Here is a 71772-nt window from a genome sequence, read left to right on the forward strand (position 1 = left end):
GCCGTCACATTATGGGTCTCCCCCAAACAGAACAGGCACAGTTCATGGCCATCGGTCTTGGCCATTTTAGTGTGGCATTGCAGGCAATGCTTGAAGAGAGCCTTAGAGGCCATCTTCAGGGGCACGCGAAAGGAAGGTCAAAAACAGTCCGAGTCAAATTACCGAGTCCACAACAAAGTCCAAAACGAGATCCGAAGAATAGTCGAGGTCACGAAGTCCGAAGTCAAAAGCCAAGCAATCAGTCAGAATAAAGCACGAAGCACAAAAGCACAGAGCAACGAAGCTCACGTTCTCTCCAAGCGGCGGCAAGAAGAGAACTGAGGGAAGGGGCCGTTGGTCGCTGGAGGATCACGTGACCGTTTGGGCGGGAAAACGGTCGCTGAGGCGCGCGACAAACGGCCCCTTCGGAGCCATGGAAGCTCTAGAAAATTCTCCGGCGGCTGGCCTGCGCCTGCGCAGTCCCCATGTGTGGAGGCACAGAAGAACGAAGATGAACATCTAGTGAGAAATATGCAAGAGGATGGGCTTATTGAGTTGGAGTATTGTCGCACAGAAGAGATGATCGCTGATATACTCACTAAGCTGCTCCCTAAAGATAAGTTTGAAAGTCTACGCAAGATGTTAAACCCTGTGGACTCTGTACACTAGACCTTGAGAAGGGGTGTTGGAAATACAATGTCTTGTGTACAGAGAAGGTAGAAGACACAGAATACCTGCAAGGGGAAGCGGGTCTGACAGTTAGATAGATGGCAGAGCGGGATCCTTCTTTCCTCCGGTCCTTCTTGCATGTCTCCATATTGGTATTCTTAGGCTACTTCCTGCTTCTTCCCAGAAGGTCCTGCTCCCTTTTTACTGAGGTAGTTAGTATCTATTCTGTTTCTCTCCTTTCTGTCAAAGTTGTAGTTCCTGAATAAACTCTCTTCATTCACTCCTTAATCAGACTCAAGATCATTCCTAAGATATACTAGAGCCTACAGTTATCACATGGGTAGTACCATCAATTAACCATATTAGATTGGCTACACAACATGGCATGTCATTCCCTGTATGATCTCTGATTTTATGTTATCACTTAAATGACCTGTACAGGAAGTACTGCTGTCATTCTCAATTATTCTGAAAACATAACAACTAAATCTGTTTGACTACATAGAGTTCTGATTTTGTCATTTTCAAACCTTGACTGCCTAGGATCACCCATGTGACTAACTCAGGAAGAAGAAGAAAGCAGCATTGACAGGGAAAAAGATGATAAACTGCAGCATCCAAGGGAAAAATAGCACAGAACATAAACCTAAAAGATTATTCATTTTGGAATTTATCAATGCTTTTTCTGTTTCCCCTTCCACTTGAAAATAAGATTGAAGACTTTGTGGTTTAGTAAGACTTTGATCTGATAACACTTTGATGTCCTATCCAAAGTCAGGGGCTGTATCAAACTGGGGTTTGTTTTTTTTACTAACTAGGATTTTAAACCATGGTTTGTGGGAAAGAAAAAAATAATTTGTTATAGTGGCCATCTTGGATTTCAATACAAATTGTGGTTAGATCATATCTCCAGTGCTAGGAGGTCTTCAAACTTGGAACCATGCATGAGGGAAAACATGTGTTATGTGTGATGATCCCCCCTCATCTCCAGACATAGAAACTGGGGACTTAAATTTCATGCTCCACAAATGTCTTTCTTTAAAAAAAATACTTGTATGTTTTAATTGAGGGACTGCTTAGTCTTTTAACCCTCAATGAGGGGCAATGCTGGATTCAGAGTGCCACCTGGCATTCACCTGGCCTATTATGAGGGGATTATGGGCTGGAAGGAACCACACAGCAGGCTTGCTGGAAACAAGAAACAGGTTTATTTCAGTGGTATGCATGGCTTGTTTATTTTCCTTTTCTCCAGCCCTCTCAGTATTACAGTAACAAAGTTACTGGAGAGCTGGACCTTGAGAAAGTGTAACAATTAGGAAGGTTTCTTGGTTGACTGATACTGGCTTATAACATGAAACAGAAAAGCTTTTCACTGTTTTTGATAGGAGCAGCACCCAAAGCCTACCTATTTTCAAAATACTTAAATTCCCTAATGGATTCCCTGCCTAACCAGCAGGCCTGCTAACCCCTTTCCTTCCAAAATTCAACAACTCCCACCTCTGTCAGTTGGCCAGCAGGTAAACTGTTAAACTTTTTTTTTCTTTTCTACATTCCAATCCACTGTTTGAAAGTGATTAGCTGAGGGTCCTGAAGGGTGGAACTGGTGTGTCTAAACCTGAAAATAAATCATGTTAGTTTCTGTTACAGACAAACTTTGGTTTGTTCATGAAATTTGGGGGTAGGGAGTCATGTTTCTACTCCACTTAAATGTTTATATAAAAAAAATCAAAACTGGATGATATTCATCATAGCCTTAATATTTACAGTCTTTTTCTATAAAATACTAACTGCACCTCTCTTCAAATATAGTTCCCTCAAGTACAATTCCCTTTGAATTAAACTAATTTTGAGATCTTCCTATGGTGGAAGGGGCTTATTAAACTCTCCAGAGAATTATCAAACAGACAAACACACACCATCGTGCTAGACGTTTACTCTGTTTTATGGCTTACTAAGAGCCAAGTTACAAGTGACGCCTTACACAGGTTGGACACTTGTCAGCCTCCCTCAAGTTTTGATGGGAAATGTAGGCATCCTGGTTTTACAGCTTGGCTCTCCATTATAGCTGCAAGACCAGGATGCCTACATTTCCCATCAAAACTTGAGGAAAGCTGACAAGTGTCCAACCTGTATCAGGCGTCACTTGTAGCTTGGATCTCAGTGGATTATTAAATAATTTAAACAGAATGTCATTTGGCTTATTTCACATATTTATATTGCATGGTTAAGTTCAAGTCTATACCAATACACTCAACTATGCACAAACACTCAAAATACTTCATTAAATGTTTCAGGGGAAAAAAAGATTTCTGATAAACAAAAAATCCAGTTAGCTGGCACAAATTATCACAATATATTTCTCAGGTTTAAGGAAATGGAACAAAAGGCACAGTCTTCTGGAAGCTTCTCCTGTACAAATACCCTGCTCTGGATGGGAAGTATGCAAGTGCATAGCTATGCTTTTGTGCATAATCCCATTTGGACCCACAGTGTTCATGCAAGATGGAAGAACATGACCAAAGGCATTGGGTTGAATACAGTCACTTCTTTCTTCCAGACTGGATCTAATGACCCCCGCTTCCCAGTGTTCAAAGAAAATTCGTCTAAGGGTTAAACTATGTGCTATGATTTCTAACAAGTCAGATGGCAGGGGCCCAATTCAGCCCAGGACCGTAGAGTTGGGGGAGGAAGGTCCTGCCTTTCCCTCCCTCCAAGCTATTTTCCTGGCCTGGTGGGTTATTTGCTCCATTTTAACAGAACAATGTTATGGGATCCAACTTTGTGAAATGGGATCATTTGATGAATCAACTAAAAAAAAAGACATTTTCTAGACGATTTTTTCATTCATTATCAGCGCTGACTTTTTTGAACTCAAAATGGAAAGTGTGGTAATAAAATTTCCCAGGCTGTTTCTAAGCTTGCAGTAGTTCTCAGCAGAACTACATCCATTCAGAGACTGAAGGAGGGAGGGAAGAATTCCCAGTCACGGGCACGTGTGTGCTATGTGTCATCAAGTTGCTTCTGATTTATGGTGACTAGGGTTCCCAGTCCCCTGGTAAGAGTGGGAGATTCCCTGCTCCCAGTCTCAGCCCCCTGCTGCTTCTCACCTGATCGGCCGGGGGCAGGGGGGAAGGTTCAGGAAACGGGATCTGGAGCTCTGGATGGAATTCCTGGAGTGACAACAAAGGCTCCAGAGCACACATGGGCTTCATGGGTGCACATGGTGAGTACCCCCTCCCCCAAGCACACCCGCCCAAGACAGCCCCTACCTCTCGGTTTGGAGCCTGGGGGGCCTGGTAACTCTAATGGAGATCCTATGAATGAAAGATCTCCAAAACATACTATCATTAACAGACTTTCTCAGACCTTGCAGACTGGTGTTGCTTCCTTTATTGAGTCAAGCCATTTCATTTAAGGTCTTCCTCTTTTCCTACTGAGCTGAGCATATACAAGTTCATAAAATCAATTTCATACGAAAAGGAACTGCATTTTAAGTATCATTGTAGAATCTACTACACCTTTTCCTAATAAACATTGAATGCAGTACACAAGAAGAGAGTCATTCTTGTACACTGGAAAGGGAAGGAGGGAGGGAGAAAGGGATTCCCTTAGTCATCAAGCAGTTATCTTGCTCCAGATTCTTCCTGTACTTGCATTTAGTAAAAAGTAAGAGTCTCATGCTCTGGTATTCCATACTTTTCTTTGTTTTTGTCAAATAGCTTCTTTAACGCTTGTAGATACTTTTCATGCAGTTGATCAATCTCTTCATTGGTGGGGTTCAGATTCTGTTTCACAGTGACAGGCTCCCCAACTGCAATGAATTTTGAAAAAAGTTATGATAGCTTTAGCATCTAGTATAAATGTACTGTTTCAAAGTCAGAATTTTGTTTTGTTGAAGTTGGTCAGCATTTTCAGAGTTTGTTTTCTGTTGCCACTTCCACAAAACACATGCAAACAACAATCAATATGAAAAAGCTGTTAACTAGAGGCTTCCAAAAACGGCAAGCAACTCTATATGCATTGGTGGGGCACATTAAACCGTGTATGAAAGGGGGCACTTTGGACGTAAACCTGCACAGTTTTCAGTAGCATACATGCTGATGCACCTATTTTGATGTTATAGTTTGTGCTGAAAGTAATACAGAACAAATTTATTTTTAAAGGGTTCCAGGTGATATTGGAACTGCAGAACAATGGAGATGTCCAGGTAACAAAAATAGCACTGATGTAACCTTGGAAATATTGGAGAAATCAGGGTCACCAGTGGATCAGAAGACATTAATAAAGGAGAGCAGGATCCATTCAAATGGTACAATGTGGTTCCCTGTGATACTTTATTATGCAAATTGGTTTGAAATGCAATATTAATTTGCAAGTGCAGCCAGACAAGGTCAACAGAGTTTCCAAATTGACTCACTGAATTCAAAACAGATTATTTTGCATAGGAAAACCCATTTTGCAAATAGATTAGTGCTCAATACATCCAAGGAAACCAAATTCACAAATGTAAAGTACTTCTGATATAGCTGAACTAGAGGTAATTACCTATTAAGGTTTGGAAGCATTTTATTCTACTACTAAAACAGGCACTGTTGATTAATAACTCGTATCAAGGAAAGATTGCAATCTGATATTCTTGATGAGTGTAGAATATGGATGCTATTGGCAGTTTCCTGTTCCTCTCCATATACACAAGGATCCACTGTGTGCATTCAAGTACACACAGACATAAAGGAGTGACGCCAAGCCATTTCCGTGATCTTCTACTTTCAATGTGCATGAAACAACAAGTGTTAACATTAGAATTCTTCTTATACACTCTTAAGAGAACAAGATGTCCTACTTCCCCAAGGAACATAATTTACAAAGACCAGTAATTTGGCTGATCATTCTCTTGCTCCTAGTTTAACAGTTATGAATAATAGATCCAGAGGAGTTAGCCGTGTTAGTCTGTAGTAGCAAAATAAAATTGGTTAGTCTTAAAGGTGCTACTGGACTCTTTTTAGTTATGAATAAGGATCTCAGAAGTAAACTGTCCTTGCAGTTTCGAGAAGTTACCATCATTTTGTTCAAAGAATACCAGAACAATCTCATGACTTCATACCCCAATGTATGTGTGCATTTGTGTGCATTTGCAGTTTAGTTTATAAAACAGCTTGAATAAACTCTTTGAGCCAATTCCACCCTAAAAAGCACTTGTTGGTTAGAGTTTAAATTAACAGTGTCAAAAAAATACATACACTTGTACTTTCCAGAGGCTGGTCTTTTGTGACAGCAACCATCCCCTATTTCAGCCCGTGTTTTCCAGTGGTCTCCATGTGCTTTAACCATATCAACAAATTCAACTTCCAGGAAAAGTGGCCCTTTAATAAAATGTTGAGCCAGAACCGTTTTTTCAGTCCTCCATCTCCTCACTTTTGGAAAAAGTCACCAATCTTTCCCTTACAATACCATTTACATTTTAAAACTATTTACACAGCAACTTTAGAAAGTCTCAGCTACAAAGCTTGCTTGAAATTTGAGAAGAACACAAGGGAGTGAAGCATAGGAACACAAACTTAGCATAAAACACAATACCTAAAAACTTCAGCAGCCTCAGACATTATGCAACTTACGCAAAATCCAATTCTGACATTAGATTTTCCTTCTTGTGGCAATGCCCCCCTGTGACAAGTTTACTGCAGTAATGCCGAACCAGAAGCAGAGAAAGGGCATTCATTTCAAGAAAAGATATTCCATGTTTGCGCTGTGGAACCTAGGGAAGTGCTGTCAGGGGAAGATACAGGAAGGGGCAGCCAATCGTTTCCCATGCATCACATGAAAGAAAACGTAGACTTTCACAAAATTCTATGGGAACAAAACACTTTCCAGACGTCAGAAGGCTACAAGAGCATTCAGTTACAAAAGACTATTTTCATTATTGTTATACGCATCTGTATCCTGGTTTTTCCTCACAACTACCCTGTGTGACATTAGTTTGTTCCTTCTCATGTTTCAAGGACATGTCCAATTGGCCTCTATGGCAAGTTTACTGGCCAAGTAGGGATCTGAATGTTCTTTGGAGCGAGTCCTATCCTCTGTGTAACACTAGCTCTATAGCATAGGTATACAGGTAATAAAACATGCATGGAGGTGCATTATATAAAATGTTCACAACTGACAGGCATCTCAAATGTCAAGAAGTATATATAATCACAAAGCCAAAACTGAGGAGAGTTCTGTAGCCATAAATTCATATTTTTGCATTACAATGCTATGCAGAGGTACTTCAGTGTTAATCCTCTGAAATCAATAGGTATAAGGCTGCACTGTATGAACTGCCATGTATGAACTCAAATACTACAGAAAAGAACTTACCAACAGTGTTAATGGGTTTCCTGTAAGGCATCAAGCCAAAGCTATACTGAAAAATTCCTCTAGCATGAAAGAGAGGCAAAGTAAACCCCACCAGCTTTCGCAAACTCTCCTGCAATGTTCTGAGCCGTGATCCTTTAGGATTTCCAATCTGATTGAACAGTTCATTTTCACCAAAGGAAAACACTGGAACAAGTTGAGCCCTGCCAGAGGAAGGGGAAACAAACAGTAATGATGACTCTCCATAATGACTCAACAAATATATCAGGTTGCAATAGTTAAACCTTGTTGTAACATACAGTAATATTCTACACAAAGTTCATGGCAACAGTTATCAGGTCTGAATGGGGAATGGAACCACACAATGACTAAGAAGTAGCTATTGTAGCAATGGAAAATCCCTTTTGAATGAGGCCAGCCAATAACAAAAGATCACTTTGTACAGACCTTGTGGTTTCAGCACTGTATTCATATTCATGCCTCTTCGAGGTAACTGAGCTCCTCACTGTCCAGCAAAGCAAGCATTGGCAACTATTCCTCCAGCATGCTTCTTGTCAGCTAGGCTCAAACCTGTCTATGTCCTTTCTTTCAACCGCTTTCAGGCACTGGTGTTGTAGTATTGGGCACCATGAAATGGACTGTACGGTGCTCTGCCCCCACCCCAGCGAACTGCTATGAGCATTCCTTTCAGGTATTTCTTCTCAAGGCGTTCTGGTAGGTATACTAGTTTCTCTCTCTCTCTCACACACACACATGTACACACACCAACACATACAGAGACTTGCATCTCAACTTTTAGTTCCAATACACTTCTCTTTCAACTTGGAGTTCCAAATTTGGCTTCAACAGAGCATACTCAGGATCCATCTCTACTTGCTTTTATACAATGATCATAGAAGGATCTTTGGACCCTTTGTAGGATCATTTTTCACTATGCAGAGCCAGGAAAATCCACCTCAGTTAGTCTCTTGCCTTGAAAACACAGCTGTGACTTGACAGCACTTTCCACCACCCACAGTGTGCAGTCTCATTTAAGCCCTGGTTTTTGATAAACGCCTTAATATCTTGTGTATCCCACTTTTCCCTGAGGAAGGTCAGAATGGCTCATATGGACAGATACTTGTCTAGTTTTTACACTGTAGCAGCAGTATTCATCAGCCAACCCCTCCCCTCATTTTAATACATGGAAATTAATGCAAATGTCTTTATTGTTGGAATATCAAAGGTAAGAATTTCCCTGGAAAAGGAAGCTATATTTCAAAAAGGCAATCAAAGCAAGCATATTTTGAAGGTTACTTTGTATTTAAATTTCAATATATATGTTCTGTATGGTTACTAAGATAAGTTGCAATAAGGAAGCCACAAATGTACATTTTGTTTGGAGGACAGAAAATATAAAGGAGGGAAACAGTAGCATCTATAGGAGACCAGAAAATAACCTTTGATTTGCGATATAACCCACGCCAGCTAACTTGATACTGCTTAGAAAATAAGCTCAGATGTCCTGATTTGTTTTAATCATCATATTCATATACCATCTGGTAAATTCATTATTAGGATACAGTTTTGTGGTTTAGTTGCTATTCTGGACATCTGTATACATCCCATTCAGTTCAAACGTGATTTCTTCAGGTTCCCAGTTAACATCCTGTATTAATGTCCTGTTCTTCTTATAATGTGCTGTCATAGGGGCATATGAAGCTGCCTTATACCAAGCCAGACCACTGGAACATTCAGTTTTCCATTGGCTATTCTGAAAGGAAGCAGCATTCCAGGATCTCAGGCTGCGAAGGAAGTTTCACAAGAGGTTTACCAATTTCCAGGTGGTGACTGTAGAATTACAACTAATTTCTAGGTGATAGAGATCAGTTCCTCTGGAGAAAATGGCTGCTTTGGAGGGTGGACTATATGGCATTATATGCTGCAGAGGTCCCTCCCCTCCCTAAACCCCACCCTCTCCAGGCTCCACCCCCAAAATCTCCAGGAATTTCCCAAGCTGGAGCTGACAACCCTATTTCACAATACCTGCTACCTCAGGATCCATTCACAGTGATCCACAGCAGCTCCTCTCAGAATCCTGCTCAGGTCTGGTAAATGGAGCGGGCTCCCCGGAAAGTGTTCTTAGGCAATCCTAAGAACTATAGGGATTGTACCTGGGACAACTGGCATATAAAATATGTGCCACCACACTGAGCCCGTCTCTCCCTAATGCTAATCTACAGCCCTCATCACTGTTGTGGTGTGGACTTACCCATGTTTCAAAGCAATCTTAATGAATCCTTTCTTCTTGAGGATATTAAGAGTTAAGCTTCCAGGACGCGCTTCCAAAGACTCTCCTGCCCCTCCAATTACAATCACAGCAATATTTCCTCCTTTTTCATTGCTTAGTACATGAGACACACTCTTCTTAGATGCAGAAACCAACCCTGAAAAAAACGTATTTTTAAAAATGTTTCATAAAAGTATGGTCCAACTAATCTCTACTATGTAGTGCCTTATATATATTAGTAGAAACTAGTGCCAAAATGAAAAGTTACACAAATATGACAATCTTCAAGCTGAGCTTTTGGGCATATCCTGTAAGACTCAGAGTCTCGGCATGACACGACTCTCTGACTGGAAGACTGAAAATTTGATTTCCTTCCTCTCTCCACCTCAAAAAACCTGCCCAAGAGGACAAGGAAGCTGTTGTACATGGCAGAAATGGACAAATTGACTAGAAATTTGAAAGAGCAAGATCCAGAACATTTTTTGGAAGATTGGAAAAAGTTCAAGGAACATTTGGGAAAAAAATGTGATGTTAAAGGACAATTGTGGTCTTTGAAAGGATTGTAAATTAAATTATAAGAATATAATGAAGGGAAAAGACATTAAGATTTTTACCAGGGTTAAAGTAATAACAAGTATAGCAAATAATAACGTATATAAATTAATGGGGGGTTGGAGTGTTGTTGGAAGTCAGCAGAGAAAAGGGGGAGGGGGGAGGGTGGGGTTCTATATTTAGAAGGATATTATTTAGATAAGATGTATTACTAAACAAAATATTATATTACCTCATTCAATAAAAACTTTATAATAATTAAAAAAACCTGCCCAAGGAATTCATATGTTATGGATATAAAACTCTAAAACAATTTGTAAATATTTTCAGACTGTATGATTTATACTTCAAAATAAAAAATCATTGTCTGGCTTTTTTTCCCAGCTTAGCAGGCATGTCGGAAAGTTTGTGGGTTCATAGATTTTGTATTCCATTGTGCCTATTTTCCATTGTTTGTTCATTCTACAAAACTACGTAGAATTGAAAACTAATTAAGATGTATCTAAAATCATGGAGAGCCTTCTAGATATAAAAACTTTTCTTTAGATCTTCAAACTCCTCTAACAGATGGTGAGTTAGTATATTTTGACATGATATCCCCAGAACTGTCAGTTTCTGCTCATGCTTACATTCATTCTCTGCTCACATGTAGAACTATCACTCATTTGCATCAAGGCAGCAAGAAAATGTAGACACACAGTTCTGTGGTGAGCTATATTTAGACTGTGGAAAATGTTCTGTCAACATAGATTAAGTTTCCGTCAATGCCAAGCCATCCACTTACTGATGGAACACAACAATGAAATATCCATGAAATGGTGGTGGCAGGAAATTTCTTTTTCAATTATTATCTGCTTCAGTGAGGTTGATGTTCAGCTTGTTCCTATTTTTTACTATAATCAAGGATGTTCTCTTTCAGGGCTGGTTGGCAATTATATTGCCAACCAGCCCATTCAAATGCTTCAAGAGCACACCAAGATCATGGAGGCACAGTTAATGCAGAAGAATCATTTGGGACAACCATCATCTTCACCGTGTGAAAGCTATTCCTGTGGTACCATGATTGGTGTGATACCAACACTGCTTTTTGGAGTGACCATGATCATGAAATCGCAATAGTTGTGCATAGACCCCAATGGGGAGCCCCTGGTTTTCAGAACCAATTCCCTAGGAGCACTTTCCAGTTGTGAGTCTAGCAGAAGCTGTAACAGATCCACACAGTTCTGGAAACCTCCATAATTATGATCTATCCTCTTTATGTAGAAATCCTGACCTCTGATTCTATGATGTATAATCTTGGTAAGGCATATGTTCCTAAGAACCATAGTTTAAAACAATAAAAAGATAATCCCATGAGGCAAGAGATGAGAGTTATTACATGTTAAAAACTTTAAGGCTCTATGAATTAGTCCAAAATGCTGCAGCCCAACTGTTATCAGGAGTGACCAGGAGCATGAACATCACTCCCATCCTATGGTGACTCCATTGGCTACCTGTCAGTTACCATGCTCAATTCAAGGTATTGGTTATTACAAACAAAACTCTTCATGGCCTTGGTCCAGCTTACCTACGGGATTGCCTCCCTCCCTATGTTCCTCCACGGCAGCATCATTCATCTGAACAGGGTCTCCTGCAGGTGCCAGGCTGCACATGGGTGAAATCAACAGCAGCCCATACACGGGCTTTCTCTGTGGTGGCCCCTAACCTGTGAAATGACCTGCCTGAGGAGGTCAGGAGAGCCTCCACTCTCCTAGCTTTCCGCAAACGATGCAAAACCGAATTATTCAAAAAGGCTTTGTACTCAAATGGGAGGGCTGTATTGTAGGGAGGGGGTCTCAGATGTTTTGCCAATGAGATAGGGACCATAGACTTCACTATGTTGCCTTACAATATTATCTGTTGCTTTAAATATGTACTCCTATGTACTACTTGTACTTTATGTTGTCTAATGTTAGTCCTAGAATTGATTATGTTCTGTTTCAGTATTTCTTCTACTCTGTATTGGATTCTTGCTAATGCTATGTCTTTTAAAACTTGTATCTATTTACCTAATGGCATTGTTTATGAAATGTCCTTGATACTATATGGAAATGTCCTTGATACCGATTATACTAATCTCATACTGTGTAATCCACCTTGAGTCTCAGTGAGAAAGGCAGACTATAAATAAAATAAATAAATAAAAATTTCCAGACAGTTTGATTCCCCACTCCTCCGTTGAAGCCAGCTGGGTGACCTTGGGTCAGTCACAGCTCTCCAAAGCTCTCAGCCCCAACCACCTCATAGGGTGATTATTGTGGGGATAATAATAACATACTTTGTAAACCACTTTGAGTGGGCGTAAAGTTGTCCTGAAGGGCAGAATATAAATTGAATGTTGTTGTGGTTGTTATATCCTATATCTTACCAGGTTGGGGACATTTGGAAAACATGTCCATTATTTGAAAATGGCAAGCCATATTGATTTACTATGTCAAAAATGAATGCATGAACAAGACCTCACTAAATGCCATTTCTTATCTTGGCTGAAAATTTTAACATAAGAAGAACAAAGGCATCATTTAGGTTTTCTCTTTAGCCCACCTTCTCATGTAAAATTGGTTCAGATACAATGCCAAACCGTAGTTTGCTGCTACGTAAATAAGATCTGTCTTCACACATCCCCTTTGCCCTTCCCCTTCAAACTAGAATTTTAAAACAGCTTTACAACAAGGTTTGTAATCCTATTTTACAAGGGAAGTGCAAACTATTAGTCTGCATTCTGGAAGTAATAGCAAACTATTTTATGCTAAATTGGAAGCCACTAATTGACAAACAGCATGAAGGTCCAATATGGTTGGTGTTTGATTTCCCTTCAGTAAGAACAATCTACATAATCAGACTCAGATAAATTACTATTAACAATCTACAGTTATATAAGAATAATTTCTTTTATCACTAGATTTTTGATGTTATCCTATTAATCTGAAAGGAGGATTCTATAATAAACTGATCTCCAAGTAAGCAAATTCCACCATAAGCAAGATTCCTACAACTTTTGTGAACCTTATGTATTTATACAATTACAGTTTATTATTTTATTATATTGAAATATTCAATAGGAACAAAAGAAAATGATCATACCATTTTATTTATCAAGCTGCATTTTTATTTCTGAATTTTGTTATCTGTATCAGACAAAATCCACGCTCTGCTTTCGTGTCACAATACACTATTTAAAAACTCCAGCAAAAATACTAAAATGGAACCCATGCCAGGGTGGGGTGGGGGTATAAAATACTGCTGTTTTTTTCTTCAGTTCTAAGGTGCACTATAGCTTATCACAATTAAATCACTTTAGCTGGCAAACAGCTTCATACAGGTTTCTGTTGCCATGGTGAAGTACTGCTTCACCAATGAAATTATACAATTTGTTTTAATGTACACATTATTACTTATTACTTCTGAATGATTTTCCTGCACATTTCTCCTGAAAAGGGGTGGAGGGGAAATGTATGCAAAGAAAATGAAACAATTATGGTTGTCACAGCTTCTTCAACAAGATCCATAAATAATAATAAAAGTTCTTGAGATCCAGGGATGAATCTGGAAGAACTGAATCGAACCTCTGCATGGGGCGTTTATTGTGCAACCTTACAAAAGTAAGTTTCATCCTCAGTTTTCCATCAGAAATTCTAACCATTACACAACACTGGCATTTGTGGGGCAGCTGCTGTTGAACAGGAGCAAGCAGCCAGGCCTAGGTGAGCCATGCAAGTCAGGTGGTAGCAAATCACCTGGTGGTTGCTGTTGGACTTGTCCCAATGACTCCCCTCCTCAAAGCCCAACATAGCCCTGCAAAGGACCCTGCCACCCCCGCCCCCCTTGCCTTTTACTGACAGACTCCAAGGCTTGAGGGCTGGCAAATACTGTTGCCACTGAGGAGAGTCATTTTTCAATGCTTCTATTGGTTAGGGAGTTAACCCCCTAATGTATTTTTGTTTAGGGTTCAGATTTTTCTGTAAACTTGGCCATTTTTCAAGTCTTTAAAAATATCTGACTTGTCTGTTCATGGTATTAGTCTCTGGATTTAAGTTCCCACACATGGGGCCATGTTGAGAATTAGATATACAGATTATTGTTCCTATTGAAACTGATGTAAGAATAAGATCAAGCCATGTTCTGAGTTCGCTTTAAGACATATATTTAATTCGGACTGTTTAAACAAAATCTTCTAACGTCATGACTAAAGTAACCCACATCTACTTACCAGCACACATAAAATAATCTCTGAGGAACGGACATCTGAACCAGAAAGACAACGTGTGGAGATATGGAGTCATACCAGGGAATAATTTCTTAAATCCTGTACACTCGGTGCAAAAGTTTCCAAAGGCTCCAGCAACAAGGACCCCATGTGGATGAAATCCAAAAAGGTAGTTTTGTCTTGGATCCAAATCAGAGGTTTTTACAAGCTGAAAGAAATGCCCAGTAAACTTTTAATAGGTTTGTTGATAAACAAGTGAAGAAAGATAGTTGTGCAAGGTACAGACCTTGAATATCTTGATTTGCTGCATATAACAGTAACAACCGATTTCTATGCGTTTATTCCTACTGAGTTCAATGTGCATAGGATTACATCCCAAGAGCCTACATGTTATGTTTTCCTCAGGAACATCCCTGGGTTTAGTGGAGAGGCGTGTTTTGAAGTTCCACACCTCCCAGGCACATCTGGACCCAATTCAGACTGGAACTGCAGTGTGCAGAAAGAGGGGTCTTAGACCTTCCCCTGCACCATTTCCCTGATCTGAAATCACCCCTGGGAGTCACTATTTTCCCCACTGTTTAAACATAATATGTAAGTCATCAGTACATATGCAGTCTCCAACATGCTCCTGGGATATTTCACACCAGAGAAATGGTGTGGGGAGCAGGTGTAAGCCTTCTCTCTTTACATACTACAGTCTTGAACCACATTAGTTCCATGCACATCTGAGAAGCATGGAACTTCAGAACATACCTCTTCATCCAAACTGAGGACACCCCTGGAGAAAACCTAATGTGTACTTAAGGCCCTAAGACAGCTCCCCCGTTGTATCCTAGCTAGAAAGTTAAACAGATACTAGAAACTATATGTCAGAATTTTCTTCTTAATATTCCCCTTACTCTTCAATTTCAACTAGCTATTCTTCGAATAATTTCACTGACTGCACACCATTGCCACTTGTCCTATTTTGTGTCACTTGTCGTTTACTTTCATCAGTCCTCATTATTTCTGTTTAGCTTTCTGCGTATGTGCAGTCCACATATGCAAAATGTCAGCACAGTAAGAGTCAAGGGGAAAAACGACAAAGGACAAATGAAGGTTAATGGGCCTACTTGCAAGTGAACTATAATTTCAGATGATAGGCTGGGGAGTCCACTTGCAGGTAAATTTATTTTACCTGCAACACAATAACAATGTCAAAGATATTGCAGAGCAATTCTAAGCAGGTCTATCCAAACTCCTACTAAGGTTTATTAAATAGGGCCTACTCTCAAGAAAGAATTCTTAGGATAACTCTGTTAGTTTATCTTAAATGAGCTATCGACTTTCCTGAAACTAAACTCAAGTGGATTTCCAACCAGGAAAACAATCCAGGATGGCATTCAAACTACAGCAACTTTTTCTCACTGGGTTCTGGTTCCTATCCTAGCAAAAACAGCTGAAATACCATGAGACAAATACGAATTTGGTCTCAATTGCCAGCCTGGTTGATTTTTCATAAGACACTGTCAAAAGTTTTACTCACTTTAATTGGAAAGTATTCCTTGAAGTACTTCCACACAACCCACTTTCTGACCCACTCGGATCTTCTCCCTCCAGTCTGGGGCGTTTCCCAATCAATGTAGAGCCATAAGGCATAAAAAACTGAGATGAACCAGTAATCTCCCAGAAGTAAGATCACGAAGATTCCACAACACAATTGTGCTACAAAAAGTCATCAAAACGGAAGTGAATATGACAAAAATTCTCTCACAGTTCTGCCTCAGATTAAGAGTTTTAATAGTAATTCTATACATGTGCAGACTATGCAAATAATACATACATTCCCTCATTCTTGCCCCTTTCCTTTTATCTCCAAGCACAGATACCACAGAGATAACACCATGCCCCCACCAAGCCTAGCAACTCTGCTTTCCTCTTCCCAGTTTAGCCAATTAAAGCTGCCATCAACCTCTGCCACCACTTGGGGGGGAGGGGAATGCAGCAAAAAATCAGTTGTTCTGACAATGTGACATCACTTGCACCACTAACACAGAAGTGTCATTGTTCCATTGGGACAATGCTCTAGGATTCCATTAAAATCTTACCGCTTCCTCAGAAACCTAGGATTTCTCTCCAATACAATGATGTTATTTGTTGGTTCATGCCAGAAGTGATGTCATGTTATCTGAGTAACAGCATTTTACATGTCCCCGTCCCCCCACCGAGTCCCCTGCTGGTTGCCAACAGTCAGCTAGCAACCTTAGACCCAATGCATGCCTCAGCAGAGAAGGGTAAAGACCTTTTCGAACCAAAATGGAGAAGAAATGCAGAGATTAGTCCTTCCCCCTTGCCATGTTGTCTGCCCACAGGCACTTTGTTATTCCTCTTTTGAGTTGGATGAGGAGGCTCACAAGACATGCTCACAACATGCATGACATCTGTCTTCCTGCATGGGGAAAGATCAGTTGCCTGGGACTCTGCCTTGGAGGGGGGCTATACTGCAGGACCCTACTCTGCTCCCACAGCAATTGGCTGTAGGGTGGTAGACTGGCCTCCCTCCATCAGCCCAAATTGACTGCAATTGCACCTCCAAAAAAGGGACCAGGAGTGGACTGGAAGGCAAAAGCGGCCCTATCCTGCCTCAGCCCTGTTTCCCCACCCCAATGGAGGGGACAAAAAGAGCCCGCCTGCTTGCACCCACTGTCCCACTCAAGGTAGTGATGGCTGCTCACATTCCCCTGAACATCTGTGACAGCTGCTTGTGTCCACTGTGTCTGGGGCTCAGGCAGCTGGCTTGAGGTGGTACTGTAATCCACCCACCTTGCACTAGTTGAGGGCCACCTCTTGCTTGGAGCCAGGGCTTCTCCAATACAGTGGGGTAGTGATTCTGCCTTCTGCACCTAGGGTTGCCAGCCTCCAGATAGTGGCTGGAGATCTCCCGGAATTACAACTCGTCTCCAGGCCACAGAGATCAGTTCACCTGGAGAAAATGGCTACTTTGGGGGGTTGACTCTATGGAATTATGCCATGGCAAGGTCCTTTTCCTCCCCAAACCTCACTTTCTCCACGTTTCTCCACACAGATCTCCAGGAATTTCCCAACTTGGAGCTGGCAACCCTATCTGCACCCTAAAATAAAGTTTGGACCACTTGCGGGGGGAGCTCTACCTCCAAATCAATCTTGGACAACCCCAAATCATACATCCCAGGCTTTGGTTGCTGGCACCATAGAATTGTGCAATTCCTAGAACTACTCATTGTCACTTCCGGGTTGTACCCCGGAATCAACATACCAGTGACTAGGCTGGAGCCTTATTTTTATTTATTTTTCTCCTGCTGATGCTTGGAGCACTGGTGGACAACAGAGAAAATGTGCTGGAGAGTGCCTGCCATAAGCAGGCAAATGATAAGTTAATGTATTTAAACGCTTATTTAAATAAAAATGATTTTCAGAAACAAACAAAAAAAGAACGCCAGCTAGGTTCAAAGAGTGTCTAACTGACTTGCACATGCACACACACTACAAACTCCTGGTTAGGCTGGGTTGGAGAGGAAACAGGAGAGGGAGAATGGAAGCTAGCGGCATTCACACTCTACATGCACACAGAGAGCCTACCAGTGCCCCCAAACTGTTGCTAAACAAGACAGGCAGGTGAAAGTTTGGCTGGTGATGGATCTGAAGTACCCAGCAGGAAGGGGAGAGAAGGAGAAGGAAGTGGCATACACTGGCATAATATGCAGGTCTCCTGCCCACTGTGACTAGCATTAACCATGCTCCTAGAACACCCCCCCCCACCGCAATAAAGAGGGTGGGACAAGAATCCTGAGGATCACATGAGAATACAGCAGGGAGAGGATTTCAGTGTGCATCAGGTGTAAAAGGGAAAACACAGCTAAAAATGGAGAGAAAACAGATTACTCTGGGCTGTGTGAAATTTCCACTGCAAGGGCGATTTCACACAGAATTGCACCAGCAAGTAGACAACCATGAAAAATCACCCTAGCATGGAAACATCCCTTCAGAAGTAATGCTGCTGCAAAAATTGCTTTCTTCCATCTCAGTATGTGTGCATTATGTGCTGTCATGTCACCTATGGCGACCCAATGAATGAAAGACTTCCAAAATGTCCTATCATTAACAGACTTGCTCAGATCCTGCTAACTGGAGTATGTGGCTTCTTTTATTGAGGCAATCCACCTCGTTTTAGATCTTCCTCTTCTTACAGCTTCCCTCTTTTCCTAACATTATTGACTTTTCCAGAGAATCTTATATTCTCATGATGTGACCAAAGTATGATAGCCTCAGTTTTGTCTTTTTAGCCTCTAGGGAGAATTCAGGCTTAATTTGATCTGGTACCCACTTATTTGTCTTTTTGGCTGTCCATGGTATCTGCAAAACTCTCCTCCAGCACCACATTTCAAATGAATCAATTTTCTTCCTCTCAGTATAGCCCAGAATAACCCCATGCCTCGATACAGCCAATCTGGCCACTTGGATCTACACGATAGTAACATTAAGACTAGACTACTGCAATGGAGGACTTTAGATAAAGTAAATTAAATACATTCTACTTCTTCTGTTGACTTTGTGAAAATTACGATGAGACAGTTTATATTGCAAGTACTTTGGATCTAATTTTGGTGTTTCCAAAAGGTGAGGAGTGCATATTCCATTTGTGACTAAACTGGTTCTTAGTAGAATGGTAACTCAGGGTGTCACTTGGCTAGACAGAATTACCACCCTTTCAGCACTTTGGCTGAATTCCATGAGACTCAACATCACTATGACCTTGGCAGGAGAAAGCTATGTAAAGCAGAGATGACTAGTCCCTGGCCAGGCTATTCAGAGCATCCACAAAGGCCTATACAACCCAGAGAGCAAAAAAAGCTTATCTGCTTGCTTTAATCACAAACAACAGCTGATCCTGAAGAATCCCCAAAACCCTTCTCTCCTGAATTGCAAGTGTGACTTTGGGGAGTCAAATTAATTCAGACCCACTGGGGAGCATTAAACCCCAAACTCCAACATATCCTGTTTTGTTTTGTATCTTGTGGTCTGTTTGGTAAAGTTAATAAGTGAATTTGAGATCTGCAAACCCTAAGGCCTTGATGAGATTTCTTCAGTGGTTTTAATTAAAAGCAAGTTGGCTAAGCAGTTAGAAAACTTGGACAACAGGAGATGTTTACTGAAAGGGGACTAGCAGCAACATAGACAGCTCTGCCTGTAAATTTCTAGACAAGGCCAAATTCACACATTACAGAGCCCTTGTATCTCCACATGTCCATCTTGGTCCTGTCAGCAAGAAATGCGCTGTGAGTTTCATGCTCAGAACATAGTTGCCAGGCACATGTGGATCTGATCTGGACTGTGGCATACCGGGATAGATTTTTAACCCGTCTCCCCTGTGCTGTATTCCTAACCCACTGTTTGCTCCGCTGAGGAGACTTTCATGTACCTATACATGCCACGTTCCCCAGTGAGGTAAATTGCAACTCTCTAGGCTGTTTCAGGTCAGGAAACAGCACAGGGAGATGGCTTAAACTCTCTTGGTCCTGCTCTGACTTGGGCCTGTGTACAGCTGGGAATCAAGTTCCAAGCATGGAACTCCCACAGCACTGGTCAACAAGGACAACGGCAGATGAGCAGAGGACACTAAGACAAACTAAGGCCTGGTTATACATGCAAGAGATCAGGGGAGGAGAGGCATCAGTTGGTAGAATGGATTGCACACTTCAGAGAGATGTAAATTCACATGATAGAGTGCTCCTGTGTTAAAAACTTGAAGTAAACAAAAAGCCAAACCAGCAAGTGATTCATGGTGTGCAATTTTTCTATTTGCATGGAGTTCATTTTTCTAATGCAAAGGAATATCCAGAGTGGGAATTCACCATTTGCTATGTTCAAGAGTGCCCCCTCTCTGCTACCACCTTCTCTTGCACGTGAGAACTACACCCATTAAATAAGCAGAGTGCTACAAAGGGCTGTAGCCCCTGAAGATCAGTACAATTTATGCCCTGGGGTGCATCCAGACTGCCACTCTTGTTATATTTTATTTAAGTATTGTCTTTCATAGTCTTGGAGCAAATCATCACTTGCATCTTCCTTGCGGGTTTTATTTACCGTATATTTTAATGGCATGGCAACAATGAACATAATGTATGAGGGGAGAGATGCTCAGAAATAAAGGAGGCAAGGTAAAGCTAGGATACACTTTGTAGACAGAAAAGAAGAATTCTCAGAATTTAGCTTGGAATCAAGGATAATTTCAAGCACTCAGCCTTGGCATTATATGATTCTGGTTGGGGACAAGGAAGGGAAAATTTGTTGTAAGAGCAGAGGGAAGACAAAGACTATTAGAGCCCTGAGGATCAGACTAATAGCCTACCACACCCAGCAGCCTGCTTCTCACAGTAGCCAACCAGAATACCTCAGAAGGCCATAAACACAGAGGCCCACTCATATCCATTGTTGTCCTGCAGCACATGTTATTCAGTGGTATAAAGCTTATAAATATGAATGTAATATTTAGTCATCATTATTAAGAATTTATAGCTCTATCATCCATGAATTTGTCTACCCCCCCTCCCCACCTGAAAGCCATCTAAACTAGTGTTAATCACTGCAGCCATTTTACTTCAGTAGCTCTCTTGCTTTAAAAATGCCACAGGGGTCTGATTCCGCTTAAAACCAAGGTGCAGGAGAAACTCCTCTCCTCCACACCATTTTTCAACAGCCCAATTCTCTAAAGTATTTTGGTTCTTGAAAACCAGCATGGGTGGGGGAGAAGGAGCTCCTCCTCCTCCCTGACACTGTGTGGTAGTCCTGAGCTTTTTTATAACAAGAGAACTCCTGAGGTAAAATGGCTGGAGCATCACCAGGTTGTGCCTGGGGACACGGTATTGTTTGGTTGTGCCTTCAGAGTGATTCACTCGCTCACTGTGGCTTGAAGGAAAGAGGGGCACAGGCAATAGACTGATGACTTATCACCCATAGCCCAGGGACAGGAAAAGCACCGCAATGATTGCATCAAAGTTGTGGGGAAATGATGGTCAGGGTGCAGACATGCACTAGCTTCCCTTCCACCACCACCCTGAACTGCTTATCCAGATATTACATTACAATAATATTTACGAAGTCCAACCACATCTGTTGTGAAAGCAAAGATTCTTGTGCTTTAAAAACACAAACTTTATGCTTAGTTTACCAAGACCTGTTTCAGAAGCCACTAAAGACAGGCTATTATACAGTGGATTAATACAAAAGCAGCATACAGAGAAGGGACTTCAGCAATATGTGGGCAGAGGGCACGTACGGGCACTCCAGACATGGCCTTGAGTGAGAATCGAGTGTTGGATGTACACAAGCGAATCTCTATTTTCATCCATGAAATGTTGGGTGGAGTAGGGAATGCAGCATGCAATAACTTCTTCAGGATGAACAGTCTCAATACTAGATCATGTTTTGTGCCCATTTGTGTAGTGTTAATGCCAACCAATAGACAGGCAGTTGAACACCTTGATATTCTATTAGGGATCAAAAATGCAGAAAGGAGAAAAGCCTCACTCAAGTCGCTGTCCTGATGCAAGTTGTCCCCCTCTCTGCACTGAGTTTGACTGAGAAAGAAACACATTTCCCTTGCCGTGGCTTAAGTTCCTAATGCAGAATAATGAATGATTTAGGACTTGCATTGGTGGACTGGCCCTTTAAGTTCCCAGTGGACTCCTGCCTCAGAGGACCACTAGTGGCTAGAAGAAAGCCGAGCCAAGTGGTCCCGTTATGCTGGTGGCGCTCCAACCCAGGCCATAGCGATGATGCCCACTGGCATCACTGTCAGAGTCTGAGGGTCGCACTACAAGTGATGAATGACACTTGCTGGAGCAAGTGAATGGCAAGTGAACAGGGAGGAATACACGTGAGTCTGTTCACTTGCCAGGCAAGTGTCATTTGTCACTTGTAGTGCGACCCTACATCAAGCAGATCCTCCAGTTCTGCCTGCACTGCATAGGCCACCTGGACTGTTTCAACGTCCTGGTCCACTCCTGAGTTCTTAGAAAATCAGTTAATAGAATGAGGAAAAATCAATCCTCTTAATTGGCAAAGGAACAAGCACATCACGGTGAAGTGCAGCATATTACAGTACAGAAAAATCTCTTTTCACTAATTTTTCACAACAGTTTATTCCCTGGTGTTTATCTTGCTGAGAGATCTATTCAGTAGGGGCCCTATCTGTAGTCAGGAGAAGCCCTTTCCTGACTTTAGTGGGATTGACAGGAGACCTGACTACCATCATCTTTGTTTTCCTAAGCACCAACTCCCATTCATTCATCACTGCTAGCGAAGTCCCATGTCCTTGATATTCATAGCTGATTAATAAGAAAACAACTGCTAAAATTGTCTGGCTGCTTTGGAAGTAGCCTTTGGCAGAAACTAGAGGGGAAAATGAGACAGATAAACTGCATGTCAGAAGTTCAAAGAAAGTGCCGAGGATATTCAGGCACATGGCTTTGAGCTGATATTAGTCATGGAGAAGCATTTCATAAAGGCATGATCACTCAGCAGTTCTGCCTGCTTCCACTAACCACATGAGTTGATGGGAACAGGAGCCTCTATTCAATTTTTCATCCCTTCTAGCCTACATCATGTGGCATTCCACCAAAACATATGTTAGTAATACTGAAAGTGACGCAATCTTTCTGGCGAAAAATTGTGTTAGAGGACGGGCTAAGAAATCCAGACAGAATAATCTTTACCATTTTGTTTAAAATTAGTTTCTTAATTGAACACTGAGGCTAAATTGGCTTGTTATATTTTAAATAGATGAAGAATCCCAAAACTGAGCTACTATCTAGGAAATGTATTCAGTGTGATTTACTGGTTAGAAAGCTGGACTAAGATCTGGGAGACCCAAGTTCAAACCCCACTCTGCCATGCAGCTTGCTTGGTGTCCTTGGCCAGTCACTCTTGGTCAGCCTCTCATGTACTACCCTGGATTTGCATGGGAAAACGAGTCCTCATTGGAGGATGAAGACCTGCCCCCAAGCCGCTTCCTGAAAGGTATTCCTGCAGGATCTGGCCCCTGCTGCTCCTCACGAGTAGAGATAACTCAGCTTGTAAGATGAGTCTAATGTGGAACCCAGCATCACCTGTAAGGAAACACCCTAAATATGGATCACCTTGTTTGCAGTGTTGCTGGCTAACATACTAGTAGCTTGAACCCTGGACCTGACTACTAAACTTTGGCTGCTGGATACTGTCACTGTAGAATGCTGTGGTTGCCTGGAGCTTTGCCAGCAGCCTGGTGTGTAAGATACTAACCACTGCACAGGGTTGTGATTGTAAGCATAATGGAGCAGGGAAGAATGATGTTGTAAGTTGCTTTGGGGAGAAAAATGGGATTTACCCAAATAAATAAGTTAAATGCTTGGCATGTATTTGGCTGCCAGTGAACTGGAAGCAACAGCTAGACCGTTGTTGTGGTACCTCACCTTACCTCATTGTCTTCACTAATGGATGAAGACTTTTTGTTGTTGTATTGTCGAAGGCTTTCACGGCCGGAGAACGATGGTTGTTGTGGGTTTTCCGGGCTGTATTGCCATGGTCTTGGCATTGTAGTTCCTGACATGTCACTGTGACACTGAGAGATCTCTGTCTTTTGGTGCTACACCTCTGAAGATGCCAGCCACAGCTGCTGGCAAAACGTCAGGAACTACAATGCCAAGACCACGGCAATACAGCCCGGAAAACCCACAACAACCATCACTTTTTGTTGTGTTTGGCATTCGCTAATTTTAATTGGACTTCCTTCTTTGTGTGTCTCTGTCTATACTTTATATTCAATTACTTTAAATATTTTATATACATTATATTTTAAACACTGTTTTAATGTTTTGATTGTTGGTGACCCTAAGCTGGGTAGAAAGGTAGCATAAAAATGCTTTAAATAAAAAACGTTCAATGCTGAAAAACATTGTGCCAAGAAACCTTACAAACTTTTCTTGAAGAAAAAGTTAGTATGTAATATCATGGTAAGAGGAGAAAGCAGCAATGTATAAAGAGCTAATGATAAATATTTAGAAATTGAAAAAATCTTGGTAAGCTGTCTGGGCCCCTGACCTAGATAGCCCAGGTAAGCCTGATCTCATCAGATCTCAGAAGCTAAGCAGGGCCAGTCTTGGTTAATAATTGGATGGGAGACCTCCAATGAAGACCAGGGTTGCAGAGGCAGGCAATGGCAAACCACCCATTAGTCTCTTGTCATGAAAACCTCAGCAGGGGTCGCCATAAATCAACTCTGATTTGAGGGTATTCTCCTCCACCACCAAGATGTCCAGCATCCAGAGGCCAGTGCTGCTTTATTCAGCACAGATCACCCTGTCCCCTAATTTAAAGCAACCTTAATTAGTATAAGGAATGAAAGCCTCATCTTAAATAATCATTCCATTGTTAAATCTTCCATGGAACTAGTTTCAGGTGGGTAGCCTGAAACGGTCTGCAGTCAAAGAGCAAGATCCACATCCAGTAGCAATTTAAAGATCAAACAGATTACCAAGACATAAGCTTTCAAGAGTCAAAGTTTCCTTCGTTAAATCTGACAAAGGGAGCTTTGACTCTTGAAAGCTCATACCTTGGAAATCTAGTTGGTCTTGAAGGTGTTATTGGATCTGGATCTGGGTCCTGTAAAGTTCTGACTTGTCAGATATTGACTGGTCCATGTTACAAGGTGTTTGTCGTCATCTTATGCCCAACCTTAATAGGATATGAATTCTTTTGTTATAGGGTTCTTATTTGATATTTGTTCTCTGACAACACTCCCTTGAGGGTAATGGAGGCTGACCTACTACCAAGGCTCTTGGAATCATCTTCTTAGAACTTTGTAACTATGCATGGACGGGCCCATGCCCATCTTGTAGGCAGAGCTCCTTTCTGAAGACATTGTCTTAATATTATGGCTATTTTTAAATTAATAATACTCTAAATTGCTTTTGGCTGTCTGTTTTACATGATATTTTTAAATATCCAGAGGAGTTAGCAATGTTAGTCTGTAGTTGCAAAAATAGTAAAAAAAGCCAGTAGCACCTTTAAAACTAACCATCTTTATTGAGGCACTAGTAACAAAGCCCGTTGTGGGAAAAAATACAATGGGCTCTAGAAAGGGGAGGGCGGGCAGGCGGGCATTGCCTCCTCCTCTGTGACTGATCCCGGCCAGATGAAGGTGGAGGGCAGACTTTGTCACCTACTCCACTCCTGATACCAGCCAGGTGAAGGGGGTGGGTGGGCATTGCCTCCTGTTCCACGTCTGATTCTGGCAGGGTGAAGGGGGAGTGGGCATTGCCACCTGCTCCACTCCTGATCCAGGCCGGGTGAACGTGGGGCAGGCATTGTTGCCTGTTCCGTGGCTGATTTCGTCCTGGGCTTCCCGCCGCGGTGTGCTCTCTGGAGGGATGGGCTGTCTTGTCTGGGCTTCCCTCCACGGCAGTGCCCTCTGGAGGTACACCAGGGTAGGAAGTGAGTTATCAGGAACACAGTTAGCCTTTAGAGATTCGTTTTCGTTTTCGCAGCCATGTCGGACGCTCCTCTCGGCAGGTCCGAGAAGAAGCGGCCGAGCCGCCTGGCCGGGCGGCTAATCTGCAAAGGTTAGCCCCCAGACTCTCAGGCAGGGAGTCTGAGTCCGGGGCGCGGCGGGAAGAGCCCTCTGACAGATCGAGGCAGGGGGTAAATTGCCCGTTTGTCCCTATGGAGGCCGGCAGACGAGCGCGGCACCTAGTGTGCTGCCGGGCTATGGAAAATGGCAAGGAACAGGATTAGGCGAAAGCCTGCAAGTAAGCGAATCCCTTCTGTTACTACAAGCGTATGTGAGGAGTGGGGGGGTCTGAAGGTTAGAAGACTCGGATTTCTCCCCCCTCATAGAGTCTCGGAAGATTGGTGGTTCCCCCCCCCCTAAAATGGCAGCGAAAAAGCAGAGTCCTGCTCTTGGCAAGTCAGTTACGGCTGCCTTGCAGAGGGGCGAGACGCTTGAGGAACTGGTTAAAAGAGCGGTTATGGAAGCCATAAAACCCTTTGTTGACAAGCTGAATGAAACAGATCAAAGGGTGGGCTTAATTGAAAGCGATGTGAAAGCCATTAAAGAAGCAGCGGGGGGGGGGGCAGAGAAGTCTGCCCGGGAAAGTGCGTCACTTACGAGAGCAACGAACAGGGAATTAAAGTTGGTGGAAAACCAGCTGATCGGACTGCAAGTGGAGCGAACACAAACCATTTTGCGTCTCCAGAATGTTAAAGAGGAGGAAAATGAGGATTTGTGGGATCTTGCCTCGGAACTTTTAGCGACACCCGCGAGGGCAACTAAAGAAGAAGTGAAAAGTGCCATTTTGGGAGTCCGTCGGGCATCTTCAAAATATGCAATGAAGCGGCAGCTGCCTCGCGAGATTGTTATCGAGTTTTCATCTAAGAGGGTCCGGGACAGTATCCTATATAATTCATACAATGCGGAACTGGACTTTCTGGGAAATAAAGTCAAGATATTGAAGGACGTTCCATTCTTAGTTTGGAAGAGAAGATTTAAGTACAAGAAGTTGGCAGCTCTTTTGAGGGAACGTGACATAAAGTACAAATGAATACTCCCGGAAGGAATCGGGTTTAGTTATAAAGATCAAGCTCACAAGATTAATTCGGAAGATCAGCTAAGGGATTTTGTGGATAAAAATCCAGAATTTGGACCAGACACCAAGCAAAAAGAAGAGGATCCGAAGCCTGAAGGGAGGGGGGAGGCAATGAGCGCTCTGGCGGTAGCTGCGCAGAGGGAATTTCGTCCGAGGCCCAGGGGAGGGGAAAAGATTTAATTTGAACTGTAATTTGTAATTTGTATGATCAACCACTCCGTCACTACTTTATTAAGCTATTTTTTTTACTATGGCAGTATGAAGGGAAAGCATTGAAATGTAGCGTTTAGTGTTTGTAGGTGACCTTCCCCTTTTTTTTCCACCACCCCCTTCCCTTTCTCTTTTTTCTCCCTTCTTTCCCTTCCCTTGTGCTATTGTAGTCTTTTGTAGTTACTGTCATTGTAGTTTTGTATGTTAGATATTGAAAAATAAAAAATTATTAAAAAAAAAAAAGGAACACAGTTAGCCTTTTATATAGTAGGATAAGCTTTTGAGAACCACAGCTTTCTTCATCAGATGCATGCAGAGAGCAACTTCTTAGAACTGTGTAACTACAGCTATGGTTCTTGAAAGCTTATGCCTCAATAAAGTTGGTTAGTCTTGAAAGGTGCTACTGGACTTTTTACTTTTAAATATATTTTCAGTTGTAAGAAGACACTAAATATCCTAGGACAGTCTGGCATCTGTAAATTCAAAGAAAGCCAGGAAAAAGTACTAATAATTAAGTGCTAATTTGAGTGCTGGCAAACAATTGTACTGATATGATTTTTCAATCAGAACAGGGAACATCAGCGAGTGCAAGAAAAGGCTTCTCCAGATTCCATAGTTCCTCCCCAATGTTCTCAGATTCCCTAGTTTCCCAACCTGCAGTAATGAAGAACAAAATGTATAAGAAGCAAAGAAATAAACTGAAATATGCAAGTAAAGTAAATGTATGACTGTAGTATGCAGCTCAGCCATATTCTCAGGTTATCCTAAGCCACATACATGCGTGCAAAATCACAGCACTGGACACTGGGGATATGAGAAGACAATCACCAAATTTTACCAATTGGTCAGTGAGTACACCAAGCACTCTGCTGCAGAGGATACCCAGCAGAATATTGATCCCTTCCTCAGAGCTCTCATACATATACTGGTACTAATTGGTAGGGCTTTTTTCAATACCTTCCTTACTGTTTAGCTTAGCACTACCTCATCAAACTGTGCCCTAATTTACCAGCATGTTATCAGTGCAGCAATCAATGCAACGCAAGAGGACAGTTATTGTAACAGGCAATCACTCAGCCACAGATAAGATTAAATCAACAATTTTCTGAAAGGAGGCTGGAAATAAAAGGATTCTTCACTGTAAGAGCAAGTCAAAATCTGGACTGACACATTGCAAGATGTCATACATGGCTACTAGAATGAAAATTCATGGAAACAGGCAAATTCAGGTGCCTAATGAGTTAACTGTTAAGAGCCCCATGGCGCAGAGTGGTAAGCTGCAGTACTGCAGACCAAGCTCTGCTCACGACCTGAGTTCGATCCCGGCAAAAGCTGGGTTCAGGTAGCCGGCTCAAGGTTGACTCAGCCTTCCATCCTTCCGAGGTTGGTAAAAGGAGTACCCAGTTTCCTGAGGGTAAAGTGTAGATGACTGGGGAAGGCAATGGCAAACCACCCCGTAAAAAAGTCTGCCAAGAAAAAGTCGTGATGTGACATCCCCCCATGGGTCAGTAATGACTCGGTGCTTGCAAAGGGGACTACCTTTACCTTAATGAGGTAACTGCAGATGGATAATGAGGTGGTTTAAATGCAAAAAGAAAAATGTACATAGCTGATGATATTTTTTAAAGGGCAGGGAAGTATAACTCCTGTACTCCCATCTAACTCAGCTAAATGGTAGCAAGGAAAGCTATAATGCTACAATAAAGCTATGCAATCATCTTTTTTCCAAATAATTTCTACTCTACTCCTGACATTGTCCAATTAAGTTGGACAAAATAAGGAATTCTTCCTATCTGGAACAACAGAGCACCTCAATAAGTCTGTACTTATGAAGTATTTTATTTCCAAGAATCATAGTGGTTCCTCAAAATCCTATTCCACACCTATAGTCTCCCTTTCAGGCTTAAAACAAACTAGGTTTCAGAGTATGAGCTTTTGAAAGACAGAGCTTCCTTTGGAACTACTCTGAAGATCTAGTTGGCCTTTAAGGTGCCAAATCTTGCTCCTCTGCTCCTCCTCTGCTCCTCTGCTACAGACCAACACAGCTACCCAGCAGAACCTTTCAGGGTTGTTCCTCTAGCCACATGCCTGGATAAAAGTAGACCAAAACTCACTACCTACATATGCGTCAGACAGTTTTCAATACCAATAATGGGTAATAAAAAATGAATCAATACAATCTTGGATCGTATGTATGGTAACTCAGAAGAAAGTTCAACTGAGACAGGCCTGTTTAGAATTGCAAGCTAACAACGTGATCTGATTCATACCAATTCAGAAGCGCCATTTGCTTCACTTCCTCCCTAACAATATTGCAAAATAGAAGGTTCTAAAATCCCTTAACACAATGCAATGCACTTTTCTTTGACAGAGAATGCCCTTTAGCGCAGTGCATGCAATCATGCTGCCTCTTCAAGATTACAGCCTGATCCAATGCATGGGTTTTTTCCTCAGTCAGAAAAAATCCCTAGTTCAACCGATTGCCATAAAGTAACTGTGCACAGAGTAGCTGGCAGGCTTATATCTGTTTACACGGATGTAAGTTCTACTATGTTCAATTGGGCTTACTCCCAAACCAGTCCGCCCAGTCTAAAGTCGTAAGCACCAACGCGGCTCCAACAGTCTTGCATCGTTAGCCACCTTGCGCCTAAGGAGTTAAAGCGGGATAAAAATGTTTTAAATCAATGAACTTAAAATGCATGCTGACATGGAAGCCAATCTCATTGAGCTCAATGCGATTTGCTCCCGAGCAAACCCGACCGCGCGTTAATGAATTCCGACGCGCTCAAAGCACATCGGAGAGGAGAAATGGGTTACCTAGAGCCAGGAAGCCGAACACCCACTGAGCCACGGCGGCCGTCTGCGCCCTCCTCCGCCAGGGGACGTTGAGCGGGGCAAACTCGACTTTCATGGCGCTTCGCTCCTAGAGCAAGAGGCGAGCGACAAGCCGCCGAGCGCTCAAGGAAGGCGTGCCCGTGGGCGCCGGCCGGCCGGTTGCTCAAAAACGAGGAGCGCCCACAAGACGGGGTGGCGCGCTCCTCCTTCGTCGCTCGTCGAAAATCAGCGCTTTGCAAAAGCGCTCCTCGCGATTTTAGGCAACGAGGTGGGTCTGGTCTGGCCTGGGGGCATTTGTTTCTCCTCGTAGAACAACAAGGCGATTCCCTCCAAATAAAATATAACCCTTTTAATTACCCAAGTACGTCTGAGCACGTAGGGTTGTTTCCCCCACTACTGGTAGCTTGTTTTATGGGCTAGCATTCAACTGCATATGCCAACCCAGCCTGATATGAAGAACCTCTCATCTGCAGACCAATTTCCTAGAATGGAGCTGGTATCATGGGCTCAAAACAGCAACAGGAGGCATGTCAAACTCTGAGCCTCTGAGTGAATTCACAGGTTTAGATTGTTGGACTAGGATCTATACAACCCACGTTTGAATCCACCGCTCTGGCTCTGCCATGGAAGCTTGTTGGATGACCTTGGGCCAGTCACTCATTCGCAGCCTGATCTACCTCACAAGGTTGTTATGAGGACAAAATGAAGGAGAAAAGTAGGAGGTAGGGCACTTTAAGAGAAAAGGTGAGGTATAAATGAAGGTGAAGTTGACTTGTAACCTCCTTGAAGAGGTGGGTAGCTGTGTTGGTCTGTAGTGGAAGAGCAAGACTTGGGTACCTTAGAAACCAACTAGATTTTTGAGCTCTGACTCTGGAAAGCTCATACCCTGGAAATTTGGTTGGTCTTTAAGGTGCTACTGGACCCAAATCTTGCTCTCCCAAGGTCCAGTGGCCAGTGCTGATGGTTTACAGAAACAGAGGGGGAAAGTAACTTTGCACGACTTCCTGCCAATGCCCTCATCCCAAGAACACTTTCCTGGGAATAAACACTATGGAATAAACTTGAGGATTCTGAATATACCAGCTTAGCATTGTTATCTAACCCTGTTTAACAAAACACATTCTTGATTTCAATTGCAACTGGGTGCCTACAAAAAGAGGACACAGGATGCAGCCACAGAAGTCAAGGCTGCAGATTGAAGCACACTTACTTGGGAGTAAGAACTACTGAAATATGTGCAACTTACTTCCAAGTACATGTAGAGAGGATTGGGCTGCATGGCTGTAATCTTACACTCACCTGAGAGTATGCCCACATGGTGAATTTACTTCTGAGTAAAAATTGTGCTGCATATGTTCTGATTAATTTGAAATGATTAGTTGCAAGAATTATTGAGGAGCACTAACATTTACAGTGCAATCCAAAAAACACTTTCCTGGGATTGAATAGATCTGATTAAAAGTCTGAATAGACCTTCTTAAATGGCAGTATTACTAAAATATTTATATCCTGTCTTTCCTTGTGAGTCAAAACAGGTTACAAATAACAACATAAAACCTCAAATATACCATTACCCTCTATAAAATATATACCATTTCCCGCACAAGCAAAGTGATGCTCAAAATTTTACAACAAAGACTCTCGCCATATTTGGAACAAGAAATGCTAGATGCACGTGCAAGATTCAGAAAAGGAAGAGCCATTAGAGATCATATCACAAATTCATGGTGTTTAAGCAAATCAGAGAATTTTAGAAGACAAATCAGCCTGTGTTTTATAGATTACGGCAAAGCTTTGGACTGGATGAATCACAAAAAGCCAGGGATGGTGTTAAAAGAAACAGGTGTGCCACAACATCTGATTGTGTTGTGGCATCACCTGTACTCCAGACAAGAGGCTGCTGTTAAGACAGAATGGTTTCCAACTGGCAAAGGTGTCAGACAAGGATGTAGATTATTTCCCTATCTGCTGAATCTGTATGCAGAACATACTGTAAGTAACATTGGATTAGACTTAGATTAACATGGAGTGAAAATTGGTGGAAGGAACATTAACAATTTGAGAAATGCAGATGACACTACATTACTGCCAGAAAATAGTGAAGATTTGAAATAACTACTAATGAAGGTTAAAGAAGAAAGCACCAAAGCAGTTTTACAGCTGAACAACAAGAAGATAAAAGTAATGCTTAATGAGGAATCACACAATTTTAAGGCTGACAAGACATTGAAATGGTTAAAGATTTTCTATTTGTCTCAGTCATCAACCAAATGGGAGCCTGCAACCAAGAAATCAGAAGGAGACTGAGATTTGGAAGGGCAGTCATAAAAGAACTAGAACTAGAAAAGTGTAAGGAAGTGTCACTGGGACCAAGATCAAGATAATTCATACTATAGTATTCACCATTACTATGCATGAATGTGAAAGTTGGATAATCAAGAAAGCTGGCAGGAAGAAGATTGATTCACTTGAAATGTGGTGTTAGATGAGAGTTTTATGGATACTACAGACTGTCAAAAAGCAAATAAATTTGTTCTAGATCAAATCAAGCCTGAATTCTCCCAAGAACGTAAAATGCCTAAACTGAGGCTATTGTACCTGGTCACATAATGAGAAGACAAGACCAGGGCTCATTTCGAGGGGAAACGCACAGGAACACAGTTCCAGCAGTTCCCTAAAGAGGTCACATGGCAGGTGGCCCTGCCCACCTGACTCTCGGCCATTTTGGGCCCATTTCAGCCCTGAATGGCCAGGATTGGGTCCAAAACAGCCAGAATAGGTGATGTCAGGGGGTGTGGCATATGCAAATCAGTTATACTAATGACACACGATGATGGTGAGAGGTGTGGCATATGCTAATGATTATTCTAATGAGTTCCTCCAGCTCTTTTTCTACGAAATGACCCCTGGACAAGACTAATTGCAAAAGACCATAATGCTATGAACAGTTGAAATCAGTAGGAAAAGAGGAAGACCCAACACGAGATGGCTTAATAAAGGAAGCTGTAGGCTCCAGTTTGCAAGGCTCATCTTGAAGGTCATTGATTTATAGGGTCGCCATGAGTTGGAAGCAACTTGACAGCACATAACACACACATTGAAATGTGTGTGTTATAAACAATGAAATGGTTTTACAGCACCACCTGATGTATTTGTCTTGCCTCTGATAATGAAATACAGAGCCAGGTATCATTTGCGTATTGCTGATACTCACCCTCAGCACCAGATTCCTGTTTTCAAAAGACGCTAAGTCCAACAAGCCCTTATTGTGTGGGGAGTGCTACTGGAATCTTGCTCTTTTCTACTGCTACAGACAAACATGGCTGCCCATCATGATCTATGTGAACTTAAGATTTTGTGCCCCAATATGCCTTTTTTACTTAGCTGGACCTCATTTTTCATGTTATTGCCCATTTACACAAGTTGAAGAAATTTTTCAGACCACCTCCATCCTGAATAGTTTAGTATCATCTGAAAACTTGACTATGTCACCCTTCATCCCTAATTCTCTCGATCATTTAAGTTAAGTAGTCCTGGTCCCATTGCAGATCCCCAATGTTTTCCTTTTCTTCATTGTGGTAATGATCTTTCACTCCTTTCCACTGTTCCCTGTTGTTTATTTATTAGTCCACAAAAGGATTTGACCCATGACTTCTAGGTGAGCGTTTGGTGAAGAAAGTTTGTGTCACAGCCAACAGAGCTGCCAGTCTAAGCTGCCAGACTCCAGTTTAAGCCCCTTGACTTCCGTTTAGGATTGCACTGTAAAAGGGGTCCCGTGGCTCCTTAAAAAGAGCTGCCAGTCTTTTAAGAAGCCACGGGACCCCTTTTACAGTGCAATCCTAAACGGAAGTCAATGGGCTTAGACTGGAGTATCTCTCACTGTTAAAAAGAGTCCAGTAGCACCTTTAAGACTAACCAACTTTATTGTAGCATAAGCTTTCGAGAATCACAGTTCTCTTCGATGCCGAAGAGAACTGTGATTCTTGAAAGCTTATGCTACAATCAAGTTGGTTAGTCTTAAAGGTGCTACTGGACTCTTTTGATTTTGCTACCACAGACTAACACGGCTAACTCCTCTGCATCTCTCACTGTTAGTTTCGTTGCAGCACATTGACACGGCTACCAGGGAGCCTCTACCACTCTTAGAAAACGAGGCGACGCTGTTCAGTATCTGCACTCTGAAATTGCGTACGTCCCACGTAATGTAGAAAGGATTTTCACCACAGAGCTCCTGAAAGATAGAGCGACGGCACCCCGCATTCGTAGATCAACGCAGGCTTCCACTTTTTTCCGGAAATTACAGTTGTGAGGGCAATCTCGCCCTTTTCCATTCCTATGTCAACCATAGAAAGAGAAGCCTCGGCTGATGTAACGTTCTGATCTTTAGGTGTCCCAAGATCGCCTGATCCAGTAACTGTCTCAATAACGGCTTGTTGGACTCAGCGGCTTTTGAAAACAGGAATCTGGTGACAACTCTGATGTCGGGTTAGGTTTTTGTTTGAGACAGACGAGGAAAGAAAGAGCCTATCGCACCCCGTTAAATCAGGCAGCAGGAGAGAGAATAATATTTGGGCACTGAGGACCTGGCGGCCACCTAGAAAGAGGACTTTCGTGACAACGCATGCGTAGTGGGTCCTAGGAGGTAGCGTCGGTGTCTCTTTCCGATAACCATGCCGACTGTCAGCGTGAAGCGGGATTTGCTTTTCCAGGCGCTGGGAAGGAGTTACAGTACGTGGGAGAGGGGAGGTGGGCGGCTCGCCTGTGCCGAGGGTGACTGGGTGTCTCCGGACCCGCGGAGGTAGAAAAAGCCCTGTTCATGTTATACAATGAACACATGGGCAACCAACATGTATGGGTGTACATCTGTTTGTAGGAAAGAGCTAGTATGTATTTGCTTTATAAATGAAGCTGAGAATTTGTTGTTAGATAAATGGGCGATTAAGTACCATTTTCAGTTGTACTATAAATAAAGTGTGTTAAATGTAGCATGAGAATTATTCATTATTCAATACATGCATAAAGAGAAATTCAGAATACATTGTATATGTAACTTACACGGCTAGAGAAGTGGGTTGGGGGGCCTGGGGAGTTCCCAGGCTTATGAGGCCAGGGGTGGGGGGGGGGGTGGGAGGCAGTTTTTAATTGACAAAGAAGGAGGTTGGTAAGGACAAGTGTGGCCATGAAGCGCGAGTCAGTGGGAGGGCTCTTAGGTCCAGTTCACCCAAGCAGTATAAAGAGATGGCAGTGTGGTGGTAGAATGGGCTGTGCCACTTCAGGCTACGAGTCGTAGAGTTCATCTTTGGATTTTTTTTGAATTAAAAAAAACATTCTTCTAATGGGAAAATAGTGCAGTAAGGAGAAAGGTTCTATTCTTTTTTTTTTTTGCTTGCTCTGTTGGTTTTCTGTTTGTAGGGCTTTCTAACCCATAGAAAATGAAAAGGTAGCTCAGGAATAGAACAGCAGGATTTGAGTCCAGTGGCACTTCAGAGATCAGCAAAATTTTCACGACTCTCGTAAATTTATATTCTGAAAATCTAAGGTACCACTGGACTCAAATCCTGCTGTTCTACTGCAGACCATCATGGCTACCTGAAACTGCAAATAGAAGGAGGAAAAAAATTATTGATTGTCTTATGGTACAGCAAAGAAGGGGGAAAGGAGTTGAAAGGAAGATACATTAAGTGGTCATATGTATTGAGATATAGGGCACTAGAAGGCAATGAAGATCTCTTGTTGTCAGTTCACAGTTTAGTAATTATTCCAAACAATCTCCTTGTCTTTCCCCTTAGATAGAAACAACTCTGCTGTCTCATAACTTATGTATAAATAAATGTTCAAGTATACCTTATCCATTGTTTCTAAGAAACATAAAAATTATAAGAGGATATGCTTAGGAAATATTTTTATGGCTGTAGAATAATTTTTACTTTCTCTGACCCTATATTCCACCACGGCAACTTTGCTCATCTGAACAGGGCCTTCTGCAAGCGCTGCCCTGCACACGGGAAAAATCAACAACTGCCCGTACATGGGCGTTCTCTGTAGTGGTCCCCACTTCATGGAATAGTTTACCTGAGGAGATTAGGAAAGCTCCCACTCTCCTGGCCTTCCATAAACAATGTGAAACAGAATTGTTCAAGTGGGCTTTTTGCTCAGATGGGAGGGCTGTACTGTAAGGAAGTACTGGATCCCTCAGTAAAAGCACTGGGAACTCATCAGTAAAGGGATAAGGAGAGACCACAGACTTCACTACTATTGCTATAAGTATGATCCTACCGGGTAGTTCCTAGCTTGTTTAATATATCAGTCATGGAATTTGCTTATGCTGTTTCAGTATTGTTAAATCTTTCTGCCTTCCTTCTTAAATCCTGCAAAACTGCATGTATATACCCATGTATACTGTACTGACTCACACTATGTAATCCACCTTGAGTCTTGGTGAGAAATATGGAGAATAAATAAATAATGTATTCTCAAATTAACTTATGCCAGAATTTCTTTTCAGCGGATGAAGAATTTGATGAACTCTGCTTTGAGTTTGGCTTGGAACTTGATGAAATTGTAAGTATTTTTATGTCCGTATTAGCTTGTAAAGCCACTGAAGATGTAGCACAAGTAATCTCACTGCTGTCTGTCAAAGCTTTGCTCCTGAATATTCTAGAATATAGGTTTGTGTTCCACACTGTTATACTGAAGTCTCAGAACAAATATTATGGGATGTTCTTTAAGTTCTCAATACCCTATTCAGCTTTCCAGGTGCATTCTTTTATCACCTCCAAGGTCACCTCTTGAAGGGTTTATATTTTTCTTCCTGCTAGCCTTATTCAGGGCTTATATGGCTATATTACAGTCTTTCACTGAAAGTAAAAAAGGACATAGAGCAGCTCAGTATCCTACGCTGTCTCAGCAGAAGGAAAATACATACAAAAGAAATTGGGTGCCTGGCAACTGGTAATCCTGCAGCAACCCACAAATCCTGCAGACAACACCTCTGTGACACACACAGATGTAACCAATGCATGGAGATGCCAGCAGACCTTCCTGATGGCTTGAAGTTGCTCCCAACTTACAGAACATAACAAGGGAAGAAATAAAGGAAACAGCACCATTCCTCTTTATGGTAGAACATGACCAGTAGAAGCCTGGCACCTACACAATTGCAGGCTGAATTTTCCTCTTCCTTTCTAGAGCACAACTATTAATGAAGGATGGGCCATGGAGGGGGTGTGGCTCCGTGGTAGAGCATCTTCTTAGCATGCAGAAGGTCTCAGATTGAATCTCTGGCATTTTCAGCTAAATGGATCTGGTAGCAGGTGATGTGAAAAACCACTACCTGAGACCCTAGAGAGCAGCTTCCAGTCAGAATAGATAGTACTGACCTTGATGGACCAAGGATCTGATTCATTACAAGGTTTGAAGATGGCTGATGTTAGTCAGAGGCAGGGGGTTCAAACCAATCTCTGTCTACCAAATCTCAGTCGAAAAGGTACACATACATTTGAGCAGCCTCAGGCATGCTAAAAGAAAGGCAGATGAATGGGGTCACTGTGGCATTTTGCTGCCTTTATGAGGCTTGTATTATACTGCCTTCCTGCCTTTCTTAGTGTTCCCTTAGATTTTTGCTGCCAGAAAAGGATCTCACCTTAGTTCTCTCCCAGTTTGTCTTGTAGTACAGGAAGGCTTTTTTATGTTTGGTAATATGACAGAATGGTCAGTGTCTGGGGCTGACTGTGAGGTAAAAGAGGATACTTTATTCTAGATAAAGCAGACATTTTACTTAAACTGAAAGAGAGTTTAGTTATAAGTACAGATGTGTAATGGTTTCAAGATAGGTACAAATCTTGTTGAGGTAATGGAGGGCCCCATGAGTGCTCGGTCAACCATTGCAGTGCTTAGGGTGGAGTGGCTGTTAGTAACCTAGACCTTTGGTTGTGCTCAATGTAGCAGAGTTACACTGGCACTACATATTGACAGCATGGTGATATACTGCTGGCATGTCTGCAGTGTTCCCCCCTCTGCTCTGTACATACTTTTTGCTGATAACTGTTTGTGGGTAGAGTTTTTGAGGCAATGTGCAGATTGGTACAATCTACAGCAGTCATGGCTTGATGCAGTGCCCCCCCCCCCCCAATATGTATGGAATGTATTGTCCTTCCCTTCCCAGTTGGCGGGGTAGGGAAGATCCAGTATAGTGTTTGTGTCCTGAAGTGGCGAACCAAAGGATTCCAAGCAGGGCAATGTTCCAAATATTCTACAACAATGTTTTCTTCTTTGGCTGTTGGTGTAAAGTACCCTTTCCCTAGATTGCCATCACCAAAGCACCCCCTCCACCCCACCATGCGTGTTCTTAGTGTGCTTGATGTGAGGTTGGAGAAATAGCCCCATTTTGTATACCGTATCATCTGAGATGTGGGTGTCCTGGCTGTGCTTTGTATAGTGTTTTGGGGAACAACAATTTGTTGCAAAGTTAGTATCTTAAACTGTTCCGTTGGTTGGGAGGGACTTGCAGTTACAAATGGGGTTGGGATGCAGGCTGGGAGGCTTAGGTTGCTGAGAGAGCCCTACTTCTTCCCCAACGTACCCCTGATACTGCCCAATCCTGCACCATCACTGAAGTTGTGCCAGTATATCTTTGAATTACTATGGCATATCTTAGACTTAGTTAATATTCATAGTGAACTGGGGACAGGGCATAGGATTGCTCTCTAAAAGTGCTTAATTTCATGTTACTAATCTGTGCAGCAGTCGCTGGTATTAGCTGAGATAGTATAATTCATAGATTCTTCTTCTTTGATCTGTGGCTTACACATTGAATTTGATCAAAGTGCCTGCATGTTTTGTATGAGGAAATATTATGGTACAAGTGGTATTTTAATGTATAATGAGAGGAAACATTGAATTTCAGGCTTTAGGCATGTGCTGGTATCCAGGCTAGCCTATCATTAAGCAACATGAAACCTGCCTCAAACAGCATATTTGGGACCCCATTAAAAGTCACAAACGGACTGTATAATATCCCATCAGTGAGGGATACCATTTAGATTTTTTGCTTTAGCTGATATATCGTTCAGTCCGTCTCCGACAGGTACTGATGAATTTTTTTTTGCTTTCAGACTTCTGAAAAGGAAATAATAAACAAAGAGCAAGGTGATGGAAAGGCTGATGGTGCATCTGAGATCATTCTCTATAAAATTGATGTTCCTGCTAACCGATATGACCTCCTTTGTTTGGAAGGTCTAGTCAGAGGTCTGCAAGTCTTTAAAGAGAGGTAATGCAGCATCTGGAGATGTTATATATTAAATTATTGCTACCCTTTGTTGCTCATGACCTTATTACTAAGCAGTCAAGTGAAAAACAGTATTTGTGTATTGTGACAGTGGATACTGTAATTTCTTAAGTGGTGTCAAATTGACCTAGGGAAGTAGAACAAAACTGATAAAATTTGGGCAACTCAATAATTGCCTTTGTAAGTATAAAAGGTCAATCACTGGGTGGTGTTATGTGACCCCCTCCTGGACTTGTAGGTTTGTTTGGGGTTTTTAAAGTAAATTTCAGCTCTTGATGGGGTTGGTGGACAATATTTACAATGTGCTTTATTTAATGTTCTTATTTTCTCTGTAGTTTTTGCTGCTATTCTATTCCTCTACTGCCAAAGGGAATTAATGCATAAAGGATTTTTTTCTTAACAGCTGGTGGCACACTCAGCACAATTCCTAAGGTTTTTTTAATTTATAGGACTTACTTTGGCATCTGTTCAAACTGTGCCCCGCCCCCGGTCCTATAGCACACCTTTTGTTTGGATCAGGGTTAAGCTAAGCATATTTGAAGAGCCTTCTTACATGCATTGCAAGAAGTTAAGGACTGATTACACACAAATGCACACTGTTGACGCATATTTCACTGTATTCTCACTTTTCTTAATTTTCCGTTTACAAGTTCAAGATTGTTGGAAAGTCAATTGACTTACTTTATCTCTGTAATGTGTACATAATTTCTTTGCTCTAATTGAATAAACATCTGTTTATTTTTGGTTCTTCTTGCAAAACAGTGTTCTTCCAATCAAAACGCTTAAGAATATTCCACAATTGAAAACATACTTACAATTTTGCTGCATGACCTATACTCCCATTAGATTTCAGCCTGGCTTAAATATTTCAGAATGCATTTTAAGAATTCGGAGTAATCCAAATGGGATCTTAAAGATACTTGGCTCCAATCCCGTTAGCTTGTTTTCTCATGTGAATATGTCTGTATTGCAGTCTCTGAGTGTATTTGCCAAACTGATGGCTGCACTATCAGATTTGGCAGCATCCTTTACCTAACTGGGGAACATGGAAGGACTGTAGTCTAGTCCCTCCGTCCCTGGTTGAGCAGCATTGTCAGGGGCAGCAGCATCAAACAGCTGTTTGGGGAATTGATGTGTATGATTCAGCAACCATGCAGTCTTCAGGGGCTGAATTTGGTTATTTTATCCTGCACAGCAAACTTTTGCATATGTGGGACTTTATCTACGTCAAGGTCTCTTCCTTTAGTCTGGGACTGTGAATGTTCACAATGAAGCATATTGGTCCTGCAGCATATTGATATGTTTTAATCATTTCCATAAAAGTGTACTGTTGATAGGAACTCTTAGATGATTAAAACGAACAATGAATACTTGGTACTATTAAAATATTTAATGTACAGTCTAGGTCAGTGGCCTGTGCAGAAGCCTAGTTGGTTGGAAGTGGAGACTTTGTACCTCAGAGCAGTGTGCGTTAGATCCAGTAGGGCAATGGATTGTGCCTCTCTTTTATTTGTGTAAAATTTACCTTTAATGTTAAACTGTGACCTAAGTTGTTGTTACTATTTTAGAATAAAAGCCCCGCGATACAAAAGGATCATGCCACCTATTAGTGAAGTCCAAAGACTTTCCATTATGGAAGAGGTATGTAAATCTGTAAATTAAACCTTGGCATGATACTTAGAAAAACAAAAAATGTTTGTCATAGTTGTCAGATGGTAGGGCAAGAGTTAAGAGCAGTGTTGTTATACTTTAAGAATATTCACTATTTGCTGATTTCATTGTCATCAATGATGGCTTTTTGTGGATGTAAATATGTTTATTTTTATGTTTCTCATAATTTGTTTTGACTAAACGTTCCAAAACCATATTACAGCTGATGGATGGGTAACAGTTTGTGGGCTGAATGGGGCACTTAATGTACAACTGTGTTGTCCATTGATCAGCTCACTAGTTGTATGATGTTTTGGGACCTGGCTAATCTTTGCCATTTTGTAACTTCTTATTTAGAATTCAGTGGTTTTTGAGAATAATGGTTGTATTTACAAGAGCAGAATTCTTATTTGTGGGTCAGAATTTCACTCCCCCCGGCCCAAATTCTCTGTAACATGAAATTGTATTGATGTACATTCCAGACTACCCAAGTCCGTCCTTATGCTGTGGCTGCAGTTCTTCGAAACGTAACTTTGAACAAGGACCGCTATGAAAGCTTTATTGACCTCCAAGAAAAATTACATCAGAACATATGCAGGTTAGTTGGAAATAATGTACAAGGTCGGGGACTTAGTGCATTTTTTGATGCTGAAATATCAAACAATGTCTTCTAAATTTGCTGCTTTTGGTTTTATAGTTCATGAAAATGTTTTAAGCAATATTTTGAAATGACTGTGGATATTTCTAACTATATAATCACTGATATATCTGATTCTGAACATGTCCCATCTGCCAATACATATCTGCTGATCAGGGCCATGTAGAAAGAAGGGATATTTTCCTGCCAACTTGCCCCCTGAGGTTTGCAGAAAAAGTGGATGTTCAAGAAATTTGGGTAATTTAAATCCCCTTGCAACAGGAAAACATTGCTTGCTCGAGGGCATCCACTGCAAGAGCTGTTGCATTCCCACAGCCTCGTGAGTAGAGATGGCCATGTTGCAGCCAGATGGGCTAGCGGGGGGGGGGGGGAGGATGGGAATTCCTCCCCCCTTCCCGAATCTCTGGTCTCTGGCTTTACTGTAATTTATTTATTTAAGCCTGCGAACGGGCTCAGAGTGGGTTACAATAAAATTCTCAAAAGCATTAAAACATATAAATACAATTAAAAATCAAATAACACCATAAATACATATAAAAGCATTTTGGATGGTGGGCCTCTTCAGTTTCCCCAATCATAATATAAACAAAGCAGAACAGAAGGGGTGGGGGGGCACAATTTATAATAATAAATCTTTGGAACAGTCTCATTTTATATTCATTTCACTTTGTATCATTCATCAGAGCTCATTTTAACGTGCCTAGAATATTAAATGGTAGTGATTTTAATATTTTTATAGATGTTCTACTTGTGCATTTTTTGTTGACTCTTTCTAAGAGAATTTCAAGGATGGGTGGAATCTTCATTGGTAATCTGTTTTGTTTTCTTCTTAGGAAAAGATCATTAGTAGCGATTGGAACCCATGATTTAGACACTGTCTCGGGCCCGTTTATATATACAGCCAAACCACCATCTGAAATTAAATTCAAACCTTTGAATCAGGACAAGGAGTATAGTGCCTCTGAAATCATGGATCTATACAGGGTAGGTGTCTTCAAAGTTAAAAAAGAAGTGTGTCCAGAGGGGTTACAAATGTCCCAATCATTCCAAGATGATTTATGGGAATCAGTCTGGGTCCACTTTAAAAGATCAGATAAAGACAATGAGCTTAAGAGACAAAATTTAAATTTTATTGTAGCTACCGAAGCCAAGAAGGTAATTTGACTACAAGGTGTTTCCAACAATTGATTAGAATTTGAAATGCATTTGGGAGTATGCAAAAGAGCACACAGAAAGGAAACCTGCACCGGCTCTAGCTTAGGTAGAGCTGCGGAATCCAAATAGGTCTCTCAAACTGTCAGAATTAATTGACCCCAAGATTGAAAGAACTTGGTTGTGGCAGCCAAATGGACTATCGTCCCTTCCAAAGCATGGTTAAGGTGGATATACCAAGTATTGGAAGCTGTGAAATGGAACCTGAGATAACAAAATGAATGCACTTGCTCTAGCAAATGGTCTTTGATGATCTAAGACTAACTAACTTTTCTATGTATACTTGCTTTCTGAAAAATTAAGATCTTAAACTTATGGTAATTAATAATCAGCTGGTTGTCCTGACAGAAATTCGCCATAGCCCAGAGTATACTAGTCAACCCTACTTTTTATACAAGATAATAGCACAGCGTCATTACGTACAGTAAAATTGGCAGATGATGAGAATTCAGTTTAGGAAGATGGAAATTTCCGTAATTTAATTCAGAAGGGAGGTCATATAAATACAGATTTAAAAGATTAGCCCTGTCAGACACCTTTCACTATTGGAATTGGGTTAGAATAATTCCCAGTAGTGGGGCATTTAACCTTAACAGAGGTTGCAAAGTACAAAGATTTAATCAAAAATAGGAGTCTTGGCAGCATATGTAACTGTCCCCATTTGCTCCAAAGACATGGGTGAGAAACAGAATCAAATTCAACACACAAGTCAATAAAAGCAGTATATAGCTTTCTGCTAAGAGAAATATGTTTATCTGCCAGAAAGGAAAGAGTATGTACATGATGGCGTGTAGAAGAACCTTTCTAGAAGCCAGTTTGCTCAGGGCTAATTATGGAAAAATTAGCCATTCAGTGGTGTAGTCTTAGCTTGAGGATGGCAGCATATAATTTTCTAGGAATAAAAAGTAAACTAAAGGAGCAATAATTAGACAGCAAGTTAAAATGTCCCTTTTTGTGGATAGGAACAAATATATCAAAAAATTTGCCAGCATTGTCAATGGCAGTAAACACAACAGCTAAAATTGGGGCCCATATTAAAACTTGCAAGTGTTCAACTGATAAACTGTGATTTACATTGTACTCCAATCTAAACCCGTCGAGTAATTTTTAATAGGATTGCATTGATATGATAGATCTATTTGCCTGCTTCTGTTTCATTTTCTTCCAGGTTCACTCCTGTCTCCATTGGTCCTATGGCTTTTGGGAGCTGAGAGTTGGACATAACTGTAGTTTGTAAAACCCAAACATTGCGCCAAGCTATTGTCAAGCTTCCTTAATTATGGCTTGCCATGATGTCTGAACTGAGGCATTGCAAGAACATATATAATCCTAGTCAAACAATTATACTTTAATAAATACACAAGACCTATATAGAAGTTAAAAGGCATACAAAAATAAAGTACCTTATGTACCAAAGTAAGAAAATATATAGATTAAAAAAAATGTAGACCAAGCATGTTTCGACTCAAGTCTTTTTCAGTGTTCTCTTTTAAAAAGAGTATTGTTTTATAGAACTGCATATATAATAAAATATCAAACATAAAAACACAACAGAGTTATCCTGGGTCTTTACAGGCCCTTGTTTTGGAAAGCCTGAGGATATATAGAAAAACACACTTTACCTTGTGACATATTTTAATTACATATAATTTTAAAAATTGTTAAGAATTTTTTTTTAAAGATTTTTACCAACTGTAGTATATTTACAGGAAATTAAAATAGGTTTGCGGCTGCACTTACATACAACATCAAAGTTGGTAACTCAATAAAGAATTTGGGTGAAACAAAGCAGTGGAATTAATGGTAGAGAGATTGCCCTAAAGGCACTCAAATTGCATGTGCAATACCCTAGGTGCCACCACTCCAAAAATTCACGCTTCCAGAATAAATGTAGTTGATCTAGTCAAGCATAGTCCCTAAAGGGTCTCAGTGCGAAAGGATCCTGTAGAGAGCCAAGTCCTGGCACTTACAGAGCAAGAACTCAAACACTAAAATGCTCAGTTAACATCATCTGTAACCTTTTGGTGTGTTGGTAGTAAGTTGTATTGATCTGAGTTATTGCCAAAAGTATGCTGTAATATGTGTGAACATAAAATCTTTCTTGGACATATAATGTTCATTGTATATTAGTGTTTTCTTTCCCCTGGCACATGCCCTTGAGAGTAAAACAAACAGAGCGGTTCCTCTTCAGCCGTTGCGTTGGCAACCTATCTGCCTACTTGTGTGCTGGGGCAGCAAAAGGAAAAGGGCTTTGAAAAGATACTGCTGACTATTTAAGATGATTTTAAAAGCTGTAATTTGGTGAGAGTGTGATTTTTTTTGGAGGGGATTAAACTACTCTTTCTTGGTAAAGTATCTGAAAATCTGCTTGCCTAATTGCTTACTTTGAGACTGACACTTTCATTTTAGTCATGTAAACCTTAGAAGCTAGCAGAGAAAGGTGATTTTATATAAAACACAGTGCCAGACTGTAGAGAATGAAAAAAATGGGGGGGGGGGTTGCTGATGAAGATGGTGTGTACCATAATGAGTCATTAAAGAGAGGCAATGGCAACAAGAACACACAATATTATTTTTCATTCTTACTGCCTGTGTATGCATAGTTTCCCCTACCAAATTATTTAAGATATGAATTTCCATGGATTGCATCTTGTTTCTCTATTGGAAGCATTATTATGATTTCCTTTTTATTTAATAAGCTGTAGGTCTTGTGCTTTCGTAATGCTTGGTTTCTACCTTGCAATAACATAGGATTAGTTAGCTCCATGAGAAGAGTTCTTTGATGGTGTTGACAGAGTGGATCTTTCCTTGCCTTTCTCAAGCAACCTGCTGGCTGTTCCAGAACTCCTCTCTTAGCATCTGGAGAGCTGTGCAAGCAAATTGTGCAATAGGATGGAGTGCTGCAGAAACCAATTGGGTGATGTTGCTTCTTTCTCCACCTTCTGGTTGTGGTTAACATCAACAGAGGAAGGAAGGGAAGAGATCTTACCCAATTCCCCCTTGCTGCTGCAGCGCCCCGTTCTGAATTGCATTTTTCTTGTGTGGCTGTCCTGGTTCAGAGAGGAGTTTTGGGACAAATGGCAGGCTGCTTGGGGGGAGGCGGGGAAAGATCTTTCCCACCAACTTCTTCCAAGTATTTTTCTGCTGAATTCATGCAAATGAAAATAATGCAAACATAAATTTGTCATTTATTTTAGATGGATAGCCACCTTAAGCATTATCTGCACATTACTGAAAATGAACCACTGTATCCAGTTATCTATGATAGCAACGGCATTGTACTTTCCATGCCTCCAATAATTAATGGTAAGATTGTCTTTTGCTACTTCGGTCTAAATTTGTTACTGCTATGCCCTGCCTTGAATGCTGCACACGTGTTCACTCTCTGATTTAATTCATTATTGTGACCATATTAGTTTGAGCATTCTCTCTTAACTGAGTTTGGAACATAGCAATTTCTTCTGTCTCTGAGGTCTCATCATGACACGTTACACTACATGCATGCTGGGCATAGAGAAAAATGTTTTTAAAACACACACATTATACAGTGCTGGTTGGTAAGCCTGGGTGTGTTACAGTGCAACATGCGAAGCAGCCTTGAAGTTCTGAGCTCATCCTTCCCTCTAAAGACCCTTGACTTGGGTGACAGTAAACATTTTTTACGACCATAGCACGAAGTAGTTGGAAATCTGAATTTGTACCTTTTTGCAGCTCAGATTTTCTGTTAAACACATGAAAGCACCCTCTAAAGAGTTAGGCCTTGCTTCATCTGTACCAATGTTATCTGCTCTGACTAATGGCACCTTTCTGAGCCCTCAGGCAGAGTTCTTTCTCATAACTTGCTAACTGATCCTTTTTTAACTAGCAAAGCCAGAGATTGAAGCAGGAGCCTCTTGCATGCAAACAAAGGGCTCTCCTTCTGGAAATGCAACTCAGCCTTTCAGAAGGCAGCTGGCAATTTCATCCCCTTTCCTCCCGCTTGCTGCAACACATCAACCCATGTGGCTGTTTCCCCATGTCTCTGTGCCTTCTCTGGGGTGGCCCTGCCTGGTAAGGTCAAGAAGGTTCCCACTCGCTTGGCATTCTGCAAACTATGCAAAACTGAATAGTTCAGGAAGGCTTTTTTACAAAGGCCATAGGGCTTTATTATAACAGAATTGATTCAGAAAGAATAAAGGGAAAGGAACTGTAGACTATACTATTGTATACAATTCATACTGTCTCTTGTGTATGTACTATCCTGTTGTGTATTTTCTTCATTGTTTAACATGCCATGTTAATGCTTGGGCTTTGTTTCAGCTTTGTTCCAGATTTTAACTTGGTTTCAATTTCCACAGTCCTAATCCTATTACGTTGTTTATTGGATTTCATTGACTTACACTGTGTAATCTGCATTGAGACTCAGTGAGAAAGGCAGGCTATAAATAACGTATATAAATAAATGCACATGCAGTGAACCCAGGAATGATCTTTCCATCTGGTCAGAAGAGGCTGCAGGCATCAAAGAAAATATAAGAAAACACTGTGCTCCTTCTATACATACATGAGTACAGTACAATGAATGCTTAGGTTTTTTTTTTAAAAAAGGATCTGTGCATGTGAGGAAGAGCCACGGTTTAGTGGCTAAGCACCTGCTCTGCATGCAAAAGGAGTTCAATTCCCAGCTTCCCTAGTTTAAAAAGATTCAGTTAGCAAGTGATGTGAAATATCTCTGCCTGATACATTGGAAAGCTGCTATTTATTTATACATGGCCTTTCTCCCCAATGAGGACCCAAAGTGTTTCACATTGCTCTCCTCTCCTCCATTTTCCCCCTCAGAACAACTCTTACGAAGTGGGTTAGACTGAGAGTATGTGATTGGCCGAAGGTCACGCAGCAAGCTTCCATGGCAGCATGGGGATTCAAACCTGGGTCTCCCAGAGCCTAGTCCAACACTCTAACCACCACACTGCCTCTAGTCAGTATCGGGAAGAATGGGATAACATTGCTCTTTTTATGTCTTTTGGGAGGCAATTGCACCCCCTTTCCTCTCTGCAAGGCCTCACTCAACATAGCTATTCCTCTTGGTTGGTCCCCATGACCCCAGGAATGATTTTGCCGGAGGCCAGAGGGGATTGCAGGAATGGAGAGAATTCCAGCAGCAATTCTGTCTCTGCCCCACCATTGTGAGTTGGGACAGGGTATGCACAAGAATCTTGGGTGCGCACATGCTTGTCAGTGCCTAAAAGGATTCCTTTAATCTGGACACATTATCTTTTGTGTCATCAGGCCTGCTGGAAACTCTAATTTGAGAGTAGACCATTCAGTTTACATGCTGTCCAAGCATATGGGAGAAGTCCAAGGGTCCTCAAGCCTGTCCACATAAGTGCTCACTGCTTGTGACTATCAATAACTTTAAATCTCTGTGTTTTTTTTAGGAGACCATACAAAAATAAATCTCAACACCAGAAATGTGTTTATTGAGTGCACAGCTACAGACCTTACCAAAGTAAGTAATTTTGACGAATAAGTAAAGTAAAGTGAAAGTAATGGGTATATGGCTGACCTTACCACTTGCATCTAGTAATCTACAGAAATGCATCCTCAACCAAGTAGATGTCAGAGTTTTAGGGTGATGATGTAAAATGTTTTATAAAGATAAGTTAATTCAGAAACCAGTCTGACTTCGATGACCCAGGCTTGCCTGATCTCATCCTATCTTGGAAGCTAAGCAGGGTCTGCCCTGAGTAGTATTTGTATGGGAGACCACCAAGGAAGTCCAAGGTTGCTGTGCAGAAGCAGACAGTGACAAACCATCTCTGTGCATCGTGTCATCCTAATTTGGCTGTGACTTGACAGCACTTTATACACACACTGTTTTGCAACTACCAAGTCATAGGTTGAACTGTAGTGTTGGCTTTTTCCTTCTGGGTGTTGAGTTTTAATTTAATTGCCCATATACAAGGCATGGCATTCAAAGCTCTAGACTTCTGGCAACCTTGGAATTAGGCATGTCATTTTGTGGGGGAAAATTTTTGTTAACCATTTTTCTTTTTCTTTTGTGGGGGGGACAGAGCCTCACGCATCAGATAAGTATATTATTGTGAGTAACTGTTGTAATTTTGTAGTTTAAATACTACACGCATTTCTCAGATTGATGTTGGGTATATTTTCATTCTTTAGGCAAAAACTGTCCTTGATATCTTGGTCACAATGTTCAGCGAATACTGCCAGAAGCCATTCACGTGAGTCAGTATAGTCATTTTTATTGCTTGTTTGCTTGTTTATTTATTTATTTTTGTCATTTGTGGTCTGCCTTTCTCACTGAAACTCAAGGCAGATTACATAGTATGAGATTAGTACAATCATTATCAAGGGCATTTCCATACAGTATCAACGACATTTCCGTACAGTGTCAAGGACATTTCCATAAACTATGTCATAGAATTTTACAAAGACAGCATTAGCAAGGATCCAATACAGACCGAAACAGAACATAATCTGTTCTAGGACTGACATTAGATAACTTTAAGCACAGGTAGTATATAGGAGTACATATTAAAAAAATAATAATATGCAAGACAACATAGTGGTGAAGTCTATGGTTCCTAACTCATTAGCGAAGCATCTGAGACCCCCTCCCTACAATACTTCCCTCCTATCTGAGTAAAACGCCTTTTTGAATAATTCAGTTTTGCATTGTTTGTGGAAAGCCAGGAGAGTGGGGGCTCAATATGTGTATAATTTCCATATCATGCATTTTTAAAAGTCTGATTGTTTTTCCTCCTTCAGTGTTGAAGCCACAGAAGTTACTTATCCTAACGGAAAAAGCTACATCTTCCCAGTGAGTATGACAGAAGCAATAAAATTATAACTAATTATGGACATCCATGGAATACCAAACACTTGGATGGCCTTTGAAGGCATCCTTTGAAAGGAATTGTAAACTACTTGTAACTTTCTGCTTCCCAGTGTAAATATCTCCTGCAGAGTTCTCCAGGTACCATTTCTCATCCATTCTCTTGCACCCCCCATAGCTTTATTTCCAACTTTCCCACAGTTGCCTGTCCTAAAATCTTAAGGCAGGCTTTCTTGTCTTCTTCCTGTACACTGGAGATAATGTCATTTTCTGCCTTTGGGGACTGGGTATGTTGGAGAACTATATACTCGCACACAATTGACATAACCACAAAATGTTGTCTATCTTCTGTAAACCAAGTTCTCTGTTCATTTATTTTTTTACTTTTATACTGTATTGTCAATTGCTTAAAGTGACATTGAATACAGTGTGCAGACCATAAAAAGTATACATTGCAACAGTATGCAGGCATTAAGACATCCAAAGAATGGTTGGGATTTGAATTTGGTTCACTGGGTAGGGATCTAGACTAAATTTTTCACTCACACAAAGTGTTTGTCACTAGAACAAAGAGTTCTTGCTTTCCCCCCACTTTCTGCTGTCCAGTTATCTTCCTGAAATGTTGTATTGGGAAATGAGGGACCCTCAAGAATACTGTGAGAGACAATGGTTGTTGTGGGTTTTTCGGGCTGTATTGCCGTGGTCTTGGCATTGGACGTTTCGCCAGCAGCTGTGGCTGGCATCTTCAGAGGTGTAGCACCAAAAGACAAGGATCTCTCAGTGTCAATCTGTGACACTGAGAGATCCTTGTCTTTTGGTGCTACACCTCTGAAGATGCCAGCCACAGCTGCTGGCGAAACGTCCAATGCCAAGACCACGGCAATACAGCCCGAAAAACCCACAACAACCATCGTTCTCTGGCCGTGAAAGCCTTCGACAACTGTGAGAGACAACTTGGAGGTTTGCAGCAGGAAGGCAGATCTGGTGGAAATTACACAACCCCTTCCGTTATTGGACAATTTAGACTGGATCTAACCCAGTGAATGGTGTTGTGAGTGTGTGTGTGAGTGAGAGAACTTCCTTTCAGGTGAAGTCTCTGGTGGCTTGTGGGCTGCTCTGAAGAGCCCCTCCAAACTTTGGAGGATGCAGAGGGTCACTAAAAGGGAGGAGCTGAGAAACCCCCACGTGAGATCAGAACACTCTGTTTGATCTCCATTCACATCAGCCAGGAAGAAGAGTCAAATCCAGTTTTCCATCAACCAGCACAATACCTTTCCATAAAGCCAGATTTAGCTAACCAGCATGGTGTAGCGGTTAGTGTTTGAGTAGGACCAGGAACAGCCACGTTCGAATCTACACTCTGCCATGGAAGCTTGCCACTGGACATGAGGCCTGCCCCAGTATCATAGCCTAATCTACCTCACAAGATTTTTGTTGTTTAAAGGATAAGGTGAAGGAGGGGAGAACAAAATGATAAGCTGCTTTGAATCCCAGTTAGAGGGACAAGTGGGATATAAATAAACAATAAAATAAATAAATATAACTCTTGGAATGCTGACAAAATGGTGGCCAGACATGCTTCCAGTGACAGCATATTCCTGAATATGGATGCCATCTCATAAATAATGTACTCCTGTGGACCGAGCATGATTCTGCACTTGATTCTTCTAAACAGTCTTCTAGACATCCCAGCTTGGGAGAAATTATAATCATCAGTATTTGAAATTACCACAGCATGGATGAGTGAGGCCTGATCCCTATTGGGGAGAAGCAGCTACAGCGATGTCATCAGTCAAAGCTTGTGAAGGGTATCCCTATTCACTGCCACCATCTGGAAATCCAGGAGCAAAAGCAAAGTTTGACTCTTATCAGAAATTTCTGTGGACTGAAGGACGTCAGTCTGTGGAGTGTGATGCCCTTGTCTTCCCCCTTTCTTGCCCCAAATGCCCCCATTGATCTCAATATGATGATTAGATGTACTAAACTACTGTTGTTTTTTGGAACTTATTCAAATGAATAATTTTATCATTCATTGCCACATAGTGCTTTGATAGCTATTAGGTTAGGTGGTTTTAAAAAGGGTCAGACTGGTTTATACAGACTATGCCTCTTAGTCAAAGTAGCTAAAGTTCTGGTTAAAAAGATGTATACCTCTGATGGGTTAAACAACTGGAGACAACTACTTCTCTCATGCCAAGAAATTCTAATGTTTTTAGAGAGCTAACTTGTTAAAGACATTTTCACCTGTTTTCCAGGAGCTGGCTTATCGTCGAGAAAAAATAAAACCTGACATAATGAACAAGAAAATTGGAATTAAGTAAGTTAAATCTCATCTGTCTTAAAGAAGTTCATGAAGTATATGGCTACATCTGTATCACTTTGGGAATACAAATGGGGATGTCAAGGTGGAATCATCCTTTCTGGAGGGACTACTTATACTAAGTCTTACCAAATTTTCTTTGGGTCCGGGAGCCAGCCCCCCCTCAAATTAGGAGCAAGGTTCATTTTTCAGGCCTCAAGGTTTTCTGTTTTAAGGACCATATTTTATAGTTATAGTTAGGACAAAAGCTAAGCCTAAACTCTTCATTTTCTCATAATTTTCTTAAAGATATGTCAGTGTTAGTTTAGTACATAAGTAAATGTGTAAACCTGCTTGTCGTTACCAGATTGAAAAGCTAACTTCTAACCCTAACCTAGCTTCTCCATTTAGTTGAATATTGGAGCTTCAGCAAATTAAGAAATGAATTCAGCTACTTAAATGAATTCATCTGTCACCATCGAATTGTATATGCAAGCAATAATAAGAACTACATGCAGATGCATTTTTATGTCATACAACAGAACACTTTGCACTTCTGAGGATTGCTGAGAGATGGTACGATGAAATAATTGCGGAAAATAATAGGCACCTCAGTGAAATTTCTGGGTACATGGCAACAGGGATTTGCCAAGCCCAGATTTATAGTTTCATTTTAGTTTCTCAATTGCTCCATGCCAATATTGTTTTCATATAAATTCTGCTGTTTAACATTTATAGCTGTGCCATAAAACACCTGATTGCCGCTGCTGGCTTGGGTAGTAGGGATAAGCCCATTATTCTAGAAGGATTACTGAAGTCTAGTTTTACTCTACTGTGTACTTAAAATAATGATTAATCCATTCCTGTCTGCTGAGTCTATATAATGCTGCCAGAGCTGCATCCTGTAAATCTATACTGAATCTTGTTAAATGTGGAATCTAGATTTTGGAGTCTGTTTCTTTCTGTCTTCTCCTGTTCTATCACTTCTCAAATATCTTTGTTATTTGGTATAGCATTGTCTGACATTAGTTGTTTGAAACCATTGCCCTTTATTTAAGACTGGGTGTAATTTGCAATATCAATAATCAGCTGAGAAGAAACCACTAACCACCTCCTGTTCTTGTTCATTGAGGTTAGGGGTGTGCGCTTCAGGTTTCCGATTCAGATAAAATCTTTACAAAAATATTTGTAGATTTGGGATTCCCGAATCAGGGCCAGCATGGTGGCCCCTATTCGGAAATCCCAAATCAAAGCTTCCCTGAAGCGTTCAGATTGCTTCGGGAAGCTTCGGAGCAACTTTAAAGCTTGCAAGTGGCAGGTCCCTTTAAACTATCAGCTGGCAGGCAGCGGGGGGGGATCCCCCTCGCTGCCTGACAGCTGATAGTTTAAAGGGCACTTTCCTACTGCTAGCAAGCGACAGGTCCCTTTACACTCTCAGCTGGCAGGCGGCCAGCTGAGAGTTTCAAAGGGCCCTGTCATTTACAAGCAGCAGGGCCCTTTAAACGGATCCAGCCCCAGTCCCCCACCCCACAGCCCCCCACTTACCTTGGTTCTTCTGCTGGGGTGGTGGAGGCCATGGCCCAGCAGCAGTGGCTCTGGCCTTCTCCGCCACCCTGCGGGCCCGTGGCCTCCTCCCCCTCCTCCCACGAAGGGCGTGAAGGGCATTTTTGGCCTCCTCTGCTACTACATGGGCCCGCAGGATGGCAGAGGAGGCCCTTTTTGGCCTTCTCTGCTGCAGGCCCACGTGGGAGCGGAGGAAGCCCAAAAGGGCCTTCCCGCCCCTCAAATGGCTGCTGTTGGTTTGGGCTGTTTAAAGGGACCTGCAGCTTGCAAGCAGCAGGAAAGGGGCCGTTTAAACTATTGGCTGTCAGGCAGCAGGGGGATCCCCTCCCGCTACCTGCCAGCTGATAGTTTAAAGGGACCTGCTTAAACTGGTCCTTAAAGGGTCAGATAAGTGTGTTGGAGGGGACAGGGGCTAAGTGGGTGTGGGTGTGGGGGGTTAGTGGAGGTACTGGGAGAAAACCCAGCCCCCTGAATCACTTTGGAATGCTCTGAATCTTTATGGAGCATTCCAAAGTGATTCAAATACCCAAGCCGCTTCGGGTTTGGGGTATTTCCGAATGTTTTTCCTGCTTCGGGTAAACCCAAAGGTTCTAGGCTATCATTTTCACAAGTGCAGAGTCTTCTACCAATGGAGCACAGTTTTCCTGCCTCTCCCCTCCTACCGCAGCCTGAAATGCCCTGAAATCCTGTTCCCACAGGAGGAATTCTAAGATCAGGATCTTGGGGGTGCATTTCAGGCTGCCATGCAAAGGGAGAGATAGAAGAATTGTTCTCTGAGCAAAAGTCATTGCTCTTGTAGAAATGTCTAATCTGGAACCAAGCCAGAACTTGGAAGCAAGATCTTAATTTTTACTGATGAAAACTTTCTAGTTTAGATCTTGGACATTTTAACTTCTCTAGACTTTCTTTTGTGTTGTGTTGTGTTGTGTGAGGACTTTTTCCTGCTATGTCTGAAGTGAACAATTTTGAGGGGATGAGGAGCTGAAGACTGTTCATACTAGAGTTATGTGAGAATACTTTTAACTTTTTAAGAAAATTAATCAGTCTTGTGAGTTAATTCCATGCTGAGTATCCTAAAGACTGATGATATGCTTCTGGAGACAAATATTTTGTCTCCTCATTTAATTTATGACTGCGCCTTAACTCTCTTGGAATGGCAATGGATAAGTAAATATTCCCTTGAAAGTGAAGTCATCATGCAAATGAAAGACAATGGCTTTAGAGTAAAATAATGCAAGACTTAAATTTTTGCTTTTGTTTTAGTGAGACTCCAGCAAGTCTTGCAAAGCTGCTCACCAGGATGTGTTTGAAGTCTCACGTCATAGGGAATGGGAACAATATAGAAGTTGAAATCCCTCCTACGAGATCTGACATTATCCATGCATGTGATATCATAGAAGACGCGGCGATCGCGTATGGCTATAATAACATTCAGATGACTATTCCGAAAACATACACCATAGCTAATCAAGTAAGATTGCACCCTTAAGTAAACAGTCTATTGTCAGTTAAATGGCTAGAAGTATGCCAGAAGGGTTTTTGGAAGAAAACTGTCTAAGAATTAAAACAATATTCTTCATGACTTGTTGCAAGAGGAGTTTACCATAGCAGGGATACAAAACAGATGCCCATCTGATCTGAGAAACCCAAAGACCTGTACTGGATAAGTTTGAAAAGTTTAAAGCCGGAGTCCATATTCAATCTTAATTGGGATTTTCATTTCCTCAGTCAGGACCAGATGTAGGTAGTTGCCGTGGCTTTTTAAAAAGTCACCTCCATCATTTTGTGATCGTCATTGATCTGAAAATGAAAAATTCTTTTCTTTTCCCACCAGTTTCCTCTCAATAAGCTCACAGAACTTCTGAGACAAGACTTAGCAGCAGCAGGCTTTACCGAAGCACTCACGTTTGCTCTGGTATGTTTAATTATCAGTTCTGGGGGCTGGATGGTAAACTCTGGAGGCAGCTGCGTTCACTGCAAAGGTTGCGTATGATTGCTTGGTCCTGTTTTGGTCTTGTGCTGGCAATGGAAAGTAAAGTTACTTCTGGTTTCTGAGCACTAAGACCAAGTATTTCTGCCTGAGCTTTCCTCTGCCTAATCCAATCAGTGAGAATGAAGAATAAAAGGTTTTCCTTATGGAGTTTTCCTGGGGGCTGCCTCAAAAGCAAGCTAGCTTCAGTTCCAGGGTGTTAATGATCCAGCCGACCTGGAGCTGGGTGGGAACTCTTTTTCTGAAGGGCGAGTAAGTTTGGCCTTGCCCTGTCTGTCAAAGGCATTAACTCCTGGCTGACCTCTGTGCTACCTGCTGAATAGAATGCAACTCCTAAATAAAACCAGCTTCTATGATTGTTCTAGTTCGTAACGTGGATTCCAGAGTGAGATGAATCAACATGATGTGACTGGTTTGAATTATAAATCTGCAAGTTGAAATTATTAGAATGGAACAAAATGTTGCCTGGAAAAGTTTCGATCTTTCTGAGTCTTACCGTTCCTGAAACAATAAAAAAGAGATGAAATCATTACTTAGTTGTATGTTCAATGGGTTTCCATTGGTGCAGGGAACCTCTGCATGTGGAGTATTACTTTCTTGACTGTCTTGACTTGGGTCCCCTCTTTCCCAGGATTTTGCGAGCATTTGGGGCTGCTGTAAGAGGAAGGAGTCAAGAAAGTTCAAGAAGATTCCTAGAAGGGGCTATTAATTGTTAAATGGATTTTTAAATATCCTGTGGTAGAAAATGTTGTGACCTTTTAAACAGAACTTCAGATTAGAAGATGTCTGTGTTTTGCTAGGATGCTAACTTCACCAAGGGTTATTAAATTTACCAAGGAACTAAATAATATCATAAAAAACAGCTATTATAAATACAGGTGTGTGAGGATTTAGGGGAAAGGAAATCTACCACCACTTTCTCCCCTCTTGCTCTGGCTCTTTCCCTAACCTTCTGGTTGTGGGATTCTCCAACTCTTACTCATGCATTTCCTTCCCACCATCCTGTTGCATCCATTCTTCCTCCCCCAGCTGATCCCTACCTTGTTCCCCTTACGCCTGCATTTTTAATTATAGTCTTACAAACACTTTTAAAATATTTCCAAAAATCTGGGCTTGTTCCAGGTTTGTAGAATCCGTTAGCCTATCTCTGGGTGCCATTGTGGCTCTTTCGATCCACATGAGAGAGATACCATGGGAATTACGTCCCTATTACCAAGCATAGTGTGGTGCTGTCCTAGGTTTATAATAAGTGCTCATATTTGGTGTATATAGGCTTTCTATTGTCTTTTCAGTGATTTCTAGATCAAAAAGTCAGAATAGCCAACAAAGCAATGTTAAAGATGTCGCCATGTAATATTCTGCCTTACATTGGTCATAGCTGTACTGATTTCAGCACCTCTTGCCCTATTGCTTTCTAGTGGGCTATGTGTAAACTCTGTGAAATTGTGTGAAATTTCACAGTTCATTGTTAAAGACCTTAAATAATTATTTGTAAATTATGCATCAGTGTCAGGTGTGCACTCAAATGTAATGGAGGAGGGGTCCCCTTTTTATCTGTGCTATCTGTTGGTGCTGGATGGTGAGGTTTTGCCAGTAAGAATTTTTGCACTTTTAACTTTGTTTCTTCCCCTCGTATTTAGTGTTCCCAAGAAGACATTGCTAGCAAGCTAGGGACTGACATCTCTGCAACAAAAGCAGTGCATATAGCAAATCCCAAAACAGCAGAATTTCAGGTGAGAACCAAAAGCTGTATTTCTGGTTAGAGTGTTAGCATTCATATAATGTAACACCTAAATGGACTGTAGCCAATAAATAACTTTTGCTTTCTGGGGAATTTAGGAATGGAATACAGGATTAGATTATGTGGAAGCCACCTAGATGTCTTGTTTGATGGTTCTCAGTATTTGTGGATCAGTTCTGAAGATGGTTGTCGTGGGTTTTCCGGGCTGTATTGCCGTGGTCTTGGCATTGTAGTTCCTGACGTTTCGCCAGCAGCTGTGGCTGGCATCTTCAGAGGTGTAGCACCAAAAGACAGAGATCTCTCAGTGTCACAGTGTGGAAAAGATGTTGGCAGGTCATTTATATCTACTCAGGAGGGGTGGGGTTGAGCTGAGTCATCCTGTAAGAGTTTCCCAGGGTGTGGAATGCTAATGGAGGGAGGCTTCACTGTATCCTGAGGAGGTTCTTTTGCATATGGATTGGTGCTTGATGTGCTAATCTTCTCTGCAGGGCTATTGTCGGGTGTAGAGTGTTTTGTTAGCCTGGTGTTTTTCAGAACTGGAAACCATGCTCTACTCATTCTTAAGGTTTCTTCTTTCCTGTTGAACTTTTGCTTATGCTTGTGAATTTCAATGGGTTCCCTGTGCAGTCTGACAAAGTAGTTGGAAGTGTTGTCCAGTATTTGGAAAATACTGGACAAGGTTATGAAAAAGCATAACCTTCAAGCAGTATTCAGACCCACCCGAAAAATACAACAGATGCTACGATCAGCAAAAGACAGTAGAGACCCCCTCACCTCTGCAGGAGTATACGGTATACCCTGCAGCTGTGGACAAGTTTACATCGGGACCACAAAGCGTAGCATCCAGACAAGAATAAAAGAACATGAAAGACACTGCAGACTTGGACAACCTGAAAAATCAGCAGTGGCTGAACATAGCCTAACTCAAACAGGGCACAGTATCTTATTCCAGGACACCAAAATACTGGACAACACTTCCAACTACTTTGTCAGACTGCACAGGGAACCCATTGAAATTCACAAGCATAAGCAAAACTTCAACAGGAAAGAAGAAACCTTAAGAATGAACAGAGCATGGTTTCCAGTTCTGAAAAACACCAGGCTAACAAAACACTCTATACTTGACAATAGCCCTGCAGAGAAGATTAGCACATCAAGCACCAATCCATATGCAAAAGAACCTCCTCAGGATACAGTGAAGCCTCCCGCCATTAGCATTCCACACCCTGGGAAACTCTTACAGGATGACTCAGCTCAACCCCACCCCTCCTGAGTAGATATAAATGACCTGCCAACATCTTTTCCACACTGTGACACTGAGAGATCTCTGTCTTTTGGTGCTATACCTCTGAAGATGCCAGCCACAGCTGCTGGCGAAACGTCAGGAACTACAATGCCAAGACCACGGCAATACAGCCTGGAAAACCCATAACAACCATCGTTCTCCGGCTGTGAAAGCCTTCGACAATACAGTTCTGAAGATCTTACCTTGTAACAATGAAAGGAATATAATATGTTATTAAAATTAATTTTGTTTTTTATTTTATGAGATTATAAAAGGACAAAGTAAAGTATGCTATTCCTTATAAAACTAGCATAAGTCTTGCACTGTGCTGGCAGAGTGGAAGTTGCTGAGGGAAAGGAGAAAGAAAGGAAAAACGAGTATTTTACTATTGATGTTGTTATTCTACTCTGCCCTATTACCCTCTGAATTGGAAGATGTAATTTAGAAAAGCTTTCATATATACAATTTCTAACTTGACCAATAGGTGGCACGTACTACCCTCTTGCCTGGTCTCCTGAAAACTATTGCTGCTAATAGGAAGATGCCGCTACCTCTGAAACTGTTTGAGATCTCGGACGTTGTAGTAAAAGATTCTGCCAAAGGTAAGAGAAGTTAAACTTAGCACTGATACCTTTTTAAAAAAATAATGGCATTATTGGGTCCACCATCTATGCAGCACCTACATGGCGCAGAATGGAACTTTGTTTTTGTCTTTCCTGTGCAAAGGCCTTTGCAGGCAGTGAAACAGGCCATCAGGAGCAAGGGCAGGATGCTGTATGTCTCCTGTATCCCTTTCCAGTGATCCTCTCTGCTCAGTCCAAGTTATAAGCATAAGTATGAACATGCAAATGCAGCCATTCATCCTGATGGCTTTTTGCACTGTTTGAGGACGCCTATGTGTGCACATAGTTGGGGGAATGCAAAAGCAGGACTCTTGGGTTTCTTGGAATCTTCTGTACATCAACATTTGCCTCTGGGGGAATGGGTCATTCCCCAAATGTGTGACAATTTTACCATATTTAAATGATTCTTTTTTAAAAACAGGAATAGAGATACATTTTCTATGCAGTACTAGCATTCTGTTTCTGTTGAACTCTACTAATTCTGCTTTGAGTTACCCTTTCCCTATTTTATCTGTCAGGTCTAATATTTAACTATCTCCCTAGGGGGGTGGTTTGTCTTAAAGCAAATTGATAGGAGGACATTGTTTTGAGAGGAAGGAGTTAGAATCTGCCAAAGTCTATACATATATAATAAGCTGAGCTATAAGAGCGTCAGGTCCCATTGCTGCAAACTGCTAGAAAGTTGGCTTTAGATGTGGGAAATGTGAGTTCAGAACCTCGTTAAGCTCAATAGGGGATCCTAATTGTTTGCCTTAATCTGCTCGGAGAGTTGTTGAGACCCTGTGCTGAGCTCACAACAGATACTTAAATTGCAAGCTCCTTTGAAGGATGTGCCCAATGCAATCTTTCCATTGCTAGAGGGCAGCAAAGACCAGTTTTATTTCTTGTTTGATTTCCTTGACCTATAGAAAGCCAATTATCTTTAAGAATGGTATGGAACAGCATCTTCAGGCAAGTCATAGAAGTCTCTGCAGTACATATACATTTATGCTGATCTAACCGCAGGGTTGCTTTATGGAATGAGACAAAATGATTAGAATGAACTGAGGCTTGTCCAAAAAGCTTCACTTAGGTTTGGTAGCAAGTTTGTAGCAGGTAATGAATGAGAACGTCATCATCAAATACAATATTTCAAATCTGCTTGTTGTTTATGTGAAAGAATCTAGAGCTGTGTGGGGTTAAACGGAGGTTAGTGCTTATCTCTAAGACTCAAACTGTGGCCTGTGTCTGAATTGTACCTCTTCATACAGCAGGAGAAAGCTCATGAGATGCAATGCTTCCCAGTTGGTGGGAAGAAGGTAGTCTTCTCTAAGACAAATCCTATTTTTCTTGTGTAGCTATGATAAAAAGATGGAGAGGAGGATATTTTTCCATCGGGAGCATTCAATCCTCTGACAAAACACCACTTCTGCAATTTGTAGTGGTACAATCCAGCTACAGATTTACTATGTCAGTGGGAACCAGGGAAAGAGTATTTTGGAGGGGAAGAAACCATGGCCAATTCCCCTTTGATCTACAATAGTCAGTATGTAGGTATAAACAGAAGCTGATGTAGAATAGGATTTAAAAAGAAAAAATCCTTAAAATGTAATGTTGATGAAATGGGTAATTGTAGCTACCTGTTTTTTCTCCAGATGTAGGTGCAAGAAACCACAGACATCTCTGCGCTGTTTACCTTAACAAAACCCCTGGCTTTGAGGTGATTCATGGGCTGCTGGATAGAGTCATGCAGTTGCTGGATGTCCCACCAAGTAAAGACAATGGCTATTACATTAAAGCAACTGAAGGTAAGGGAAAACATAGAAAATGCATGTGATTTTAACGGCATGTCTGCATTAGACCTAAGTGCAAGCCCATCCTTAGAAATTAAAAGCTGACCTGGATAGCTTCTAGATATTAGTATTTTGTTGCTCATTCTTGACATCCTGATTCTTTTTCATTGCCTTCTCATAATGTTCCAATTGACCTATTTACTCCTCATACTGGCATCCTGTGACATGGTCTTGAAATTTATGCAAGCTTCTATTAGTTGTGGTTGCCCAGAGGGGCCTGTTACTTAGTTAAGAGTTCTTGTCCTGCAACTGATTGTGCACAAGGCTGAAAGCCGAAGCGTGGTCTAGAATGTTGGGCTAGAACAGGGGAGACCTGGGTTCAAGTCTTCCCTTGTTCATCCAGTTCACTGAGTGACCTCGGGCTAGTCACACTTTCTTAATGGAACTTTAAGGATGAATCTGAGAATACAATAGAAAAGAGGAGGAAACATGCATGCTACCCAGAGCACCTTGGAGAAAGACTGCAGTGAAAACATAATCAGTGCTATAAATGATTGTTGGTAATACACAGGCCTACAGGCACTGGAGCAGGACCTCACTAGCATTGCAGATGCCTGGCACTTTGTCATTAGCCAATTAGTCCATCTCTTTTCTTGTGGTGTGCCAGTTTGTGAACCATAGGTGGTGTTCTGCTTTGTACCATATAATCATCATCATCATCATCATCAACAACAACATTCGATTTATATACCGCCCTTCAGGACAACTTAATGCCCACTCAGAGCGGTTTACAAAGTGTTATTATTACCCCACAACAATCACCCTGTGAGGTGGGTGGGGCTGAGAGAGATCCAGAGAACTGTGACTCGCCCAAGGTCACCCAGCTGGCTTCATGGAGGAGTGGGGAATCAAACCCGGCTCTCCAGATTAGAGTCCCATGCTCTTAACCACTACACCAAACTGGTTGAATGTGTAGTTTACAATAACATGAAGTCAGTTTTTTGACTGAAAACTGTGTGTGAATAATCGATAATACATTATTTGCGATTATATGCAACTACTGTGTTCTGGTATATATTTCAAATATATTCTCCCACACGTACAGTCAACATTTTCTGAACAGTAAAGTTTTAACGAGTGTTCTTTCTTTTTTGGGGGAAAAAAACCCCTTAACTATGTAGTTCTCATGGAAATGTTGAAATGGATCTATAGTACATCGTTAAGATGTAGGATAGCAGTTTTAGACCACCTTCCCCAGTTAAGGACTCGAAGGTATAATTCTCATATCTGAAAGTGTGAGTCTGTGCATTAGACAACAGTTCAGGAAGGTAAGAGTTAAAATATTGGACGTTTACATATGAAGTCCTTGCAGAGTCCTGTGTTAGTGGTCTGACTCATTTTAGTATTCAAATGCAGTAAACAGATGCTTTATGCCATTGTGTTCACTCTTGTTCTGAGTACCTTCTGTTTCAATAATGCCTAAATATCCATTAAGTGAACCTTGGGGTCACAGCCTTTCTGCCCTTGTAGCACCACCTGTGCAATCGTTGCAGATGCTTGAAAATGTGGGTGAAATTGCAATGTTCCCCAGACCTTCACACTAGTGTTTAGTGTAATTGGAGCCTGGCAGTCCATTGAGAAAATGAGTTTTAAGTGATGACGTTCCTTCTAGAGGAAGCTTGCTAATTTTTGAAAAAACATTCTGGGATAGCCCTGAATATATCTTCTGATATTTACTGATATCATTTCTCCTTTGGCATTTATCAAAAGGTAAGCAGGTATGGGTTTTAGAATGCTGATTAAATTCCATAATGTCTATAGGCATAATGTCTATATTGCAAGATCTGTCATTCTTCAGAAATGTTTTTTTCTAGTTGTAGTGTCTGTGGAGACGTAACTTGTAAGTTTTGTTGGGATTTTTAGCCTCCCTACAGCTTAAGTTTCCAGATTTTTTCAGAAAATAATGGGGGGGGGGGTCTCTGAATTTGCAGGAAACTATTCTAGCTCTGAGTACCCTTCTGTCTGGATGTTTTGACCTGCACTGAGGTTACACCCACATGTATTGGATTTATGATGATTTTCATTGGTGCAGAATAGTCAGTTTCTTGGTGTATGTGCCCTAGCATATTCCTAAAGGAAACAATTTATCAATCCAATTGATTAGAGCTAGAGTTGTTGAAAGTCCTGTATAAGATCAGTAACCAGCAGGGTTTGCTTTTTCTATTTCCAGATTATGAAGTTCAAAAAATTGAGACGAGAACACTGTAAACCACTTTGGGTCCCTATTGGGGAGAAATACAGGGTATAAATGAAGTAAATGAATAAATATCAAAAAACTTTTTTCTTTCTTCCTTCACTGCACCCAGGCCCACAGTTGTGAGAAATAATATAAAATATCTGCACCAAATTAAAACTGCTAGCTAGAATTCGGCGTTGTCTTGAAATATTGGCTGTTTTGAAGAAAAAGTCATTTTAAAAAACCATTTCTTGTGTTCTGTTCTTGCTCAAGTTTAACTGTCCATTAATTGGGTTAGATCTATTCTTCTCCCTTATACCTATTCAACATGGCACTTCTGGAAGTACTGAGTGGCACTTCTGGAAGTACATCCATTCTGAGTGGATGTTAAGTTGTCCTGAAGGGCAGTATATAAATGGAATGTTATAATGTTATATACTTTTTGCAGGTGTGCATTTTGCTCCTGTAGGTCCTTGCTCTACTGAAGTAATGTAGTCATGCTTGGAAATTAGCCAGTTGCTATGCAACCTTTTAAATCTTGTGCCGTGTTTCTCTTTACTAATTGAGGGGAATGTGTAGCAATGCTGCAGTTTCAGTGTTCTCCTTTCTGTTCCTTAACTCCATTTAATTAACAGAAGGTGTGGAGCCGTGTAGAAAATGCTAATGACACAGTCCGTCCTAGTGACAATTTGGCAGGAAATCAGGCTGTTGTAATAACTTTTGGAAAATGTGCCTGCAGATTGGTGTTCATTACCATAAATTTTAAAGCTGCTCTTTGGATTGTAAAATGTAATTTTGTTTTAAATTGGCAAGCAATGGCAGGCCCATTGATCAACCTGTTCTGAACTACTGAACCTTCTGAGAAGGTCTTGAGCAGCGGTGAACTTCAGAACAAACCTTGTCTTGGATACTACTTGGTAACATCCCCAGTTCTGTACTGCGATCAAGTTTCCTTCAAAAACACTGGAGTGGGGTGTGTGACAGAGAACAAGTAGCCATCTCTGTCTTGACGTTCACAGAGTGGCATCCAGGGATCCCACTTTCCCCCTCCTAACTCAGTGGTCCTTTACACAATCCCCACAATCATGCTGTACATACAAATCGTGGTATTATATGTTATTGCAAGATTCTCGTAGATCACACAGATTGTGCTTGGTGTAAGACAGTCAGCTGCATTTCTCCCTCCCTCCTTTATCTTTCATCTTTTGAAGTGCTGAGGATTGGTGAGGTGTGTCAAAAGCAAGCTGTATTTTAAAAAAAAATCAAGCTGTAATAATAAAAAAACCTCTGAACAAAGAGAAACCAAAATTTGAAACATTTGTATTTGATTTGTCACACTATAATCTATAGTTTGTAATGGTTTTTGCGTTACAAATGTGTTGCAGGCTGTTTTAGTCAGTTACTATGCAAACTAAATGAATGAGCTTTCCGTTTTTATATAAAAAAATCTGTGGCGCAAATATCTAACATTTCTTAAAGCCAAGGGAGTGAACTGCTGAACTCTCTGCATCTTGTGGGTAACTCGAGCCCCATAGGAACAACTGCAAGCTGGTGACCCAGCTCCCAACTGAGAATCGCTTTGGAACTAATGTAAAGGTAATTGTTCAGATAACATGTAGGGAGAGTTGCCTGACTGAATAGGAGACAGAAGGAAAAAATAAGTGGGTGGGAAGAGATCAGGTGCTTTACTTATGACATTCCCCTTTTCAGCCAAGTTTGAGTCCCCACAAGATTCAAAGGAATAAAACTCCCCAATACAAGTTACAATGTAATACAAATGGTTCTTATGGAGAGGATTTCCAGTAAATCTGGATTCCAAACATGATTGCAGGATGTCTGAGCTGCCTTCTGATCCCTCTCTGGCCCCTTCAATGGCAGCTGGAAGTTGAGAATTGGTTCTGTTTTCTTTTTAACTTCATATGTGGAAGAAAGAAACTTTGGGAATATTTGGAAGAACCAAAATGTTTTCATTTAACCATCCTTTCTCCAAAAGTTCAGAGAGCTTCTTTTGTCTTATGTCCTTTCTTTCATTAATTTTGGTGTCCTGCAGGATCGCTCAGCTGTCACTAGAGATTATTTTAAATGTTTCACAGGTACAAGACTGAATGAGAAACACCTGAGATAAATCAAAGGCTTCACTGTGTTGAGATCATAAAATGAAACTTCAGTTGATATAATGTTCCTTTTGTTGTTGAAGGGGGAAAGGATAGGGTGTGGAAATTGGTGACAACATCGAGAGGTCGGTGGAATCATTTTACTTTGATTTGTCATCTTTTCTTCATTAGACAAAGGAGTGGCTTGAAGGATTGCCTAAACAAAGCCCAACTGTCAAGAAATCAGTGGAAAACTGGGGTAGGGAGTTCTTATTGGCACACAGATGTACAGTTTTATGAGAAGCCCTCTGTCCTGTCCGTTAAGTCACTGAAGAAGACTGGTGTGGTGTGCATAAACAGAGCCTTTCAGTTATGACCACAAATGATCATCTCACACACAACAGTAGGTAGTCACCCAGTGCTATGTAAGGCAGATTCACCAATTCCCATTGAGAAGAGCTGAAGTTCATGAATTATAATGGATCCAGTGGGCCAGATGTGCTTTCTTTAAATAAAAGTTTCAGTGTCGCTTCATGCCCAAGTGTTTTGTAGTGGCTGGAAACTCAGGAAAACCTAATAGACAGCATCAGTAATCTTTCCCTTTTAGTTAAAATTCTTTACTGTAGATAGGCTTCTTTTATGGTAATGGTATTGCAGAGATTTCCATAGGCTCTTCTTTTCCATCTGTATGTGGAACTTGAAGGTAAAAATATAACCCTCCTTCCCATCTCATAATAAACATGCCTCTTTAATTACAAGTCCTTGCTGAGGTATTTATTTATTTTGGTAGATACTTGTTGAGTGATTATGGTTAAACAGCATAAAAGTGACCACAAAAAGATGATTTGCAGGTGTTTCTGAATCCATGATGGAGATTTCGCCTGAAAATCACGAGAGCTTACATAAATTTTCTGTACTGAGCATATGCAAACGGATGAAGAAATGTATCATGGAGAAACAGATGTATATGATACAGGCACAAATTTTTTACAGTAAGCTATAGTTTCCTTTTGTGCTTGCTCTTCCTTTTGTGCAAACCTCTTTTAGACAATCTACTTTCCTAATAAAGTATTAGGATGGTGCATGGTTCCACTGTAATTTAACTTTTCTCCCTTTTATTTGTCATTAAACAAAAAGGAGTTGGTATGGTGAGGTGGACTTAGTGTCAGGCTAGTGGCCCAGGTTCCGATGCCAATTAATGTGAAGCTTGCTTGTTCACTTTAGTCCAGTTGTACTCTCTCAGCCTAATTTATATGACAGGATTATTGTGAGGCTAAAATGAGCAAGGGAAAACCATGTAAGCCACTTTTAGCTTCTCAGAGGACTGGAGAAATGAAAGTGCTAGATAGGATCATATTTGTATCCAAGTTCAGAGGTGTTTTCTCCCTGTTCCTCATTTTAACTTAATTGAAGTAGGCTGGGTGTCAGTTCCTGGCAGTTAGGTCCCTCAGGCCCTCCACAGTTAACACACATTTGTTCCAGTTGAAGTAGCTCTATTGAGATCCATACAGTACAGGTATTCACCCGAAGGTGGCAATTGGCAGAAGTGACAATTCAAACATAGGCATTACTAATTATAGGAAAACTTCCCACCCTCCCAGGGTCCGTTGACATTCTGGCGCGAAACCCCAAAGAGGCTGCATGGGAACAGATTAGTTTAGACTACATGAAGTACAAAGGAAAATATCCCAATCTCTGGGAAAATTACAATGTTTGCTGCTAGCAGCTCTCCTCAAGGACACTTGCTGGAAAAAGCGAAAGTACATATTTTCAACAGATAATGGAGGGGCCCCACTGGCTCTCCTGCAATTAATATCAGAGGTTAAGACACTCTCAGATCATCTACACTGATCTATACAGAATACAGTATACAATTCTGGCAAGCAGCCTTGCCCAGCAGAATACAATCATGGCAGGTATGCTGGCATACATGACACTGGGCTGATGAATGACGATTGGTCCAAGGATTTGAACCATCATAGCCCAAGATCACAGTGCACTATGGACTTCTGTGGAGGAGACTGCATTTTGTTTCCTTTTGGGAAAAACAGTAATAATCCATAGATTAAGAATAAATCACATGTTGTTCTGTGTTAATGTTTCTGTGGCATTTGTAACTACTGCCTAATCTGTTGGTGATGGCTTCATCAAACTCGGTATGGAATTACCACTTGGAATTTACAGATGCTACAAACCCTATGGGATTGCTGTAAGTTGGCTACGACTTGGCAGTGTACACACACACATGTAATTGGGGGCACTGCCAGTCATCAAAGAATTAATGCAAATGTAGCTGCCTTTTGAATTTTGCACTCCACTAAAAAAAACCCTTCTGCTTTTGTGTTGTGCCATCAAGCCACCTCTCACCTATGGCGACCCTATGAATGAAAGACCTCCAAAATGTCCTATCATTAACAGACTTGCTCAGATTCTGCAAACTGGAGGATGTGGCCATGGCTTGACTTTTATTGAGTCAAGGCATCCTGTTTTAGGTCTTCTTTTCCTACTGCCTTCCACTTTTCCTAGCAGTATTGACTTTTCCAGAGAGTCTTGTCTTCTCATGATGTGACCAAAGTACGATAGCCTCAGTTTTGTCATTTTAGCTTCTAGGGAGAATTCAGGCTTGATTTGATGTAGTATTTGTTTGTCTTTTTGGCTGTCCATGGTATCTGCAAAACTCTCCTCCAGCACCACATTTCAAATGAATCAATTTTCTGCTTCAGACACTATAAATTGTAAATATCTTTGTGTGAAAGGATTTCAGGCCCCCTGCCTCCTGAACTGAGAATCCCCCTAGGCAGTTTTCTTTCCTCCCCCCACCCCCACCTTTGTATTGACATACCTGTGCCACTGATTCAAATTTACAGTAAGGAATTTTATTCTTTGAAGTTAAGTAAAGGGATGAAAGGTTGAAACTGAATTGAGGGATTAGGTTTGGTGGTAAGTTTAGGTACTCTTAATGGTTTCATTTCCAGAATAAACAAACTTTAACACAGATTATACTTTCTTGCTTGCATATGAGTGGTGAGTCCGTTGTTTTTTTAAACTAATGGTCGTTCAGGAATATTTGCAAGTGAAGAGTGTAAGATTATCTTCTGCAAAACCCTTTGAATCATGGAAAAGACTGCCAGCGAAAGGATCACTTCTGCTCTTGTGTCTGTGTGCTTGAGAGCAGTTATGAATTGAATGTAATTATGTATGTGCAACATTTAGCGGTTTATGAGCATTTTGCTATGAAGATCCTAACTCATGAAGAAACTATTGTTCAGGACAAATGGAAGAAATTTTATGTATTCACTAAAATGTTTCAGGTACATATGACATCTTGGGCTTGGATCCTATACTTTGCTCTGTGTGCATTTCTCTCCAGGTCCTGAGAGCTCTGCAGTAGAGGACTGCCTGGAGAAAGGTATGTGTGGAGCAAAGGTATAGGATCCAGGCTTTGAAGTTCTTTCTCATAAATGCAAGGCATATTTTTTAAAACTCCTGTTCTGAATTCAAGCTGATGGATAATTAGTAACTTTTGTGGTTTGATGTCACTAAACTTCTAGAGTTGGCCCAACCATGGAAGCTTTCTGTGTACTTTCTGGAGAGCCTTCTGTGGAAAAGTTGTTGCTGGCAAAACTAGCTAGCTTATCTGGCAAGATTATGAAGGTTTAAATGAGCATCCTATTCCAGTCGCTATGTATAGATATGGTTCGTCTCAGCATGTGTTCAAGAGGCAAGAATTAACCAATGGCAAAATGTGACGAGTTCAGGAATCATGTTGGGTATTTCAAGTTTGCTCCTCTCAATTACTTAAGTGTTGATTTCCGATACTTTTTCAAATTACAGGAGTGAGCGGGCATGGTCTCAAGCTTTATCTCAGCTCTGATCCTATATCATTCCTTTAATCTATTTTTTCTCCCAAAGATGGGAAGAAGGGAAGGAATTGGTCAGAAAGAAAAAGCGGTGCAAGACATTTGAAAGAGAATTCAGCAAGCCCTTTGAAACTCAATTAACCAGAAAATGTGGTAAAGAGTAGGTACTCTGTTGGATTAGTGACCAAAGAGTTACCCCCTGAGTAATCAAAGTGGTCCTGCTGTCTGAACACAAAGACAATTATAAGTTCTTAGGGATATGTTGTAAAAGCTTTTTAATAACAGAATTACTTGAACCTCAAAGAGTTTTGGAAATTGCCTTCTTAGCATGAACTTAGTTTCAGGTGGGTAGCCATTGACTGTGATTCCTGTCTGCTTGCATGTAGCTTTCTTATGATAAAGCAAATAAGACTAGAGCATCTCTTCCCACAATTCATTTGTTTGCCTGAAGGTATTAGGAATTCAGTTGTGTCCTACCTTCCAAGTTACTGATTATAACCTTTCCATGATAGTTTTCTCCTTTTGGGTTTCCTTGCAGCACTTCAGAGTTCTCAAAATTTGTAACACTTGATGGCTTTGAGATTTGAATCTTGCCTAGTTAGAGATGTATGCTTACAGAACAGCCACAACTATATTTTCTTGATGGGAATAAAAACAGATTAGTTGACTTGAAGTTGTCTGCAGGACTTACAGGATAGTTTGGTGAGGTTTTCTAACAGGAGGCTTCATGTAGAAGCATGCTTGTGTTTGCTGAAGGCAGTTTTCACATTCCATGTACTGTTGCAAGAAAGAGGCCTGGTTTTGGTACATGGGTACCAGGCTGCTGTGCTAAAGGTCTTTGGTTGCATGATGGCTGCCTCTTATATTTTGAAAGCAAAACTTTTTTGCTCAATTAAGAAGAGCCCTACAGCTAGGGAAGAGTGTAAGGATTGGTTTGCATACTGGTTTTGTAGGTGCAGTGTGCATAAATGCACATCCAATAAGATGTTCTTTTTCCATGCTCCACTTGCACTAGTCCTGTGCCTCTCACCAGCAGTAGTGTTGGTTGAACTGGGATAACACAGACCTTGCAGTATGTCTGTTTCCATTGTTGGGAGTGAGCAGGGCACTTCCTTCACTTCTAGGTATGTATTATATGTGAAAATGCCAGCATGCCGTCTCCTATAAGAAATGGTACCTGCTTATAGCAAACAATGTGCACTGATTGGTTTACTTTATTTATAGTCTGTATTTCTTGCTGGGACTGAAGATGGATTACAGAATTTAAAATAATGCAGTATGCGGTATAAGACATACCAGAAACAGTGTAATAAGAATGGAAAGTTAGAAAACAATGCAGTTAAAAAGTATAAGACATGACACACGAGAAATGCAAAAATTGGATTATGGAAATTAGAAAACAATGCAGCAAAAACATGATAATGCATGCCATAAACAGTACCTTAAACTGCAGCCGTTGTCCCTTTGTAAAAGAGAGCTCCTGAATAATTCAATTTTACTGCAGCTCTATTCCTTTCATAAAAACGTATGTCTAGCATTTCAAGAGAGGTTAAGCTAGGCCTATTGTCAATAATATGCTAGCTTTTCATTGGTAGGAGAATGTTTGATGCGAGGAAGCATTAATTTTTATCCCTAAGTAGTACAGTCACAGCAGGACTATGCAACATATTCATTCTGAATGTGTAGACAAATTTCAGTAAGGAACCTTCTGCTTGCCTTGTACAGGAAAATCAAAAGCAAATTCTAGAATGCATAGTTTCCAGCCCATGCATTTTTGTTGTGTTTCCTTGAGTGCTTGTTGCTATGCATGCATCTATGAGCAAGATTTTTAAAATGTTTCCCACATGGAATCTGACTAGAAATAAGAGCCTGGAGGGTTCAGTATCATGTGCGGGAAGTTAGGGTCATAGCCCCTGTTAATGGGAGAGAGCATGATTAACTCCCACCCAGACACGTGCATGGAGACATGGCGCATGTAGAAAACTGAACCGTATACTGTGAACTTTGCCAGTGGGCATGCTTAGAATGCAAGGAAGCAGAATAAACTTGTGCAGTTTCCTTTGTCAAACACAGTAGGAATTGGCAGTGCAAAGTTTGAAATGTGGCCAGCAGTTGGGGTTTGGTATTCAGCTGAAACCTGAATTTTTATTTTTAAATAAAAGACGCCCCCCTACTCTGGTAGCAAATTTATTTATTAAAAACATTTTAATGCTGCCTTTCCACCCAAATAGAGTCCTCAAGGCAGCAAATTTGAACATTAAAACAATTTAAGTAATATATAAAATAATGCAATAAAAACATAAATGCACAACAGCTTACAATTCCTTACATCAGAATTAAATGATTGCATACTGCTGTAATTTAGCTTCGCTGTTCGGCTCAGTGTACTGCTTCCAGGAGCACATAGTTGAGGTACAGTTTCCTGTTCTTCTGAGATCATTTTAGAACCACTTAGTTACGGAATACTTCATGGAGCTTTTGCTAATAGCTTGTTTTGTCTGAATACCCAGCTCGGTCCTTATGTATTACCACAACTGTTTCAGAAATCATTTACATCAGCAGCTCATGAACTTCTGTTGAAGAATATTTGATACTATATTTTTAATAGTCAGGGGCGTACGTGACTCTGGCTTGCCACAGAAATGAGAAGTCTGAAATCCCAGTAATATTTGAGCTATAATATGCTTCTTGTTAAGCCTGGTGACAATTGGGCCAATAACCAGAAATATGCAGCTTGATAGTTATGTTAACCCGTTTTTCTCACAATGAAAGAATTTCTGAACAAATGTTTTTTTTAAGAATTTCCCTGAACAGTGACTAGATAGCAAAAGCAAAGTGTTGATCTGGATTATAGCCTACTATTGAATTTGGAGACCCAAAGAATAATTTTAAAACAAATTTGAACACATTGTAA

At 41.1% G+C, this 71772-nt stretch overlaps 2 protein-coding genes across 3 annotated transcripts in view; one reads left to right on the forward strand and one right to left on the reverse strand.

The window, feature by feature from the left end:
- Positions 1–2774: 2774 nt before the first annotated feature.
- On the reverse strand, positions 2775–29863 carry MOGAT1 (monoacylglycerol O-acyltransferase 1). 2 transcript variants are annotated; one of them, XM_054984241.1, is made up of 6 exons: positions 29735–29863; positions 15595–15773; positions 14073–14277; positions 9254–9428; positions 7006–7205; positions 2775–4459 (listed from the first exon to the last, which is right to left on the reverse strand). In XM_054984241.1, the coding sequence occupies exons 1-6, from the start codon at positions 29826–29828 to the stop codon at positions 4305–4307; spliced, it is 1008 nt and encodes a 335-aa protein (XP_054840216.1). In that variant the 5' UTR covers positions 29829–29863; the 3' UTR covers positions 2775–4304. The 2 variants fall into 2 exon arrangements, with proteins under 2 accessions (XP_054840216.1, XP_054840218.1); XM_054984243.1 differs by lacking the exons at positions 2775–4459; positions 7006–7205 and adding an exon at positions 8338–8786.
- Positions 29864–34398: 4535 nt separating this feature from the next.
- The window catches only part of FARSB (phenylalanyl-tRNA synthetase subunit beta), a 39484-nt gene continuing 2110 nt past the window's right edge, over positions 34399–71772 (forward strand). Inside the window, exons 1-16 of the mRNA XM_054984156.1 lie at positions 34399–34480; positions 36258–36313; positions 38866–39020; positions 40607–40679; positions 41171–41286; positions 42180–42330; positions 45756–45864; positions 47976–48046; positions 48721–48782; positions 49330–49381; positions 51652–51713; positions 54522–54729; positions 55093–55173; positions 56889–56981; positions 58759–58876; positions 60532–60684. Of these exons, the coding sequence (XP_054840131.1) occupies positions 34423–34480; positions 36258–36313; positions 38866–39020; positions 40607–40679; positions 41171–41286; positions 42180–42330; positions 45756–45864; positions 47976–48046; positions 48721–48782; positions 49330–49381; positions 51652–51713; positions 54522–54729; positions 55093–55173; positions 56889–56981; positions 58759–58876; positions 60532–60684 (1618 nt within the window). The 5' untranslated portion in view covers positions 34399–34422. The remainder of the gene's footprint in view (positions 34481–36257; positions 36314–38865; positions 39021–40606; positions 40680–41170; positions 41287–42179; positions 42331–45755; positions 45865–47975; positions 48047–48720; positions 48783–49329; positions 49382–51651; positions 51714–54521; positions 54730–55092; positions 55174–56888; positions 56982–58758; positions 58877–60531; positions 60685–71772) is intronic.

This window comes from Eublepharis macularius, chromosome 6 (genome assembly GCF_028583425.1).
Source record: "Eublepharis macularius isolate TG4126 chromosome 6, MPM_Emac_v1.0, whole genome shotgun sequence".
Lineage (NCBI taxonomy): Eukaryota > Metazoa > Chordata > Lepidosauria > Squamata > Eublepharidae > Eublepharis > Eublepharis macularius.

Coding starts and splice junctions, on each gene's coding strand:
- MOGAT1 (XM_054984241.1), bottom strand. CDS start 29,828: ATGAAAGTCGAGTTTGCCCCGCTCAACGTCCCCTGGCGGAGGAGGGCG. Junction 7,206..9,253: donor AAGATTGCTTTGAAACATGG/GTAAGTCCACAC, acceptor TTCCTCTGGCAG/GGCTCAACTTGTTCCAGTGT. Junction 4,460..7,005: donor GAAACCCATTAACACTGTTG/GTAAGTTCTTTT, acceptor AATTCATTGCAG/TTGGGGAGCCTGTCACTGTG.